Below are 71,053 nucleotides of genomic sequence, written 5' to 3' on the forward strand. Positions count from 1 at the left end.
GCGGCTTGGTGTGCAGTTTTTATAGAGTTACGTGAAGCAATTGATTGTTCCTGGAAGATGGTGGTGATGCCTGTAATTGAATAGATGGCAATAAAGCATTCAACTGTCATCCACAGAGGCAGCCACTTGCCAGAGCCAACATGGACTGAGGGTAGAGAGTCTACGGCTCTGAGACACCTGGCAAGGCCACTCCAGTTCATGCAGTCCTGAACCTTAGGGGTGGTGGCCAGAGGCTGTTAGATTAGCGAGGACACAGCCAGGGCTGGAAGGAGGGGTCCAACTGGGATCTCTGACATAAACATGGCTTAAACAAAAAGATACCTAATTCATTTTGGAATCTCAACTGCTTTTGTGTAGACATAACCTTTTTTTTTTTTTTTTTTTTTTGAGATGGAGTCTTGCTTTGTCACCCGGCTGGAGTGCAGCGGTGCAATCTTGGCTCACTGCAATATCCATCTCCTGGGTTCAAGCAATTCTCCTGCCTCAGCTTCCCAAGTAGCTGGGATTACAGGCACCCACCACCATGACCAACTAATTTTTGTATTTTTTTAGTAGAGACGGGATTTCAACTCGATTATCTCCATCTCCTGACCTTGTAATCTGCCTGCCTTGGCCTCACAAAGTGCTGGGATTACAGGCATGAGCCACCGCACCCAGCGCACATTAAATATTTTAAGATTCCATGCAGGTGAAGCAACAGGAGAACCTGGCAAGAACAGATGCCACCCCGCCAGGCAGCCCACCAGGCCTGCCCCCTGTGTGCTGGCCTCTGAGGCCTGAGGCATGGGCACTGGCAGGAGGCCCACCGGGGCGGAGAGAGAACTCTGAAGCTTGGAGGAGGAAGGAAGGTGTGATGAAGCCTGGGTCCCTGTCCCTAAGGGGTCCTGACACTCTGGGCCCCGCCCTGAGTCTGTGACTGGTCTCCCCTTTGTGAGGAGAGCAGGCACTGCATCATCAGCAACCAGCGCTCCATCCAGCCTCCACTCATTTCAGCTGGGCGCTGCCGCTGCGGCACAGAGACCCACAGAAGCCACCCTCGGAACCAGCGCCCAATAAGAAGGCCGGACCTGTGTTCCTCTACACCAAGCCTGGCACTGGGGTAAGCGTAGGAGGTGACACGCAGGATGGGAGGGTGGCCCCGACACGCCTCTGTCCCAGGACCAGCCCCTTCCTGAGAGCCCAGGGGCCGGGGTTGCTAGGAGCAGTGAGTGTGCATTGGGACCCCCAGGGGCAATTGGTAGTCAGCCCTTCATACTCCTTCAAAGGAAAAGCAGTCCAGGGTTGTATGAAGTCATGTACTTTTCAATCCAAAAAGTTCCTATGGTGTCCAGTGCCTCCTGCATGCTGAGGTGCCAGTTATATAAGAGTGCACGAAGCAGACCCAGTTCTGAGACTAAAGTTACCAAAGGAGGGGAGTGTAAGTTAAATGCATCCCATAGTGGGTACAGGAAATTCAACTGAATTCAACCAAAGCTGATTGAATGGCCGTTGTGTTCCGGGAAATGTGACAGATGCTAGGGTTATAAGACTTAACGGGATCATCTATGAAACACACATGACTGTAATTTAGGGCCGAGCATAATTGTTTCCATAGGGTAAGTGTGAAGTGGTATGGACCCCACAGGGGGAAAAGAAAATCCCCCCAGTTGGGGAAAGGAAGGGCTTCGAGGAGGAGTGGGCATTCATGCTGGGCTTCCTGAGAGAGGTGGGCTTCCATCGGCAGAAACTCAGGGGCTCTGGGGACATTTGAGGCTGAGGAGGGTGGGCCGAAGCACTGGGCTCCTGTTGTCACACGTGAGCAGGAAGCGGGCTGTGATAGGCTGAACAGCGGCCGAGGACGGGTGCAAGGCCGTGAGTGCATGCCGGCCTGGGCCTTCCACACCGCAGGCAGAGGTCATGATGAGGCAAGAGATCACACTTGCCCATCTCCAGTCTTCAAAGAGGCAAAGTCAGCTCTCCCACCTTGGGCTAGTGATGGCGTTTGCGTTTCAAGCAGCTCAGTCTACCCCGGGTTTGTTGGAAATGAGGCTACTCTGAGTGTCTCGGGGCTGAGCGTACACATGGGATGTGATCTTTGACCTCCGGGACCTTAGAACTTTGTTGAGAAAACAGAATTTTCCTGATAATTAACAGAAAAAATAGTGCATGATCTCTGGTTTGATAATAAAATAATTATTCTGTGTTTCAAGCGATACACATTTTTATTCAAAAGAACATTTATGTAGGAAGTTTTTTTAAGTTGGTCAACTCAAAAAATGGGACTGTCTCATTTATAATTGGGGTGAGAAGCATTCTACATTCCAAATAAACTATAAGCCACAGCTATCAACTATGCATCAGGAAAGGTGACCAGCAGAATGTTGATCATTTACAGGCCAAGTGCTTGAGGGCGACTGATCTCCACAAATGTCTTCAATGACCTAGAACAATCATGCACAAGGCCTGCAGCTACTGTGCACTCCTACCCAATAAAGATGGGATATTTTCTATGTCTACACCAAGCTTGTCCAACCGGAAGCCCTCGGGTCTCACGCAACCCAGGAGAGCTTTGAATGTGACCCAACACAAATATGTAAACTTTCTTAAAGCATCATGAGTTTTTTTTTATTTTGTTTTTTGTTTTTAGCTCATCAGCTGTCGTTAGTGTGAGTGTATTTTATGTGTGGCCCAAGACAATTGTTCTTCTTCCAGTGTGGCCCAGGGAAGCCAAAAGACTAGACACCCCTGGTAGACAATGTCAGTCAAAGAAAATGACCAAGGCAAGTCTCAATCATTTAAGAAGTTTATGTACCAAGGTTAAGGACGCACCCAGGAAAAAGAACACAGAACCACAGAAAAGGCTGTGGCTTATGCTTTTTCCCCCAGAGAGGGTCTGGGGACCTTAACAAGTAAAGGGAAAAGAGTGGGTATTGGGGGAAAGAGGAAGAAAAAAAAAAGGAGGGTCTGTAAGAGGGAAGCAGTTGCAATTTTTTGAATCTTTGGTCAGCATTCACTGAATACACATTTTATAAGTGGGGCAGGTAGAGGAACAGTCGCTTAGCATTCGTCTTGCTTAGTGAAACTTCATTTTTCTATAAGATGAAATAAACATAGGGCAGAGGATGCCATCAGCTATGCATTTGCCTCAGGTAAGTGGAGGGATGACTTTGAGTTCTGTCCTTTGTCCCGTGCCTGTGAAGATGAGCTGTCAGCTTACATTGTCAGGGTGAAATTCAGCAGAACTGTTCTTGGGTAAAGATCTTGGAGCCCACCAAGAATTTCCTTGTGAGGGAGTTCTGTATGTAGCTTTTTCATCTTTGCAGCCATCTTATTTAGGAGTAAAATGGGAGGCAGGTTTGCCTGATGCAGTTCCCATCTTGACTTTTCCCTTTGGCTTAGTGGGTTTGTGGTCTTGAGATTTATTTTCCTTTTACAACAACTCACTTCTAAATTTGAAACTCACTGTGCTAAGCCATGTGGAACAACAGCTGTGTGTATGAATTTTACATTCACACCAAGATGGCATATAGGTTTTTACATATTTACAGCTTGGCTACAGGGGTGGCTATTAATAGTTAAAAAGTGAAGGAAACCATATTTGCACAAGAGAAACGGAAACATACAGGTTATGTATGGTGAATCTCCAGGAATTCCAAGTAAAGCAGGGAAATGCTTTTGTAATTAACCTCTGAAATCCTAAAAGTATAGGTCTTTTTATATAAAAATGCAGTTTTCTTTCTGTCTTGCACATGAAAGAGGCAAAGAGCAGCATTGACTATTCATTGGCAGATGTTTTCTTTGGTTCTCTACATTGGTGAAAACTCCTTTTACAGCATCTGGTATCAAGGTCACTTAAGAAGGGCCCCTGTCCTTGACCCCAAAATATTTTCTCCTCATTTCAGTTCAGTGGCACCTGAAATTCCTGATGTTGAAGCACATGGTGTAACACTTCAGCTGGATCCCGGGTCAAATGGAAAGTTGCTCTGGGGCTGTCTGTCCTTTAAGCAGTGAATGTGCCAAAAAGATAAAATGTGAAGAAAAAGACTCTTAGTTATTTTTGCAGAGCCTGTCTCGGATGGAAGAAAGCACCAAAACTAGGAGCTGTTGGCTTAGGAGGCTGCCGTCCCTGGGAGCCTCTCTCTCCTGCTGCATCCCGTTGTCCCTCAGTCTTCCGGGCAAACCAGTGGGCCCTCATCTAGGGATCAGGATTCCCGCAGTGATGGAATACATTATTTTTGGCTGACTTCCTTGCCATGGGACCCCGTACACCCAGGAATATCATCAAGGTATGGAAAAAGGGGGCTCTTCCCCTTCCTACGCCAGGAGGCTGTGGCTTCTAAGAAATTGGGTCACTCCTGGTCATTGGAATGCTGTCTGTGCCCTGATGACATTGACTGGTGTTCTAGCCCTTGAAGAGGGAAGAGCTGTGCTGGTTTCAAAGTGTCTGTTTGTTGGCTGCATGGTGGAAGATGCCGTATGTGTTTCCTTGTTCTAGGTGCATATGCAGTTGGGTTAAATAGTGGCTCAGTACTGAATGGTGGGTGGTATTTTCCTTCCAGATGAGGACTCTGACCTTTGAAGTTTTCAGCGGGTGGCATTTCACAGTAACAGAGTCTGACAAACACAAATGGGACATCCATCTCCATTGCCTGCTCTTGTAGGCTGTGATGTGGCAATGACTCTGTTTAATCTCCAGGATCTCAGAGTTTACATCTTCGGTACTGGGTGCTTCACCAGTGACAGTGAGATTCTGGGCAGGGCTTTCCCTACCTATGGAAACAGGCACACAGGCCTCTACTCTCTGGATGTGCACTCCCTTCCTGAACACTGGTTGGGGGAATAGCTCAGATGTGCTCTAGTTTCCTTCTGGAAGCTTCTATGTGGAGGTCTGACTGCACTCTCCTGGGATGCTGCCCAGTCAGGGACTCTTTATATACCAGGTGTCACTGATAAAAGAGCACTTTCAGTTTCTGCAGTTCAAAGGGCCCATCCCTCTCTCTGTGGCCCCAACCTTGTTAAGGACCTGCTCACAGAACCCCTCCCAGGGACCACACCTGAAACACAGGCTCCCACCTCAGGAAGCTTTTGGCAATGCAAGTTGGAGATCATGACGTTGCTGATATAATCAGAAAGTTCCTTGGTAGTTTGCATATTATTAGCAAAATCACACTTTTACCTACTTCAGAGACAATCATGACTCAACAGTGTGACTTCCCAGTGAGGCTGAAAACCCTCACTGAGGCCCTGAAAGCCCAAATACAGTTTTTTGACATTTTGAGATTATGTTGAATGACTTGTTTTCAGATAAAGCTTGTAAGCCTGGAGAGCTGTTTTAGTTGGGCTGTTCTGTCTATGCTCAGGGTTAAGACTGGGTTGGTTAAATTGACAGGTGTCCCAGCTTCTGCCCCAAATAAGTGGCAAATACTTTTACATAATTCATAAATTCACATTATATTTTTGTTGTAATATATTTGTATATTTGTATAGTACATTTGTATCATATTACATGTCCCTTTGCCTTTTAAATCTGAGAACTGTAAACCTAATTTATTCTTCTCTAGATAGTTTTAATTATTGATTATAAGCTTTGGCTAATATAAATGGATGCCTTCAGGGCCTAGCCAGGACCCAGCCTCTGCAATCAAGTGCCCCAGACCACTGTGGTTTTATGTGTTATTTGTATCTTTCGTGAATTTTATTACGCTAGTAGTCGTTCTTGTCTGGTTCCAGCACCGTCTCACCAATTCCCCTCCAGCACATCTGATGTATTATAGGCTAGAAGTCCAAATATTCAAAAGCGTATTTTATATTACATAAATGTCTCCATGTATATATATAAATATACACTCAGATGTCATACGCACACGTGCGCACGCACACACTGATTTAAGCACTGAGAGTAAAAGTGCAGCACTCACTCTCTTTGGTAAAATGTCAGGTTTTGTGATGTTTGTTTTCATTGAGAGTAGATATTCCACTGAATTTTGGGTTCAAAGCCAAGAGGGTTAAGTTAGCCATAAATCTCCTGGCTTCCGACCTAGAAAACAGATGTTATAAAAATGGAGGAAGAATTTTAGGCAGATATGAGCAATGGAATGGGAATTGTGTGTCTGTATTACTTGTACTCAGTATAGTTTTTCAATGGTTGAAATAAAAACAATGTACTGGCCAGGTGCGGTGGCTCATTCCTGTAGTCCCAGCACTTTGGGAGGCTAAGGCAGGTGGATCACCTGAGGTCAGGGGTTTGAGACCAGCCTGACCGACATGGTGAAACCCTGTCTCTACTAAAAATACAAAACAAATTATCCAGGCATGGTGGTGCCCACCTGTAATCCCAGCTACTTGAGAGGCTGAGGCAGGAGAATCGCTTGAACCAGGGAGGCAGAGGTTGCAGTGAGCCAAGTGTGCCATTGCACTCCAGGCTGGGGGACAAGAGCGAAAATCCATCTCACAACAACAACAACAACAACAACAACAAAAAAAGAAAGAAAGAAAACAATATACAAAATGTTTTATTCCATTAATGTAAAGGAAAAGATCTTGACACTTGTGCCCCTCCCTCCCTGCACTTTGGTGTGTTGGTTCATTCATTTATTCCACAAACATGAGGGCACTCTGTCCAGGAACACAGATTAAAAGGACACCCGTGGCCTCATGTTTCAGCCAGCAAGGCAGCCAATGGACATTTCGCAAATCACACAGGCCCCAGGACCAAAAAGGGCATGAGGGAGAGAGTTTGGGATGGAGGCTCAGCCAGAGACCTGGGAGGGCAGCATGGGCATTCCCATGATCCCTTCTGCAGTGCGCAACACTGCAGCACGAGCTCGACAGCACCCGACTAGGCAAGCCTGCAGCTCAGCTCCTTGTCCAGCCAGACCCAGTCGCTCCCCGGGTGTGCTGGGAGAACACAGGGTGAGGTCATGGTACACCAGTGCCCTTCCTGTTCCTGCACAAGTTCGCTTTCTAAGAGCTACTCAGTACAAATGAGTGTCATTTCCTCTTTATTTTCATTATTTTATTAACTGAAAAATATTAATTGTATATATTCATCGGGTACCTAGTGAAGTTTTGTTATGTATAATGTATAGCGATCTGATCAGAGTAATTAGCATATCTATTGTCTCAAATGTTTATCACTTCCTGTGGTGAGGATGTTCAATATCCTCCTTCCAGCTATCTGAAACTATTATATATTACACTACTGTTAACCCTGGTCACCCTGCAGTGGCGTAGAACACTAGGACTCCTTCCTCCTGTGTGGATGTGACTTTGTGTGCTTTAACAAATGCCTCCCTATGCCCCCTCCTCCTAAACTTCCCAGCCTCTAGAATCCTCTGTTGTACATTTTACTTCAATTAGATCCACTGTTTTTTTAGCTTTCACCTATGAGTAAGAACATGTGGTGTTTAACTTTCTGTTCTTGGCTTATTTCACTTTACGTAATGTTCTCCACTTCCATCCATGATGGCATGAATGACAGGATTTCATTCTGCTTTGTGGCTGAATAGTGTTAAAGTGAAGTAAACATGGCCGGAGAAGGGCTCTGTACTTTTATATTTGAGTCCTTCTGGATGAACCATAACCCAACTTAATAGGTGGACAAGATTGAAACCCCGACTTAGGAGTATGCACCTGTAACAATCGCTGAGTCTTGGCCAATCCCCGCAGCTGTACTTCAACCACTCGTACACTGCTGAGTGTTTAAACTGTGTTCAAATAAGGCAAACAGCAACCTGTAACCAATCCAGCTGTTTCTGTACCTCACTCCCGATTTCTATATGCCGCTTTACTTTTATGTCTCTAAATTTGTTCTGACGACGAGGCACCCCTGGAGTCTCTCTGAATCTGCTGTGATTCTGGGGGCTGTACGATTCGTGAATCTTTCATAGCTCAACTAAACTCCTTTAAATTTAATTTGCCTGAAGTTTTTCTTTTAACAACAGTATTCCATTGTTAAAAGAAAAACCTTAGATAAATTAAATGTAACAGAGTTTAACTAAGCAAGAACTCTTCATGAATTTGGCAGTCACCAAACCAGAACAGGTTCAAAGACCCCACACTGTGTCCGGGTGGGTGAGAATTCATGGAGAGAAAAAGGAAAGTGAGGCGTGGAAAATGGAAGTGAGGTACAGAACCTCCTGTTTGTTACAGCACAGGGTTTGCCTTTTTTGAACACGGTTTCAGCAGTTGGCTGCCTGTGATCGGCTGATTAGTAGTGTACTAATCACTACTTCGTGATTAGTACAACAGTAAGTTACAGTCTGTTTACCCTCCCATTAGCTGACAGCTCACTGTGTATGAAGAAACCTTTAGACCCAACTTATAAGGAGGCAGTGTTAGGCTAAATTCAATTTAATAGAGTAGATACCACATTTCCTGTATCCATCTGTCCCTGAATGGACCCCTGGGTAGATTCCGGATCTTGGCTATTGTGACTGTGCCGCAGTGAACACGGGGTGCGGTTGCCTCTTGGATGAACTGTTTCCTTTCCTTCTGACAGATGCCCGGTGTGGGGGGAGCTGCAGGATCATGGGGGGTTCTGCTTGTAATTTTATGAGGAGCCTCCACGCTGCTCTCTGCAGTGGCTGTACTGGTTTCCATGCCCACCAACAGTGTATAAGAGTCCCCTTTTCTCCATATCCTCACCAGCCAGCCTCCTTCACTGAAAGAAGAAATAATAATATAGGTTATGATATAATATTAATATATCTAATTAAGTATTATCACTATGTTCTATATTTATTTAGCATATTACATAAGATGTTATTGTTGTATACTAGTTTGTATTAGGTATTAATAATATACTATTTAGAATATAAATTAAGCATATAAATATATAATTAAATCAATTCCCTGCCATGGGTCGTGGGTGGCATTGCTCATCCCCATCCTCCTTCTCAGCGATGGGGACTTTGTCCCCCTCAGCACAGATCAAGGAAGAAAATCTGCAGGGAGAACTGTCCTCTTACCATAGGGACGAGAGTCCCTCTGAGACAAGACAGTGGTTTTGCTCATTGGCTCAGCTGTCCTGTTCCAGAACAGGACTCGGCCTCACCCATGCAGAGCTAAAAATTGCACTGAAGAGGTTGTGGTCTTGTTTGTTCCAAACAGGCAGTCTCTACCCCACACGTAAACTCCACCACTACAGCTAGGGTGACGGAACATCCTCAGTCAGCTTTAAAAACAGCATTTGCTTCCTTCAGAAGTGGGAGGTGGAGCCATTTAACTGAAAAGAAGCATTTCCTCCCCTCTGTGTGGGCCTTGGGGGGCTCCTCCCCACCTCTGTCCCCCACCCTGGGATGATGGCCAAGCAGGCCACACCCTGACCACACCCCAGCCCACACCCTGGCGCTCTTCACAGCTACAGGACAAAGTGCTGGCTCTCTCTCCCATGTCAGGGGCTGCAGACGTGTCCCAGCTGACTTTAACAAACTGCACGTGCTTTCCACACACAATCAAACCAACCGCTGGCTGTGGTCAGCATCTTCGAGTCTGAGAAACATGCACACACACACACACCACACACACAACACATACACACAGATGACGCATACAACATACACGCAACACACAGACGTGCAACGTACCACACACACAACACAAAATATACACACAATATAAGCAGCATACACACAACACACACAACATACGCAGCACATACAACACACACAACACATGAAACACAACACACATACATACCACATATAACACACAATACACATTCACATATACACACAGCAGACATACACAGCACATACAACACACCACATGCAATACGACACACACTCATACACATCATAAAACATACAACAAACAGCACAAACAAAACACACACCACATGCAACACACGACACACATACATATACATACAACACAATACACAATACACACACAACATAAACACACAGCACATACAACACACAACTCATGCATACCACATGCAACACACAACACACAACATACACACAACACAAGCAACACACACAACTCATACAACATACACAACACACAGCACACATACATACTAGATGCAACACAACACACGACACACATGCATGCCATATGCAACACACAATACACTCACACAACACAACATACAGACAACACATACCACATGTGACACACAATACACACAACATGCACACAAAACACACAATACACACAACATGCACAGACAACACAGAAACAACAAACAGACTCAACAGGCACAACATAGTCACACACACACACACACACACAGTCTGCTTGAAACACTTATTGATAGCATGGAACAGAGTTTGAAAGCATTACTGTAAACTAGGACAACTGAATTTTAATAACCATGATGGATTGATCAATTCTGTATGTTCCTTGTCAAAGCAACAGCAACAGTGGAGATGCTGTGTGTTCATTGTTGATGCTGCTTTGTTCACAGATCTTTGAGAACCACCACCCCAGCCTATACCCCTAACATTCCATCCGAGGCAAACCACACTGAGCAGCCACCTGCAGGCCCGGGAGCAAGGCTACAGGAAGCAGGTGTCTCCATCCCTCCCAGGCGAGGCTGCCCAACATCAACACTGGAGAAAAAGGTGGGTGGGCAAGCCAGGTAGTTCCTTCCTTCCTTCCTTCTTTCCTTCCTTCCTTCTTTCCTCCTTCTTTTTTCCCCTCCCTCCCCTCTTCCTTCTTTTTCTTTCCTCCTTCTCTCCTTCCTTCCCTCCCTCCTTCCTGCCCTCCCTCCTTCCTCCTTTCCTACTCTTTCCTTCCCTCATTTCCTCCTTCCTTCCTTCTCTCCCTCCCTCCTTCCTCTCTTGTAAAACCTTCACTGAAAGTACACCATCTGTCAAAATTTACTTCTTTTTTATCAATCAGAAATTTTCAAACATTATAGAATTTCCACCAAGTAAGTTATTTATATCATTATGTGATCAATTTTGCATGAACAATACAAATCAAAATTGCCTTCACTTGAACATTTTGATGAGCACGTTGTCTTAGGACTTTGAAATATATACATTTTTACCAAGAGTCTTTGACGTTTTTTACCTTTTCTCTAGATCTTAATGAAACATCACACTTCATCATCAGTTATGATCTTCTTAAGAATTATTCTGCTTTCCTTCTTCGAAGTTCAAAAGAATATTTCAAATCTGCCTTTTATCTTTTAAAATGTGAGGCAAAATCTGCACATTATTATTTTTACTGAATAGGTTTTAAAAACTTAAGTTGTTCTTTCCAACTCTGTTTGTCACTAATAACCACTTATTTGAGTGACCCAAGCCTCTACACACCGAAAGCCCTCCAGTGGGCCTAACGGGTCAGGTGGGTGCTTGCGGAACCATGGTAGGTGCCCGGCCTTCTTAAATTTCTCAGGCCAATAGAACTCTTACTAATTTTATGACATCATTGTTTCACACCTCTTGTAACATACTTGAATTCATTTAACTAAATGAAAGTTGACATTCGTGTTTTGTTCTTAATCATGCTCACTTTTTAGGCCAACAGGATGTGCCGCAGATACGGGTCTGCAGGGACTCAGCCCTCAAAAGTATGATGGAGTATTTGCAAACATTTTTAACATATTACTAACACAATGCAATAGCAAGGTAAAATCTGAAGAAAGAGTAAAGAGGTTCCCAGGACAAGATGGATTTATTCTAATAAAGGGAGCAGAGATGGGTGCATTGGTGAAGAGACGTGGGTGTCCGGTGAGACTGCACAATGGGAGGGTGGACAGGCAGGACAGCTGGCAGCACCAGGTGCATGCTTTCATCAGTAAAATCTACTAGGTTATGGTCTTGACCACTCTCCTAACCTTTCTCAACGATCCATTTTTAGAAAAGAAAACCTCATTTGATGGCGGAAGATGAACCTTCAGGGGCCTTCTTGAAGCCGCTGGTTTTTCGCGTTGATGAGACCACCCCGGCTGTGGTGCAAAGTGTCCTCCTGGAGCGGGGGTGGAATAAGTTTGATAAGCAGGAGCAGAATGCGGAGGACTGGAACCTGTACTGGAGGGCGTCCTCTTTCCGAATGACCGAACACATCAATGTTAAACCGTGGCAGCAGCTAAACCACCACCCTGGAACCACCAAGCTTACCAGGAAAGACTGTTTGGCCAAACACCTGAAGCACATGAGGAGGATGTACGGCACTTCCCTGTACCAGTTCATCCCCCTGACGTTCATCTTGCCCAGTGACTACACCAAGTTCGTGGCTGAATACTTTCAGGAGAGGCAGATGCTGGGCACCAAGCATAGCTATTGGATTTGCAAGCCTGCTGAGTTATCTCGTGGGAGGGGGATACTAATTTTCAGTGACTTTAAAGACTTCATCTTTGATGATATGTACATAGTGCAGAAATATATCTCCAATCCTTTACTTATTGGCAGATATAAATGTGATCTCCGCATCTATGTTTGCGTTACTGGCTTTAAGCCTTTGACCATTTATGTTTATCAGGAAGGGTTGGTTCGGTTTGCCACGGAAAAGTTTGACCTCAGTAACTTGCAAAACAATTACGCCCATTTGACCAACAGCAGCATCAATAAATCCGGGGCCTCTTATGAGAAGATCAAAGAAGTGATTGGTCATGGTTGTAAATGGACGCTCAGCAGATTTTTTTCCTACCTTCGTAGCTGGGATGTGGACGATCTGCTTTTGTGGAAGAAAATCCACCGCATGGTTATTCTCACCATTCTCGCCATCGCGCCATCTGTCCCCTTTGCTGCCAATTGCTTTGAGCTCTTTGGGTTTGATATTTTGATTGATGACAACCTGAAACCATGGCTTTTAGAGGTCAACTACAGCCCAGCCTTGACCTTGGATTGTTCAACAGATGTGTTGGTGAAGAGAAAACTTGTCCATGATATTATTGACCTGATTTACTTAAATGGTCTAAGAAATGAGGGGAGAGAAGCCAGTAATGCCACACATGCAAATTCCAACATCGATGCTGCAAAAAGTGACAGAGGTGGGCTTGATGCTCATGACTGTCTTCCTTACGATTCTCTTTCGTTCACAAGCAGAATGTACAACGAGGATGACTCTGTGGTGGAGAAAGCTGTGAGTGTGCGTCCTGAAGCTGCACCTGCCTCCCAGCTGGAAGGAGAGATGAGTGGGCAGGATTTTCATCTGTCAACAAGGGAGATGTCACAGAGCAAGCCCAAGTTACGAAGCAGGCACACGCCTCACAAGACACTTATGCCCTATGCGTCCCTCTTCCAGTCGCACTCCTGCAAGACCAAGACCTCCCCGCATATCCTCTCAGACCATGGCAAAGCTCCAGATCCCCAAACAGGCAACTTTGTTCTTGTTTTTCCTTTCAATGAAGCAACTCTCCGAGCTTCCAGGAATGGATTAAATGTCAAAAGAATAATCCAAGAGCTCCAGAAACTAATGAATAAGCAACATTCTTAAGTGGTAAAAAATCAAATCAAGAAAAAGTGACATGGATTTTTAAAACCCAAGGATCCTCTCCTAGAGAAAGCAATAGTTCAAGTCCCTACCTGTGCCACCAGCATGTTAACTATGACACTGGGACGGAAGATGTGGCCATATGTATAAATATAACAGCTCTGACAAAGCATAATATGTTCAAGTGGTGATTAAACTACATTACATCCCATGTTTATTTGCTCAGGTGTCTTGAAAGAATTCTACAAATACCACACAGCCTCCCACTGGTAATTGAATATGCTACACTACAATTATGCTATATATGTATTTAAAGAGGAGAAAAAGATTATTCTAATATTTTTAAAGGATTATTAGGTGAAAACAGTACAAAAGAAGCCAGGAATTAACTTTCTGTGTTTTTTTTAAATCAACCATTTATTTGTGAAAATTATTTTGTTAACTTAAAGATCAGACAATTGTTCAGAGTGAGATAAATCACTGAAAGCCCTAATGACTCTGTTGTTTACAAATCCTGGGCTTGAAATCAGACTTTGTACCAAAGAGCTCCCTGTGGGGGCATCCTTCGGCTGTATTTAAATAGTGGCCCCTTGGCCTTGTCACCATTTGTTTACCATCACAACATGCGAGGTCATGGCCTCCCAGATCAAAGTATGCTGTCATTTCTGCCACATAAAAAGCATCTGCAGTCCTAAGACATAAAAATTCCAGTAGGTTACTTGAAAACATTATTCTAGTGAAAGTAGTCAGACACAAAAGGCCACATGTTGTATGACTCTGTTGATATGGAATGTCAGAATTGGCAAATCCATCAAAAGCAGATTGGTGGCTTAGGGGAAGGGTAATGAGGAGTGTCTGCTGATGGGTAGGGGGCTTCCCTTTGGGGTGACAGAAATGTTCTGGAACTATATAGAGGTGATGGTTGCACAACACGGGGAATTCACTAAATATCACTCATGGTACATTTAATGTTATGTGTGTTTTACCACAATAAAAAAGTTAAAAGCTGGCCATGGTGGCTCATGCCTTCAATCCCAGCATTTTGGGAGGACAAGGTGGGAGGATCTCTTGAGCCCAGGTGTTTAAGACCAGCCTGGGCAACATAACAAGACTCTTCTCACTTAAAAAAAAGAAAAATCATTTTTTTATTAAAAAAAAAAAGGGATGGGGAAGCGCAGACAGGCATATCTCCCAGCAGGTTCCTGGGTGGGCAGGCCTGGTCACAGGTCATAGCTGAGAAGAGCTGGAGCCAGTTGAGAAGACCCACCGTGGACTAAGGTCGGAAGTCAGCCTGCAGGGGCACTGCTAGACGCGTGCCTCCAGGGTCCCCAGGTGGACAGAACCACTCTCAGTCTGCAGGCAGGACGGGCCAGGACCGAGGTCCAGGGCCCTTTGAGGATCTGCTGTAGGACAGAGGTTGGCAAGCCTACTCTGGGGACGGAATGGTGTGTCTCCTGGCAGGACTCCGGCTGGGCAGAACTCTCCCAGATCATAGCCTGGTAGGAAAGGCTAGACCCGAGCCCCAGGGCTGTGTCAGGATCTGCAAGGGTCCAAGTTCATTAAGCTCCATCCAGGGGCACTGGTGGGTGAGACTCCAGCAGTTCCCTATGTGACTGGAACTTCTCCTGGGTGGCAGTAGAATGGGGCTGGAGTCAGCATTCAGGGCTTGTTCAGGCTCTGCAATGGGACGGAGGCCAGCAACCCTATCCTGGTAGCCTAGACCAGTGAGTCTCCCAGCAGGCCCCTGTGTTGTTAAGAGGGCTCCTGGGTCACAGCTGAGAGGGCCTAGAGCCAAGAGAGGGTCCCGTCAGCATCTGCTGTGGAACAAGACCCACCGCAAGCCTCTGGGTGTTTCAGATGGGTGAGTCTCTCTCTGGGTCCTTGTAGGAGCAGGATTAACCTGCAACCATAGCTAAGGCGGGCTGGTGCCAAGGCACAGGGTAATTTTCAAATCCATAGCTGGGACCATGTTGGTGGACCTGCCTGCTGAGTCACTGCTGTGCGTGACTTCTCCAGGACTCCTTGGCAGGTGGTTTATGTAGACTGGAAGTGAAGGGATGGAAAAAGATATTTCAGGCAAATGGAAACCAAAAGAGAGCAAGAATGGCTATCCTTATATCTGACAAAACAGACTTTAAGTCAATAACTGTAAAAAGAGACAAAGATGGTCCTTACAGAATAATAAAGGGGCCCATTCATCAAGAGCATGTTACAATTTTTAAGTCTATGCACCCAACATTGGGCCACCTAAATATGTAAAGCCAATAATAATCAATCTGAAGGGAGACATATACTGCAATATGATAGCAGCAGGAGGGCTTGAATACCCGACTTTCAACAGCAGACAGATCATCCAGACAGAAAATCAGTAAGGAAACATTGGGCTTGAACCTCACATTGGCCCAACTGGACCTAACAGTCATGCACAGAACATTCTCCAGGATAGATCATAGGTGAGGTCACAAAGCAAATCTTAGCAACTTTAAGAAGACTGGATTCACATCAGGTTTCTTTTCTGACCACAGTGGAATAAAAATAGACATCAAAAACAGGACGATTTTTTAAAAAAAATCACAAATGTGGAAATTAAGCAATATGCTCCTGAACAACCACTGAGTCAAAGAAGAAATTAAAAAGGAAATTTTAAAATATCTTGAGACAAATGAAAATGGAAACACAATATACCAAAACTTATGGGATGCAGCAAAAGAAGTTATAAAAGAAAAGTTTATACCAATAAATGCCCATATCAAAAAAAAAAAGATCTCAAATAAATCTGAACAATGCATTTCAGGGAAGTAGGAGAATAAACTCAACCCAAAGTCAGAAGAAAGGAAATAAAAACTAGAGCAGAAGTAAATGAAATAGACACTAGAAAAACAACAGAAAAGAACAATGAAACTACTTGTTTTTTTAAAAACATAAAAAAATTGTTAAATCTTTCACTAACTGAGGAAAAAAAAAGATGACAATAAACTCAGAAATGAAAGAGGAGACATTACAATTGATACCATAGAAATACAAAGAATCATAAGAAACTATTGTGAATAATTATATTCCAAGTAATTGGATAACCTAAAAGAAATGGATAAACTTCTAGACACGTATAACCTACAAAGACTTAATCATGAAGAAATGGAAAGCCTGAATAGACCAATAACAAGTAAGGATATTGAATCTGTAATAGAAAGTCACTCATTAAAGAAAAGTCCAGGACCTGATGACTTCACTTCTAAATTCTACCAAATATTTAAAGAAGAACAAATACCAATACTCCTCCACTCTTCCAAAAACCTGAAGAAAATACTTCCAAATTCATTTTACAAGGCCAGACAAGGACACTACAAGAAAGAAAATTATAGACCAATATCTCTGATGAACACAGACGCAAAAATCCTCAACAAAATACTAGCAAACTGAATTCAACAGCACTTCAAAGGATCAGAATCAAGTGGATTTTCCCCTGGGATTTGAGGATAGTTCAACATAGGCAAATTAATAAATATAGTACCCCATATTAACAGAACAAAGGGCAAAAATCATTTGGTCATCTTGATAGACACATACAAAAAAAGGATTTGACAAATTCAAAAACCTTTCATGATAAAAATTCTCAGCAAAGTAGAATCAAAGAGGTTACCTCAACACAATAAAGATCGTATATGCAAGCCTGCGGCTCACATCATACTCAATAGTAAAATGTTGAAACCTTTTCCTCTAAGGTCAGGAACAACATGAGGATACCTGCTCTCACCACTTCTGCTCAACATAATACTGGAAGTCCTAGTCAGCATTAAGAAAAAAAAAAAATAGGAAAGAAAGAAATGAAATTGTCTCTGTTTGTTGATGACATAATCTTATATATAGAAAACCCGAGAGATCTCACCCCAAACTGTTGCAAACTCAAATTCAGTAAAGTTGCAGGACACAAAATCAACAAGCAAAAAGCAGTTGCATTTCTACACACTAACAACAAACTATATAAAAAAGAAATTAAGAAAACCCCATTTACAATAACATCAAAACAATAAAAATACTTAGCAGTAAATTTAACCAAAGAGGTGAAAAATATGTATGCTGAAAATTATAAAATGTGATGAAAGAAATTGAAGATGACACATATTAAAAGATTATCCTGTGTTCATAAACTGTCAGAATGAATATTGTTAAAATGTCTGTACTATCCAAAGCAATCTACAGATTCAGTACAATTTCTATCAAAATCCCAATATCATTTTTCATAGAAATAGAAAACACAATCCTAAAATTTGTATGGAACCACAAAAGACCCCAAATAGCCACAGCAATCCTGAACATAGAGAACAGAGCTAGAAGCATAGCACTATTTATTTTCAAAACAGATTACAAAGCTAGAGTAACCAAACCAGCATGGTGTTCACATGAACACATACACATCGACCAGTGAGATAGGATAGAGAGGCCAGAAATCAAGCCACGTATTTACAGGGAATTGATCTTCGACTGAGGTGCCAAGAACACACAACAGGAAAGAGCAGTCTCTTCATTAAATGATGCTGGGAAAACTAAGTGCAGAAAGATGAGATTGGACCTTTTGTTCACACCACATACAAAAATCAACTCAAAATGGATTAGAGGCCCAAACAAAAGACCTGAAACTGTGCAACTACTAGAACAAAACATAAGGAAAAAGCTGCACAACATTGGTCTGTCAATGATTTCTTGGATATCACCCCAAAGGCGTAGGTAACAAATACAAAAATAAATGGGATTAGATCAAACTAAAAGTGCCTCCACAGCAAAGGAAAAAACAGAGGGGAGACACAACCCACAGGCTGGGAGGAAATATTTGTAAACTCTGTATGTGATAAGGGGCTAGTTTCAAAAATATATTTAAAAATTCAAATACGAGCAAAGGACCTGACTCGACATTCTCAAAAGAAAACACACAAATGGCCAAGAGATACATGAAAAAATGCTCAATATCACGAATCATCAGGGAAATGCAAATTAAAACCACAAGAGCACTTCATATCTGTTAGAATGGATATTATTAAAAAGATGATCCATTATAATACCCATTACCATATCCCTTCTAACAGGTATGAAGTGATATCACACTTCGTGTTTTGCTGGGGATGTGGAGAAAAGGAAGCCTTTGTACACTGTTAGTAGGAATGTAAATTAATAGAGCCATTGTTTTAAAAAGTATGGATGTTCCTCAAGAAACAAAAAATGGAATTACCATATGATCCAGCAATCTCACTTCTGGGTATATTTTCAAGAGAAATGAAATCAACATGTCAAAGAGATGTCTGCACCTCCATGTTCCTGGCATCATTATTCCCCATAAGACACGGAAGCAACCGAAGTGTCCAACCACAGATGAGTGGATAAAGAAAGGCTGGTGTATATCTACAATGAAATGCTATTCAGCCTTTAAAAAAGAAGGACACTGTCATTTGTGACAACATGGGTAAACCTGGAACACATTATACTAAGTGAAGTAAGCCAGGCGCAGAAAAATAAGTATCACAGGGCTTTCCTTGTACGTGTAATCTAAAAATGTTAAATTAGTTGAAGTAGAGAGTAGAATGCTGGTTACCAGAGGCTGAGGAGGGGGTAGGGGTGGCAAATGAAGAACTGCTAGTCAAAGGGTACAAAGTTCAGTGAGGCAGAAGAACTAAGTTCTATGAAGCCGTGGTGGGGAACTGCTGCGGGAGGGGCCAGGGAAGCAGCTGCGCTCTTGGTCGGCTAAGTGGAAGCCCACGTGCCTTGGTCTGTGGGCCTGGCTGAGGCGATGCAGCTCTCCCAGGAGCAGAGACTCACCCTGGCAGGAGCGTGGAATCCTGGCTGAGTTCTTCCCATTTGATATCAACAGCATTTTATGTCAGCACAGCACATACCCACCTGAAGCCTTCATTGGAGTGCAGAGTACAGACTCACCTTGCTTGTAACTACTGATCCTGTGCTCATACAATACCTAAATAATGTGCTCGAACAACCAAAGGATTGGCTATACAAATGTTCAGTTCATAAACTGGCCACAGTCATTGCAAATATTGAAAGTGGTGATGTCCTTGAAGGAAGGCACTTTGATACTAAGTGTGACAAGACTGCAAAAGATGACGGTGCACCCAGAGAACAGACAGCGCACCCAGAGAAAGGAGGACAGGTAACCCAGAGAAAAGACGACAGTGCACCCAGAGAAAAGATGGCAGTGCACCCAGAGGAAGGAGGACAGTGAACCCAGAGAAGTCTCAGAAAGCTATCCAGGACAAAATCCATCCAGCGATCAGATGAACCACAGTTAGTGACATTTCTGCAACTGTTGAATTTTCTTGTTCATTTGATCTATGATTTATGCAAAGATCTGGTTGTACCTGGAAGATGGGAAGAGTGGGGACCACAGTTCATGACCAACCGAGGAAGTCTCCCTTCGTTCATTTGGTGCTACATCCACACAGCTCACAGCATGGTGGCCCACAAAATCCTGTCAATGACCGAGGATGATATGAGGAAGATGATGTAATTTTCAAATGTGGTTTTCCTGAAACCAAGTCAACTATAGCTGATATGTTTTATTTCACTGGTTAATGTTTACATGGGAAAAACCAATATTATACTTTACTGAACTTTGTGTAATTGTTCCATTTTTTTGATACCTGTTAGGCTTACCATGGGGTTGACATAATGAATTTATTGCACATTGTTCAAAAGGAACCAGGAGGTTTTTGTCAGCACCGTAATGTAAATTCCATTGCAGATGGTAACTGTAGATGGAAAAACTTTTGCTATAAAATGAAATGCTTCCCTAAATCAGACATTCTGGTAAAGTGGCTTGACTCAGTACAGGTAGGGAGATATTTAAATATAAAATACAATGAAAGCAGTCTAAATATTTAGAATCTTGGTTTAGATCCTGAAAGTAACTAATAATCCATAAGCAATGCAATATTGCTCTACTGGATCCTTTTGACATTTATTTCATCATATAGTTTTCCATATTTAATAAATTTACAGATTTAATTTATATAACTTGAACCTATGAAGGACTGGATATTTCTACTGTTTAATGTCCTGTGATGTAGAACTCTCGAAAAAATTTTATATTTTATATAATCAAGCTTTAAGTAAAAAATGAAGAAATAAAGTTAAACGTGTTATTATTTTTAAATTAATTAATTAATTAATTAATTTTTTTTTGGCAAAGTCTTGCTCTGTCACCAGGCTGGAGTGCAGTGGCGCCATCTCGGCTCACTGCAACGTCCACCTCATGGGTTCAAGCCATTCTCCTGCCTCAGCATCCTGAGTAGCTGGGACTACAAGTGCATGCCATCATGCCCAGCTAATTTTTGCATTTTAGTAGAGACGGGGTTTCACCATGTTGGTCTTGAACTCCTGACCTTGTGATCTGCCTGCCTTGGCCTCCCAAAGTGCTGGAATAAAAGAAGTTCTAGTGATCTGTTGCATAGCATGGTGACGATAGTCAATAATAATGTAGTGTATATTTCGAAATTGCTAAAATAATAGATTTTCAATGTTTTCTTCACACAGAAAAAATGACGCCTGTAAAGTAATGGATATGTTATTTAGCTTGATTCAATCATTCCACAATGCAAACATACATCAAAACTTCACATTGTACCTAATAAATATACACAATTACTGTCGGTTGAAATTATTTTGAAAGAGGCAAGATTAAGCTGCTGCAAGTAGGGATGCAGAGTGGGTGGCACAACTGCAAAGAGCAAGGGGTCATCGCCAGGGTCAAGACAGTGACCTCTAACCGTGGCTGGTGCACAGGGAGGCTGCAGGTACAGCTGACAAAGCCTATGACCTCAGTCAGGCGTGGGGGTGTGCACCTGTGATCCCAGCTACTCCAAAGGCTGATGCAGGAGAATTGCTTGAACCTGGGAGGCGGAGGTTGCAGTGAACTGAGATCGCGCCACTGCACTCCAGCCTGGGAAACAGAGTGGGAGTCTGTGAAAAAAAAAAAAAAAAAAAAAAAAAGGCTGTGACTTGCTATGCATGGAGTTCAGAGAAAAGGCAGGAGAAAGACCATGTTCCGGGGAATTTAGACACGAGACTGGAATGAACACTTTTTTCATTGCCTGTTTTCACACATTTATACATTTATACTCTCTCAACTCTGTTCCAGGAAAGATTTAAAGGAGACAAGTAAGAATGCAAGCCCGTCAAGGCTGTTCCGATTTTAAATGTCAGTTCAGCTCCTACTTTATGGGGTTTGGCAAATAGAGTTAAAGGCCTTTTCCTCAAATGCTCAAACATTCCAATGAGACTAAATCAAGCAACCGGAATCACTTGAAAACCAGAGACCAGATTCCATTCTCCCTCCGTTTTTTTGAAATCTTCACTTCTTTATCACCAGCTGGGTTTCGATGACTCTTCAGGTGTAAAGGTCAACCTCATAGAAACGGGAAAACCTGTGTTGTTAGGAAGGATGGTTTTATGTGAGCATTTGAAGTTTTAGGGCAAGAATGCCCTCGGGCCATCTGTCAGGAAAACATCTGGCAGTATCTCTCCTAGGGTGAAACGTGCGCAGATTAAACTGAAGTAATAACGAGCTCACGTAGAGTCTGAGACGAGACAGGAAATTTATATGCACGGCATGTGAATTCGGTGCCCGGGCTATGGAGGAAAGAACACAGACGGTCCTTCTGAGGTGGGGCAGACAAAACCGCTGAAAGTGAAGGAGAATTAAGGCGCTACACGGTGGTCATTCAAAAAGCCTCAGACTTCCCCTCCTAAGAAGATGGAACAGGCGTGCGTTTTCCTCCTTCCCGCAGGTGCAACCGGAAACCTCGGGCAGTGCCCATCAAACAAACTCAGGAAGACCAGAGGCGGAGAGAGGAAGCCCCGGGGAGCCGGGGGACCCTGAGAACGACAGGGTGGGGCGTTCCTGGGTGTGTGTTGTTTTTTTTTTGACTCTTCCACCCCAAACTGGGTGCTCACAAGGACGCGGAGGAAAACAGCTCCCGCCGCTGTCTCCAGCCAGAGCACTGGGAGAGGCGCGGCTCCAGGAAATATTTCGAGGACCCTGGGAAATGGGTGGAGATCTCTGAATCTAAAAAACCTTCAGGAGACTGGAAGTGTTTTGAAGTTGAAGGTTATGGTTCCTTCTTATTTTGTCTCAAAACAGGATCCCCATTTCCCTTAATGTAGGATTCGAAGGCATAAGCAGAAGAGGAAAGGGGTGTCACGGTCAGAGCCGCCTAGAAGGCAACGAGAAGCAGAAGCGCAGGCCTGCTAGATGCTCTTCAGAGTGACTTCGCTGTGGGCTGCGGAAGGCAACAGAAGGAACTCAGCATCCACTGGCCACGTTCCCCTACCCGGGGCGGAGGACAGAGCCCAGTTTCTTCGGGCAGTGGCTCCAGCCAGCTCTGCCCCACAGGGAAGGAGCGCGGAGCTGCCACACACCGCAGGCAGCGCTGACACAGACTCGGCCTTCCGGGAGCGCAGGCGTGTCGGGGGGCGCCGCCCTCGTCGCTGTCGGGAGCCCCGCAGGCCCGTGGCCTTCTGCCTGGTTCTCCCGCCTCTGCAAGCCTCGCCTTCAGGACTCCGCCTCGCCTCCCTCTTTTCTGTTAGGAGACTCACGGGGCCGTCTGTCTGGACGATGTGTGCACATTTCTTACCACGATTCCTTTGCACACCAGCTACAGGCACCGCTGCGCTGGGGACGGCACAGCTGAACTGTGCTGGCAGCGAAGGGGCCTCACGGGGACCGCTCAGCTCCCTGAGGGCGCAGCCCACCTGGTCCGTGGCGGGGGGGAAGAATAAACTTCCGCGGTTTTCAGTGACCCAGTTTGTGGCATGGCACATGTTGAAAAGTTGAATCTGACCGCGTTACTTCAGAGATGCGCTGTGAGCTGCTTTGTGCCGCGAAATGACCTGTTTACCCAACAGCGCCCCCTGTAGCCCAGTGCCAGAACCGGCTTTTTCATGATGTTCCTACATTGTGTTTACAGCCTCCCTGTGCGGGGTTTGCACGCACAGGCGGACCTCGTTTTATTGCGCCTTGCTCTATTGTGCCTCGCAGATACTGCACTTGTTTTTACAAATTGAAAGTTTGTGGCAACTCCGTTGGGGCACATCTGTGGGTCCCATTTTCAAACAGTTTGTGCTTACTTCCTATCTCTGTTTCACATTTTGGTAATTCTTGTAATATTTCGAATTTTTTCATTATCATTATATCTGTCATGGTGATCTGTACCTAGTGATCTTCGATTTTACTTTGTAATTGTTTTGGGGAACCAACAACTGCACCCACGTAAGACAGAAAACGTAATAAATGTCACGTGTGTTCCACATGCTCCACTGACCAGCTGCCCCCATCTCTCTCTCTCCCCTCAGGCCTCCCTATTCCCTGAGACACAATTGTGGAATTACATCATTAATAACCTACAACGGCCTCTAAGTGTTCAAGTAAAAAGAAGAGACATACATCTCTCACTTTAAATCGAAAGCTACAGATGATTAAGCTTAGTGGAGAAGGCCTGTTCAAAGTTGAGGTAGGCTGAAAACAAGGCCTTTTGCACCCAGGAGTTAGCCCAGTTGTGAATGCATAGAAAAACCTCTTAAAGGAAATTAAAAGTGCTGCTTCAGTGAACACATTAATGACAACAAAGTGAAACAGCCTTATTGCTGATATGGAGAAAGTTTGAGTGGTCTGGATACAAGATCAAACCAGCCACAACACTCCCTCAAGCCAAAGCCTAATCCAGAGCAAGGCCCCAACTCTCTTCAGTTCCATGAAGGCTGAGAGGAGTGAGAAAGCTACGGAAGAAAAGTTTGGAAGTAGCAGAGGTTGGTTCATGAGGTTTAAGGAAATAAACCATGTCCATAACATAAAAGTGCAAGATGAAGCAGCAAGTGCTGATGGAGAAGCTGCAGCAAGTTATCCGGAGACCTAGCTAGGGTAAGTGCTGGAGGTGGCTACACCAAACCACAGATTGTCAGTGTAGATGAAACAGCCTTCTGTTGGAAGAAGTTGCTATCTAGGACTTTCATAGCTAGAGAGGAGAAGTCAATCCCTGTCTTCAAAGCTTCAAAGGACAGGATGTCTCTTGCTAAGAGCTAATGCAGCTGGTGACTTAAAATTGCAGCCAATCTCATTTACTATTCCAAAAATCCTAGGGCCCTTAAGAATTATGCTAAATTGGGAGGCCGAGGTGGGTGGATCACCACAAGTCAGGAGTTTGAGACCAGCCTGACCAACATGGAGAAACCCCGTCTCTACTAAAAAAAAAATACAAAAAATTCGCCGGGCATGGTGATGGGTGCCTGTAATCCCAGCTACTCTGGAGGCTGAGGCAGGAGAATCGCTTGAACCCAGGTGGTGGAAGTTGCGGTGAGCCAAGATGGTGCCATTGCACTCCAGCCTGGGCAACAAGAGTGAAACTCTGTCTCAAAAAAAAAAAAAAAAAAAAAAGAATTATGCTAAATCTACTCTGTCTTTGCTCTATAAGTAGAATAACAAAGCTGGATGGGAGCACATCTGTTTACAGAGTGGTTTACTGAATATTTTGAGCCCACTGTCGAGACTTACTGCTCAGAAAAAAGACTATTTTCAAAATATTACTGTTCATTGGCAATGCATCCAAGGGCTCTGATGGAGATGTGCAAGGAGAGGAATGTTGCTTTCATGCCTGCTAACACCGCATCCATTCTGCAGCCCATGGATCAAGGAGTAATTTCGACTTTCAAGTCTTATTACTTAAGAAATACATCTCAAAAGGCTACAGCTGCCATGGATAGTGATTCCTCTGACGGATCTGGGCAAAGTCAATTAAAAACCATCTAGAAAGGATTCACCATTCTAGATGCCATTAAAAACATTCATGATTCATGGGAGGAGAAACAATATCAACATTTACAGGAGTTTAGAAGAAGTTGATTTCATTCCTCATGAATGATTTTGAGGGGTTCAAGCCTTCAGTGCAGGAAGTAACTGTAGATGAGGTGGAAATAACAAAAGAGCTAGAATTAGAAGTGGGGCCTAAAAATGTGACTGAATTGCTGCAATCTCAGGATAAAATTTGAACAGATTAGGAGTGGCTTCTTATGACTGAGCAAAGAAAGGGGTTTCTTGAGATAGAATTGACTCCTGGTGAAGATGCTGTGAACATTATTGATATGACAACAAATGATTTAGAATATTCCATGAACTTAGTTGATGAGGCAGTGGGTAGGGTTTGAGGGGATTGACTCCAATTTTAAAAGAAGTTGTACTGTGGGTAAAATGCTATCAAACAGCATCGCATGCTACAGAGAAACCTTTCATGAGAGGAAGATTCAATCAATGCAGTAAACTTCATTGTGGTCTTATTTCAGATATTGCCACAGTCACCCCAGCCTTCAGCAACCTCCACCCTGATCAGTCAGCAGCCATCAACATCCAGGCAAGGCCCTCCACCAGCAAAACCATTATAACTTACTGAGGACTCAGATGATCATTAGCGTTTTTTAAAACAATACAGTATTTTTAAATTAAGATATGTTCATGTTTTAGACATAATGCTATTATACACTTAATAGACTACAGTATAATACAAACCAAACTTTTATAGGCACTGGGGAAACAAAATATTTGTGTGACTTGCTCTGTTGCAATATGAGCTTTATTGTGGTGGCCGGGAACCAAATCCACAGTATCCCCAAGCCCTGTCTGTAAGGTGAGGCAGCAGCCCAGGAGCTAGTGCAGCCTGCCAGGTGCTCTGTGTTCCCAGCAAGCAAGGACACTTGGGAAGTGATACAAAGACAGAAAAGTTTTGGTCATTTGAGAATCAACTCATAATAAAAAATAATGAAATATGGTTAATTGAAGTAAGTTGATTACAAATTGAAAATGATATTCAGAAGGAAAAAGTTATATATAAAGATGGTTGTGATACAAAAGAATATAATAAAACATTTAATTTTATTCCCTTTAATAAATGAGGAATGTGGTCTTACTCCTTCCATTGTCTGCTTCTAAAGTATAAACTTGTGTCTATCTGCAGATGCAGATAAGAAACCTGGGAAACCACAAGAAAGCCAAGTAGCCTGGGAAAAAATGGGCATTGAGCCACGAGCAAAAAATAACAGTTGATCCTGTTGGTGCCACCTAACAGCAGAGACGGCCAAGGACCCCTGAGCGTGAGTCTGGAGAGCTGCCCTGCAGCCCCACTCTGCCTTTCCAGGATGAGCCTTCTCCAGGAAGCCACTGCTCATTCAGAAAGTGAAGAATGCCAGTGTTTCCAAAACCAGCCCCAGCTCTGCTGACGTCTCAGAATGGCAGGACCACGCATGATGGAACACCAGGCAGAGGAGACGCAAATATACAAGGCGAGATGCCAGGCAGGGCCAGCGTCTCCATCAGGCACATGAGGGCCCACGATACTTTTAGGAACCCACGAAAATGTTTTAATTTCTCTTAAAAATCAGAAGGAAACAAATAAACTCTTAGGTATAAGAAAATGTTTCAATATACACCTTTATACAAATGCAGTAACAAAACTTACATGTTTAAATTTTTTAATGGAAAAAAGATCCCACAAAGGCAATGAAAGTCATGATGTGGACTGATCCCAGGTTGCAAAAAACTAAAACATTTTTGAACGGCGTTCATTAGAAACACAAGAATGCTAATGTAGGATGTCAGGTTTAACCATAAAAGGTTGAGTATGATGTCCAGTGACTTGAGTTTAAAATGCCGGAGGAGAAATAACCAGTGAGTAACACAATTCCCGCTATCACACCCACATCCACTGCAAGACGAACCACAGGATTTCTGTTTTTCTTTTTAAAGCAGGGAAAGAAGTAAAAATGACAACAAAATACAATTATAGTAATAATTCTAGGAAAATATAAAAATTAAATATAGAATAATGAGAAAATGGTTAATGTTGTAGAGTAGGTTCAAAGTGGAGGTATGTAAGAAGTAGGTGATAATCTGAATTGTTTGGCTGTGTCTCTTGTATAAGGTATTTGTTCAAAAGAATCAGCCATGCTAAACCTATAATTGCAGTATTCGTTAAGAAAATTTAATTAGAATCAATCTTTAAGTGCTCAAGCAAAGGTTGTTTCAAAGGTGAATTTGATAAACTGAGCATCAAACAGAGTCCTCATTTTTGGGCGTCAGCCTCCATGTTGAAATCCCTTTCACTTTAACACCAATAATCAGAGTTCACCAGGCCCCTCTCCATGTTCTCACCTCCTCGTTTGCTCCAGAGCCTTTGAGGCTCCACTCTCCACTCTAGCTGCTGGGGAGAGAAGGTGAAGGTGACTGAGCTCCATCTTCAATGTGTTCTCTAGATGGGGAAGGGCAGGTCTCCAGGTCATTGGGATACAGTGTGAGGAGGACCCGAGGGGTGCAGGGTTCAGGGAGCACTTGGGGGCCTTAGCCTGGGGGTGGGACAGGGTGAGCCAAAGAAGGTTTGCAGAAGAAACGATAAGTCGGAGGAAGCAGGATTGACCTAAAGGAGGGCCTTCTGCTTGATGTCGGCCGTGAGGAGCAGGAGAGAAGGGGCGGGAGGGGCTGTGCCTGATGGCCATGAAACCTGGGGGCCCAAGCTCTGAGAGGCACCTGTGCTCCTTAGGAAAACATGAAGCCCCACAGGACTCCACGCGCAGAGAGAGGAGGGCCCCACCCAAGACTCCCTTCAGGAGCAGCACCTGGGTGGAATGGACGGGACGACTCTGTCCTGGTCCCTTCTCATCCATCCCCACAGCATCCCTGAGCCATGCAGGGGATGAAGTGTCATCCACTTAGGGAAAAGGAAGTGGGGGACAGCTGAGGGTTTTTTTCCAAGGTGGCAGTAGACAGTGGCTCAGATGGGTGTGACTCACCCCATCTTCCAGCCCTTTATACTCCGTTGTTTTATGGTTGTCTTAATGCTACCTTTTTGACCAAGTAAACATGCTTGTGTACAATTTTCAAATAAACGTTTGCAAATAGGTGGATAGAGACCCTCTCCTCAATATTAATGTAATAAATATAATCAGATTGTACATCTAATGAGAAGCCTTCAGGAGATTGTTAAGAACTAAAAGTAAATTCTGGCTTTTTGTAAATCAGTATGAAATGTTGTTTTAATAAGCTTGTACTGATTTCCAATATTGCAGAATGTATATTCCACGAAGGGCTTCCCGCCGAATGCGCACACTGAATTAGTCTTATTTGGATGACAGATTTTACACCCATCGCTATTGGAGAGTGTACTGCAGGTGATATTTAATGAAAACTTCCAGTCAGGCAGGTGATCTGATGCCTGAGCACGGCTTCCTGATAAAGTTGCATGTTTGTTTCTTCCCCGATCTCCCCCAGATAATGAGAAGTGCATTTTTTCAGTACAGCCATGTATCATTTTGTTTGCTTCACTGACAATTCTTAGTATAAGCTGATTCAAAATAATCAAAGCAATAGGCAAGTTCATTCTTTCAGCCAAATCCAAAGTAGATTTTTAGTAATGGATTTGTTTTGCCAGTTATGCCTGACAAACAGCCTTGCATTGCTTTAGCATTCATCTGAAAAGGCTTCCATCCACTGTAATCGTAGTAGAATTCCTTTTTTTTCCTTCAAAGCCAGATAGCACATACTTCTTGAGTTACTTTAAATAGCATTACCAAATATTAAGGACTACAATGATGCATGCACAATTTTAAGGTTGAAATAATCCCTGGCACTAAAATATGGTATTTTATTTCATAAAAACATGAGTGCATACTGGAAAAAGATTAAATAACTATGCATCTTCTGATAAGATTTTCAAGAAATTATCTCTTTCCAAAATCATGTTTGGGGGCATCTACATTTCAGTATAAAAATTAGGTGAATGCCAATCTGCTTTTGTATTTCTAGGTGGCCTGCAAAACAACAAAAGAAGTAAGTAACTGGTTATCATTTTTATATTGGGATTAAAAAAATCTCGAGTTTCAGGAGGTGACATGCTGCCCGGGCCGCGAGAGGCCATGATAACTGCACTATTGGAGCCCTGACTCGGACGCCCCTTGGGTGTCCTTGGAGTGACTAGAATTGTCTCCCTCTTGTCCCAGCGAGGACAGGGGTGTCGGTGACCAGAGGGGACCCGGCCAGGCTGAGCTTCTGTAATTCTGGAGGAATGAGCCGTGCCTGGGGTGACCACACAGGGAAGAGGGGCTCAGCGCTTTGTGAATCAGCTGGTCCAAGGGCACTTGCTCTGCAGAGACCTCCTGGGTCCATCACAAGGCAGAAATGGCCCCTGTGATGATCAGAGAGGGTGCAGCCTTGCTGGGGGCACTGGAAATCGTTCTTCTGTGAGCCTCCTGTTCTCTGACGGGTGCTGCTCTAACCAAGTTTCCTAAATAGAGGAGAGAATGTCTTTTCCTTTGCAATTTCTAGATGACTTGGGTAGTCCTAAAGTTTTGGTGGCTCTCCAAGATCATTTAGGGCAGCTAATATGTTATTAGTTTTTGCCCGTTTTAGCAAAAAACTACAACTGACATTTCCCATGTGACACTGCGTATTGAGGGCTCATCTGCTTCTCGTCCAGGACGACGTTTCCAGCTTCATCTTTGATCTTAACCCTCCCGGAGGCATACTTGGTTTCCTGACAGCCGCTGCAATACAGTCTTGATGGTGCCACCCGGGTACTCCCTCCTCTTGAACTAGGTTGTGTGGATTTCTTTCTGCCCATTGCTGAGCACAATGTTTTGTCGCCATTCCTGAGAAGAGAAACACATGGTAAGGCGGCCTGCGCCAGGGCCAATGCTGCCAGTGTGGAGGCCAGGGGGGGGTGGGGGAGCACAGAATAATGCCCCGACCAGGGTCTGGAGCCCTCCTTCCAAATCTGGTTACATGAGGGTGCAGAAGGCCACGGGAAGGGGCAGCAAAGGCGCACAGGGGCTCAGGGAATCGGCAGAAACTCGCTGTGGGTGACAGAGGGCAGGTGGGGAGGGCCAGGAGGCAGGGCGGGAGGTCAGCCGTGTCTGCTCACCTGCAGGCTGAAGCCTGTGCTGACAGCTGGCTCTGATGGTGAGAGGGATGGCAGGGTTGACACAGGGAGTGACAGGGACACACGTTGAATCATTTCAGAAAAGTGGCCCCGGAGGTGACAGGGAAGATTCTGACTGCTGTGAGGAAGCTGGGGGAGTCTATTGTAATTGCCCAGGGGAGAAATGGTGAGAGCAGGAGACCTCAGACCTCAGAGAAAGGGTGGAGGCGGGGCAGCGAGGAGACACAGCCCACAGCGCTCGGTGTTCACTTTGATATCAGGAAAGAAAGGGAAGGTGTAAAACAACTTCCCACACTCTCGCTCAAGCAGCTGGGTGGATCTTTACTTTCTGCACAAACTAGCATTGAAATAGCAGCTCTGATGAGCTCTTCCTTGGTGTGCCTTAAACATTTGCTTGCACATGTTCTGCAATAGACTCCGGCTTCTAGACCACGTGGTCTGAGGTGGGCACTGAAGACTGGAGTGATTTTTACGGTTATAATTTAAATGAAGCTAATGTTGGTGAAGTAAATACCTAAAAGCCCATTTGAAACCCACAGTCTGTAGAAAGGGATTCAAATCAAGGCCATAAGACAAAACTTCTAGAATCAATGTCATTATTGTCTTTTTTTTATACAAGCACTTAAATGTTTGCAAAAACCTAAATTAATATAAAGAAATTGTTAAATACACAAACAAAAATGAGATGTTTTGAATTCGCATTGTCTGACTTTACTGACCTTTCCACCCTTACGATTGTTCCATCAGGAAATAAGGTCTCTTCCTGTCCATCCTTGAGACGTTTCACTGTCCCGTCGGGAAACACGATTTCTTTAGAGCCATTGGGGTAGAACTTTTCTGCAGAATGCAGTTTTTCAGTGTATGTTACATTGAATCTGTTTAGAAACATGTTCTATCCAAGTAATCTATAAAATATTCATGAGATTTATAAAGAGTATTTTCTTTTCTTTTCTTTTTTTTTTTTTTTTTTTTTTGAGACAGAGTCTCGCTCTGTCGCCCAGGCTGGAGTGCAGTGGCAAGATCTCAGCTCACTGCAAGCTCCACCTCCCGGGTTCACGCCATTCTCCTGCCTCAGCCTCCCGAGTAGCTGGGACTACAAGCACCTGCCACCACGCCCGGCTAATGTTTTGTATTTTTAGTAGAGACGGGGTTTCACCCTGTGTTAGCCAGGCTGGTCTTGATCTCTCTACCTCCTGATCCGCCCGCCAATGCCTCCCAAAGTGCTGGGATTACAGGCGTGAGCTACAGAGAGTATTTTCTAATCATCTGGCTTTATAACTAGGGTTGCCAGGTATAATACAAAATGGCCAGTGAAGTTTGAATTTTAGATAAATGATGAATAATTTGTTATTATTATTATTTTTTTTGAGACAGAGTCTCACTCTGTTGCCCAGGCTGGAGTGCAATGGCACGATCTCGGCTCACTGCAACCTCCACCTCCCCAGTTCAAGCGATTCTCCTGCCTCAGCCTCCTAAGTAGCTGGAATTACAGGCATGCGTCACCACGTCTGGCTAATTTTTGTATTTTTAGTACAGACAGGGTTTCACCATGTTTGCCAGGCTGCTCTCAGACTCCTGACTTCAGATGATCTGCCTGCTTCGGCCTCCCAGGGTGCTGGGATTACAGGCATGAGCCACTACACCCGGCCAAATGATGAATAATTTTTAACATAAGTATATTTCAAATATTGCATGGAATATACTTTAATACCAAAAATTACTGTTGTTTATCTGATATTTCAAATTCAGTGAGGGACTTGAAACTTTATTTGTTAAATCTGGCAATCCTACTTATAATAAAAGTTTAAAGACTTCAATACTATATGAAAATACTCAAGAAGAGAAACTTTGTGAACATCTGAGAACACATTTGCTGTGTTTCACTGTTTCAACCAGGATGTAAACAACATACACACCTATCTTTGCAAATTCAGTAAATTTCTATTTCTAAACCAGGACACTTGTGTCACTTAGCTGCTTAAATCTATTTTGTGGTGATCTGCTCTACTATGGGCTGAAGGCTGTGCCCTCCCCAAATCCCTATGTTGAAACCTAATCCCCAAAGCAATGGTGTTGGGAGATGAGGCCTTTGGGCTGTGACATGGTCATGAGGGTGGGACCCCGTGAACGGGATTAGCGCCTTTACTAAAGGGACCCCAGAGAGCTATCTCGCCCCTTCCACCATGTGAGTTGCAATGAGAAGATGTCGTCTGTGAACCAGGCAGCAGCCCTCACCAGACAGTGAAGCTGCCGGCACCTTCATTATGGACTTCCAGCCCCAACACCGTTGTTGACAAGCCAGCCAGTCTATGACATTTTGCTATGGCAGCCTGAACAGGATAAGGCACACTCCATAAAGAACCGGTATTCAACATGCATTTTTGTACCTGCTCTTATCATTTTTTATTTATACTTGAACATCTTGCTCTAGGCAGAATGATCTCGGTCTCATTAAAGCACAAAATGTAGATTCTCCCAACTTTGCTCAAGTGATCTCCGTGGCTGAAAGTTTCCTTTCCCTCCCATGCGCCGTCTGACTCCTTGAGTCCCTATGTTTGAGGTCAAAGCTCCATTATGAACCCCACAGTCAGTGCCCTCTGCTTCTGAATGCTTTTGACTCTTGCTATGGGGTAAACATTCAACTTTACATTTTCATATTGATTTGCAGTTTTCAGTTGGATAATAAATTGTAGGAAAGAGCCATAATTCACCCTCTACAGTATTCTCCAGGGATGAATAACAGTGATTTTCACCTTGTACTGGAGACAGAACCCTTGGACGCTGAGGTACTTGCTGTGGAGCCTGCTGAAATACTGCTGCACTGTGTCTATTTCTTTATAGGAACAGGAATGGGATTACAGTGCCTGCATGTGGGGTACATTCACAGCTGCTTGATGTGTTTGTGAAAAAAAGAAAAGCTGCCAAATTAAACTTAATTGATGAGTTTCCATTTGTTCTTTTTTTTATTGAGACGGAGTCTCCCTGTGTCACCCAGGCCAGAGTGCAGTGGTGTGATCTCAGCTCACTGCAGCCTCCACCTCCCAGGTTCAAGCGATTTTCCTGCCTCAGCCTCTGGATAGCTGGGATTACAGGCACGCACCACCACACCTGGCTAATTTTTGTATTTTAAGTAGAGACAGGGTTTCACCATGTTGGCCAAGCTGGTCTCGAACTCCTGACCTCAAGTGATTTGCCCGCCTCAGCCTCCCAAAGTGCTGGGATTACAAGCGTGAACCACCATGCACGGCCTCCATTTGCTTCTTTTTTAGTGTGTGTGTGTGTGTGTGTGTGTGTGTGTGTTTAGAGACAAGGCCTCGCTCTGTCACCCAGGCTGGAGTGCAGTGGTGTGATCATGGCTCACTGCAGCCTCAGACTCAGAGCTCGAGTGATCCTCCTGTCTCAGCCTCCCAAGTAGCTAGGACTATAAGAGCATGCCACGATGCCCAGCTAATATTTTATTTTTTGTAGGAACAGGGTCTTGTTATGTTTCCCAGGTGGTCTCTAACTCCTGGCCTCAAGAGACCCTCCCGCTGTGGCCTCTCAAAGCACCAGGATAACTAGTGTGAGCACCATGCCTAGCCCACAAACTATATTTAAGAAAAATGAATACAGTGAAGAACCTGACAACTGAGGAAAAATTCTACCCCTTAAAATAATTTTTAGCACAAAATGGTAAAAGATTGTTTCCCGGTTGTATATTAATGGAACACCCTGGAGAAACTGGGAGCTCTTCTTTGGGTCAACAGCTGAGAGCACCTGAATTCACTCCCTGCCTGGTACATATCAATGCACGACTCTTGGCTGATTTGTATGAATGTATAAGCACCATGCATGTCACACACAAGTGCACCTGTACAATGGGAGGAGTGGAAACAATGGGACTTCTGTTTCACTCTGTTCCTGAAATATCAGCCGTAGGCAGAACTGTTGAACGTATGATAAATGTATCCAAGAACAGTAACAGAACTTAGAATTCCTGCTGGAAAATTAACTGATCAGAGACCTTCTACATGGACCAGCTGAGAGTCAAAGTTTTAGGCCTTTTAAACAAAAATAAAATACAGACCTATAAATACTTTTCTTTTTCAAAAGACTGGCGGTAATATTAATCCCTCAGCATGGCCTTTGCAAACTAGCAAGTGTAATTTTTCTTTGTCGAATGTTTGCTGGAGGTCACTCAAGAAAACAATTGCTCTAGTGCCCACTTTGCTGCTACGTGCCCAGTCAGAGCCTAAATGACAGCTTGTGAAGGCAAAAATTGTAACAAGACACACAGCTGCACTGGCTGAAATAGTAGGACAAAAAGAAAAAGGGTTGGGAGCCAGGAACTCGTAGGACAACGTGAGTCTCAGCAGCCTCAAGGGCCCGTCTGGAGGTCCCTTGTGTCACGGAGGAGCAGATGCCCCACAGCGGCCTTGGTTCTGCCCTGGCAATGGGGCAGATCAGACATCCCACCCACACATCCACTACAAATACTGAGGAATGCTCAAGCAAATCACAAAATCCCTGGGAAATGAACATGCAAGTTCATGGAAGGGGCCACAAATCCCAGAGGGTGCTGGAACGCAGACTCGAACCTGACCTGCGGCTGCCTTGGTGACCTCTGCAGTCTCCAGGAGGTTTGGCCCTTAGTCGCTCTGCTGGGATAGGATGAAGGGCTTTGTCTAGGAGCTTAAAGAGGACACTCTCTGACGGTTAGAGCCCCAAGGAAAGAGGGAACTAGAAAATATCTCCCTGCCGGCAGATGGAGAGCACCAAGGAGTGTTGCTGTCTCTCTCTGAGCTCTTTCCAAAGAATGTGTCACTAAAGGGTGACCCTCATTTACCCTTAGCAATTGCAGCTCTGCTACCTGTACCTGGGACACCTTAAACTAAGAAGCTAACGTGAAGTGATCCCAGGCTGGTCGTGCCCTGGGACACCTGGCAGAAGAAAACACAAAGCTTTCTGGATACTATCTCCCAGACTGGGCCCCATAGGATTGCCACCAACACAAGCTGCCAGCACAAATATAAAATAGGTGAGGGGGCGCAACACCATGAGGAAGTGCCAGAAGTATTGGAAGCAGAGACAAGCTAGCAGCAGCCAGTGCCACGTGGAGCTCCGACACGGCAAGCGTGGTGCTACCAGAAACTGATGACAAGGCATATGTTTGTAGAATATTTTAAAAATTAAAGTGGGAAATTAAAAATGAAAGAGAAAAAATTCTTGGTGGATTTGAAAATGAACAAATGAAATGAATATAGTCTTCACAATTAAAGCTAAAATGATGTATTAAATAGTACATAATACTCAGCTGAAGAGAAAACTGAGGGTACATAATACTCAGCTGAAGAGAAAACTGAGGAAATAGATAAATAATTTACGCAGATGATAACAAGAAAATATAATATGTGAAGATAGAAAGACGCTAGAATGAGGCGGTGTCATGCACCTATAATTGGAGGTGGAGGAAAGGTAAGATTGATAGAATATTTTAAAAATTAAAGTATGAAATTATAAATGAAAGAGAGAAAAAATTCTTGGTGGATTTGAAAAAGAACAAATGAAATCAATATAATCTTCAAAATTAAAGCTAAATGATATATTAAATAGCACATAATATTCAGCTGAAGAGAAAACTGAGAAACTAGATAAATAATTTACCCAGATGATAACAAGAAAATATAATATGTGAAGAGGGAAAGAGGCTAGAATGAGGTGGTGTAATGCAGCTATAATTGGAGTTACAGGAAGAGAAAGAATGGAGGAAAGGTAAGATTGGTAAAGATAATAGTTCTGAATTTCCCTGAACTCGATAGTGTTCCCAGATAAAATATAGGACACCCAGTTAAATCTGAATTTTCACATAAACTACAAAGGACTTTTTAGTGTATGTTCCACATACCTCATGGTACATACTCATAATGAAAAAAAATCATTTATTGTTTACCTGAAATTCAAATTCAACTGGGCATCCTGCATTTTTATTTGCTAAATCTGGTAACCCTAGCTTATGAAAGACACAGTGATTATATTTAAGACGCACAACAGGCTGGCTGCGGTGGCTCACACCTGTAATTCCAGCACCTTGGGAGGCTGAGACGGGCGGATCATGAGATCAGGAGATCAAGACCATCCTGGCTAACATGGTGAAACTCCGTCTCTACTAAAAATACAAAAAATTAACCGGGCGTGGTGGCACACACCTGTAGTCCCAGCTATCTGGGAGGCTGAGGCAGGAGAATCACTTGAACTGGGGAGGCAGAAGTTGCAGTGAGCTGAGATCACGCCACTGCACTCCAGCCTGGGCAACAGAGTGAGACTCCATCTCAAAAAAAAAAAAAAAAAAAAAAAGCACAACAAATCCCCAATACAATGAACAAAATTAAATCCATAACTAGACATACCATAATGAAACTGGAGACAGAACAGTTCTTAAAAGCAGCAAGGGAAAAAATCACGTTGGAAGGAAGAAATTAGACCACCGTCACAGCCTCCAGCAGACACCGTGTGGGACTGGAATAAAGTCCTCAACACGCTGAGAAAAATCACTGTCATTCCACTGCTCAAGACTCTCCAGTGGCTTCTCCACAACGCTCTACACAGCCTGGTCCTGGCACTTTGAACTCATCTCCTCTACCCCTGCCACACCGGCCTCCTTGCTCTTCCTCGGCACACCACACACTTTTCACAGCTCTTTCTCACTCCAGAATGTTCTTCCTGACACGCACACAGCTCCCTCTCTCACATCACTCATGGCTCCCTGAAATATCCCGCTTCAGTGAGGCCCTCCTCAACGGCCTGCAGATGGCCCCCTAGGGCAGCAGCCCAGCACTCTCCCTCTCTGCTTTTTACCCTCTTGTTTTTCTCTGTAGCTTTTCATAGAGACTGGTTTTTATATTGATATTTATTTTTACCTGATTATTTTATGCTTCCCTCCAATAAAATGTCATGAATAAGAACTTTTCACAAATTTGCTCACTGCTGAAGCCCTAGCCCTAAAACAATGCCTGCCACAGGGTGGCCATGTAATAGCTATGGGATGAGGGGTCAGAAGGTGCATCAGGACGAGAGACCACTCATGAACAAGGCAAAACAAAGGACATTTTCAGATGAGCCAAAAGTGTTGATTGCCCCCATCTCTTCATGCTCATCAAGTAGAAGGAAATTGTGCCAAGAAGAAAGGCCCAAAATACAAGAAAGAAGAACCCCAAATTCTGCATAAATTTAAAAAGTTTAAACTGGCTGCATAAACTCCATGGTAATAATCATAACTAATACTGGAGGTGAAATCAACTTAGAGTAAAAATCCTGGCAGAAGCCAACACAATGGCATGAAAGATCAGGGAAGAGAATTTGAACTAAAAGACTCTTGGTTTGGTTGTAGAGGACGGTACGGATACTTATACATTTTCAGTTTATGCAATAAAACCTCAGGTTAAAAGGAAAGTTATTTTCTGATTATATATTTTTCTTAATGTCTATTTCTTATAAGATCACATTTAAAGGTAAAGATTTAGAAATAGCAAAAGAAAGAATAGAAACAGATATACCAGGCATATATTAACTAACTGAAAGAAAGCTGCTGTACCTATTAGATTTAATAGACTTAAAGCAGAAAGCATTAAAGGTAAAAAATATGTGTCACTGGTTAAGGCTTTTTAAAAAGAAACCAATTCATAAGAAAGAGAAAAACTACAAATAAATATTAGCAAATTCATAACCAAAGTAGGAATTTTTTTTTTTTTGAGATGGAGTCTTGCTCTGCATCCAGGCCTGAGTGCAGTGGTGCAATATGGGATCACTGCAACCTCTGCCTCCCGGGTTCAAGTGATTGTCCAACCTCAGCCTCCTGAGTAGCTGGGATTACAGGTACGGGCCACCACATCCCGCTAATTTTTGTATTTTTAGTAGAGACAGAGTTTCACCATGCTGGCCAGGCGGATCTCGAACTCCTGACCTCAGGTGATCCGCCCACCTTGGCCCACCAAAGTGCTGGGATTACAGGCATGAGCCACCGTGCCCAGCCCAAACTGGGATATTTTTAACACAGTTCCCTCATTATCTAATGCAGTGGTCCCCAACCTTTTTGGCACTAGGGACAAGTTTCGTGGAAGACAATTTTTCCATGGACTGGCATGGGTGTAGGTTGTGGGAATGTTGGATGATTCAAGTGCACTAAATTTACTATGTACTTTATTTCTATTATTATTACATTGTAATGAAATAACTATACAACTCACCACAATGTAGAACAAGTAGGAGTCCTGAGCAATGGCATGACCTCGGCTCACTGCAACCTCCACCTCCGAAGTTCAAGCGATTCTCCTGCCTCAGCATCCCAAGTAGCTAAGATTACAGGCACCTGCCACTATGCCCAGCTAATTTTTTGTATTTTATTTTTAGAAGAGATGGGGTTTCACTATGCTGGCCAGGCTGGTCTCAAACTCCTCACCTTGCAATCGGCCTGCCTTGGACTCCCAAAGTGCTGGGATTACAGGTGTGAGCCACTGTGCCCAGCTGCCCTGAGCTTTTTTTCCTGCAACTAGAGGGTCTCATCTGGGGCTGAAGGGAGACAGTGACAGATCATCAGGCATTAGATTCTCACAAGGAGCACGCAACCTAGATCCCTCGCGTATGCACTTCGCAGTAGGGTTTGCACTCCTTTGAGGGTCAAATGCTGCCACTGTTCTGAAGGCAGCGGAGCTCAGGTATACTGGATCCATGGGGAGCGGCTGTAAATACAGATAAAGCTTCCCTGGCTTGCCGTCCGCTCACCTCCTGCTGTGCAGCCCAGTTCCCAAGAGACCCAGGGGTTACCCAGAGGACGGCATTTTAAAGTCCACGTGAGACTTCGGGAAAGAATGTGGTGGCTTTTAGGACAATGAGCTGACCGCGCTGTGCAAATAAGTAACACCCATTTATCTCGGTTGTTGCTCGAGCCATGTAGCCAGGCCCACCCAGAAAAGCTTAAACACAAGCCCCCGACTGAGGTCTGACGGCGTTTACAGAGGCTTCCAGACCTGGGTGCACTTACACACCCGCACGGAAGCCGCGAGCTCACAGCTCTTGGATAAGAACCAGGAAAACATGCATTAAGCAGGGTAAGCCCTAAATTATCTGGACAGCTGCTGCTGTGGAGAACTTGCCTACAGGGCTCAAGTATCTGCTAACCTGCGAGTCCCCACACCTCTCCACAATCACATGCAAAGGCACCTACCCACGCGGGTTCCTGGTGACGTCACTCACCTGTCTGCTTGTTAGGAAACTGCACAACTTCCAAACCATCAGCGTAGGTCGTGCGCATCGTCTGAGCATTTGCATGATAGTAAATCTGTAAGCACCAGAAACACCTATGTTGGGAGGCAGTCTGTGTTATCATTTTGAACCTGGATTTAATCTAGTAAAGTCCTTCCTGCGGGTGGGTAAAAGCACCATCCCAGCAGGTGGGAGTGGGCTGACCTTGTCCATGGGCACCCTCCACAGCAAGGGGGCATGGGGAAAGGGCAAGCCCAAAAGTCAAGACATTGTGGCTCTAGGCTCGTGGGAGAGAGGACTGGACCGAGGTGGAGTTCCCTGTCCTTCACCTAGTGGGCTCTGAGCTAGAGTTTGCTGGGGCTGGCAGCCTTGGGGGCCTGCAGGAGGTCCAGGTCCAGCATAGTGAATATGAGTGAGGAGCCCCAAGACTCAAATCCCACAGCTCGTAGACCAAGAGTCTCCCAGCAGCTCCAAACAACAGAAACACTCCCCGGGTTGTGCCTCTTGAATTGTCGTGTTACTGTGAAGTTTCCCATCATTGTGACTCCCTCTGGTTTCCAATAAAGTGGGGAAAAGAAGAGGGGAAGGAGCTGCTTTGGAAGAGGACAGTCATTCGGGAGGGGAGGGGACGTTCCTTATGCTCAAGCGAGACTTGACTATAAGTAGGGAAGGGGAATTATTAAAAATTAAGGGTCCAGAACTAGAAAACCGTGGGATGTACATGTTTGTTTTGAAGTGGGACCACGGAGGACAGGCATCCACTCTCTCCTGGGCTCTGGGACCCCGGTGTGTCACTGCATGTCTGCCATCTATCATGGCAAGAGCATCACTGCCCGTCAAAGAAAGGCTGACAGAAGGCAGGAGAGAATAGGAGAGGTGACTTATTGAGAAAAACCATGGCACTGAAGTCGAAGGGACTATTTCTGTGCCATTATTTTAAAGGCATTTTTCTCACATGGGGGAAATTTGTCCAAATGCCAGAAGAAACCCACAAATTCTCAATTCTGCATCATCCCAATAATCATCAAGTCCAAGCTCAGGCTCCTCGCTGGGGTCAGGGTTCCCTTTGGAGACCAGAGAGGTTTGAGGGGAACAGAGGTGCTCTCAGGAGACCTGGGGAGGTGCACACTCGCTGGCCTGCAGTGGCCATTCCCTCTGACCACGCAAAAGGTCAGAACAGGAGGATGTCCTTCCAAGACCTATGCCAGGCCCTGTTCTCTCCTGCTGATTCATCCTCACCGCATCAATTCTTATATTGTCACACTCTGCCTCCCTACACCCCCACATCTGGCTAAGAAACAGCTATTTCCTACCCCAAAGTGACAGAAACTTAGACCTCACAATGAAAGGCTGGGGCAGGCTATGAGATCAGTATCACAGATTCCTCCACTGGGCAGTGGAGTAACACAGGCCACCGTCTAAAAGGGGTCATCCAAGCTCTTTGTTTGCATTTCCCTGCAAAAAAGGGAACATGCAAGTTAGTTCAGGTCAGTGGAAGAGCACGTGCTGGGCACACCATGCCTGTGTCCACACTTGGGGCTTCTAACATCCGCCCTCAGGAAGGGTCAAGAGGCTTAGCTGGGATAAAATCACAGAGCCACAAGTAGGCGCCTCTCATTAAAGCAAGTAACACAAAAAACAGAGACGCGCTGTGCAGTCTTTCAGAACTCCTGGACCCTGTGCCTCTAAATTTGTACCCAAAGCTTGGCTAACAACAGGGAAACTGATCATTCTAAAGAAGGAAATGTTTAGGATACAATTTGGTAATGTGTGGGTACTAAGAGACTATTCTCAATGCACTACAAACCCTGCCCTGACCTCCCCTATCTCACCTTATTTACTATCTGTTTTGTAAATTACCCAAATTTTCTTAAGTTAGAATCAAGTTATACCCTGAATTATCTGGACAAAAATATTGCCACCCTGGAGACCTGGCCTAGAAGACCTCCAGATTGCTCAGCATCTGTGTTTTCCATACATGATCCCTGGACACACAGAGACATGTAGTTTCAACCAGGGGGCCACAGCATCCTCACAGCTCCTCAGCATCAAGTGGGCCCCCCAGCTACTGTGATCTGTGGCTTTCTTCCACAAACACATCATCGGCTTTTACCAGTGACCGTCCTCAAGGTAACAGCAGCTGTCAGCTGCTGAGTGCTTGATGGGTGCCAAGCAATATATGCATGGCATAACTTTGGTCCTTATAATAACCTACAGAGGGCTTTCCCTGCCTCAGAACTATTGACAATTTGGGCAGGATAATTCTGTGGGGCTGGGGTGGCTGTCCTGGGCATTGGATGTTTAGCAGCATCCCCGGGCCCCACTATCTAGATGCCAGTAGCACCCCCACCATCCCCAGTTGTGACAACCAAATATGTCTCCAGACATCGCGAATGTCCTCAAGGCAGGGAGAATAATTGCCCCCAGTTGAGAACCAGACCTGGGAATATTTCCTGATTTTTTTTGATACAGAAATTGAGGCCTGATGAAATCAATTAATTGGCTGGTGTTGGCACAGCTGGTCTGGCAGAGCTGAGAGTCGGCCGAGCCCGTGAACCCCAAGCCTGTGTTTTCCGCTCCACCTGCAAGGTGGCTGCCGGGCACAGTGCCTCCTCCCAGCTGTAAAAACCGTCTCCCTGGATCTCACCTCCAGCTTGTACCAGGGATTAGCTCCTGACTCTGCCTAACTTTGTTGCAATACTAATGCTGGTTCCACAATCAATGCACATGTACTAAGTGTTTACCACTGTGTTTCTAGAGAGTTCTGCAGAAGAGACATTATTTAATGGACTATGTTACTTAACTTTCATAACCATCTTTTGACTTAGGTCCTAATTATCAGCCACATTTTGCAGAGGCTTAGAAAAGCTGAAAACAATGACTGAACTCAGAGCCAGGAGGGGTGCTGGTGCACTCTTTTGTCACCGCGCAGATCGGAGGGTCTTGACAACAGGGTCTTACTTGCCTGAGCTCACCGAGGAAGCAGAACAGCCTGGCTCATAGACAGCCTCGCCCAACTCCACAGCCTGTGTTATGCCCGTTCCCCACCCCCCACCCATCCTGAATACCCAGAGGAAATGGGGTACAGATGTGCAAAATCGTTCCTAATAACTGAGTTAGTTTTGATTTCTTTTAAAAAAAGACAGGTCTTTTTTTTTTTTTTTTTTTAAAAAAAGATCCATTGTACACACCACTCTCTGATCGGGTTTGATCTTCTTCACGTCGCCGTTAGAGAATTGGATGATGGTCACCTTCTTATCTGTGCTCAGCTCCTTCTGGCTGGCGTCGGGGAAGGTGGTGATGGCACAACCTTCGCTCAGTGCCCGTTCTACCTTTATGGAAACACAAAAGCTCCGAGATGAAAAATGATGTAAAGCCTGATTATTGTGGTTTCATTATCTTTCCTTCAATTCAGAATTATCATATGATTATCGCCTACATGGCATTCTCGACACTGGCTGTGATATTTCCCCCCAAATTGTACTGACTGAGTAGATCAGATCCAAATTCCCATCCCCGAATGTGGTTATCAGTAATGAATAAGTGCTATGATCTGTCCCACAAACGTCCGTCTTTCATAAGCTCGTGTCACACAGTGGCCATCAGTGTAGACCTTCCATGGCCGGTGACTGGGTGAGTTTAGAGTCCTGAGCCATAGGAATTGTGGTAATTACTGTGTGAAAATCACTCTTGGCACCTTTTTCTTTCCTTTTCATCCCATTCTCCTGACCTATACACTCCTACGGCCCATCCCAAAGATGTGTTGATTTTAATTAACCATCAGCAAATATTATATAACCTCATATGCATAATGCTGGACAAGGAATGTAGAAAGAATGTCTTTGTCTTCACATTGAAAATATTACTCATGTAAAGATTAGCAAAAGAAAATATCTGAGAGAAATAATCTCAAGATCTGGGGAGTTAAGATAAGTGCATGTGAAAATTCCAAATGGCAAAATGTGTTTTTGTTATTTATGTCACACTGTCACTCTTAACCATAGCTCAGAAATATAGGTGTTAATTCAGCTGAGAAAATACAAAGGGAATAAAAGCGAATGCTGGGCTTAAACTGTCTTCAACCATCCACCAAACAAACCTTGACGGTGTGCGCCACCTGCTGGCCGGGACAACAGCCTCCTATTTGATGGGGTTTGAACCAAGATGACTCCACCTACTTCCAAACCAACTCGGTGAATGAAGCAGGGATGTGTTCAGTTCTGCATCCGAAGATGAATTTTTAACGAACACTAAAAACTCCAGCAACGTTTAAAGAATCAATTACTCTCAGAAGTAATAAAGCACAAATAATATTTTAAATGTTCCACATGAAAAGAATCATACAATCTATTTTGGAGTTTATATTATTAAAAGAAACAAAACACAAAAAGGAAAGAACTTTGGCATATCCAATGCAAGATACACAAGAAGTAGAAACAAGACGAGTCATGAGAAGAGGAAAGTGCTGAAGACCTCGGAGGGAGGGTGGGGGAGCCAGGGATCTAGGGGCAGGTAGAGGTGGGTGACCGCTGGTTGTGGGGAGAAAGGAAGGATCGCGCTAGCAGAGGGCACAGCGCGTTACCTAGTTCTTGTGTCTTCATCTTTGCGGTTTCATGAGCTTGAGTGATTGGTTCCTCCATGCACGTAGCCAAGGAGGAACATCACTTATGTCTCATGGACCTACCTATGGAGATGGCAAGATCAGGTGCTCAAATGATGTGGGTTTCCTTCTCCTCTGACAAAGCACTACAACCACTGCGCTAAGGACAAAAGCATTTCAGTGAATTCAAACTGTTACTGCAAGTAGCATTCCCTGTTGTTCATTTATCCCAATGCTTTACCACTTGCAAGACATAAATTTGCCTTTACTGAGGCAGAGTTCACTCAGCAAAGCAAGCCTGAGGCCGACTCCCAGTTTCTAGCAGGCCAACAAGAGGAGCAAGATGAATGAACTGTTGAGCTGAAGAAGCGATGATGTGCTGCCCCAAGCAGGACTGGGTCTCCTCGGAGCTCACAAAACACTGTAGCTGCAGCCGCAGCCGGCGCCTCTTCTGACTCCTTCCTGAGTCAATGCCAACCACCGCCTCCTTGACGCGTCCTTTCGGAACTGAGCTCTCCTCAAGGGCTAAAATGTGGTGGCTGGAAGATACTTGAGGCTATGGTTTTGGGTTTTTTTAAGTAAAGCAAATCTTCCTCCTGAAAAGTCTATTGCCTTATTTACTGGAAATAAACTGGCAGTCAACAATGGTAGAAACGTCTGGCCTCCAGGTCAGGGCCCCATGGCCTGTCTGGAGGGAGCGGCGTGCAGAGCTCCTGGAAATTCACTTGGGGAAACTGGACCGCCGGCAGTCATCTGCCCTGCCATTTGGATGTCGTTTTTCTTCCTGTACTTCCTCCTTTTTCATCTTAGTGTCCGTGGCCTGTGCTGTTTCCATGGAAGATGGTGGGTTTACAGGAAGATTCTGCAGAAAGCGTATAATCCTAGTCTCCCGTGGTCTCCATGAACACTGCAGTATGAGGCGGGAGAAATGCACCTTGTCCTGGCATTTTGCAGCCTCTGCCTCTAAGTCGGTGGGCGCGGCTGAGCCCTGGACAGTCAGCACCAGGACTTTGGACCACGTTTTGTGTTTTATTAAAGTGCTTATCTCCCACTTGTATGTTTGGTCTGCAGTCAGGGTGGCCACAATGACAACTGCCACATTTAACACCTGATACAAACAACACACAGAGACACCACCTGCCATGGCTGCCGCGCTGCTTCTAAATGCAGATCATTAGCCCGGAGGCCTTTAGGTGAACTCATTAGCTGGATCCCCAAACAAAATAAAACCCTAAGAAAAATGTTCCCACTCGTCCCCCTACTGAAGATGTCGGAGACGGCAGAACAGAATGTGGGCTTTTCTTGGGAGAACAGAAAACAAGCAGGACCTGTGTTCTGAGACTTCCCCGCCAGGTGCCTACTTTTACATCATACGTAAGTTCACATCCCGAATGTCCTGCTGTAGAGAAAATAATTTTATTTTATTCACTTTTTTTTTTTGTAAAATATAGCATGTTACAAGTGGACAACTAGCTAGGGCTTAGAAGTATGTTTGCTATTCTTGCCTTCGAGTCTATTAATGTCAATTGCAAACTGTAAATCAAAATGATAAAAATGAAACTCTGACTAGGGGAGTCATAAGTCATGACTAGGGGACTCATAAGTCATGAAAAATATTAATCTTGTTTGCGCTAAATGCAACCAACTTAAATCTATAAAAAAGTCTCTGTTTGAAAGGCTGAACTTCAGGAAATAAAGAGACATTTGGAATCATCTTAATTTTCTGTTCTTGTTGAGAAGATGGGAAGATGCAACCATCTCGTGACACCCGCTCCAAATCTCACTTCCCCAGGAAGAAAAGGTCACCTTCTCAGGTCTTCCTGAGGGGAGCTGGGGGGGCCACCCTCGAAGAAGCCACTCAACCCACCTACCTGCAGCTCTGCAATGTTTGAGGAAGAACCGGCCAACATGTCAGGTTGAACATGGCTGAGAAATCCGCCTTCAGAACTCTCAGAGACTGATGAACTTCTGTCTAAAAAGCAAAAAGTTAAATTTAAAGGGACAGCGCATATACAGTGTGGAAATATCATTATCCTAATGCGATTGCTAAATCCAATTTAAGTGAATGGATGCACAGGTTCTCTCTTGTTCATGAGATCACTATACACATGTCAGGTCAGTTCAACAACAAACGATCCTGTAAGGAATATTAATTCTTTAATGAATACACTCAGTCAGTATTTCTTGGGCATCACTCTCTCTTGAGTATTCTGATGGATCAGGTGATTCACGGATGGAAAGGCACTGCCTCAGCCCCGAAGCTGCTCATGGTCCTGCAGGAGGCAGACACAGGAGAGAAAAGCCGGATCCCTGCACCACTGGCTTATGGGACCTATGAAGGGACAGGGGCCGTGGTGAAGGAGCATCACAGGCTTCCAGGAGAGCCAGGGATCGGGGGGGCTTCCCCAGGATGGCGTCACTGTCAGCTGAGATGATGCCTGGAGGTTGCGGAGGTGCTAGCAGGTGTGTGGTATACAAGGCCTCCAGTTCTGCTTGGCACCAGCAAGTAAACTGAGGTCTCATCCGGGAGCCTGAAGGGGAGGGGGCAGCAGGAACAAGGCGGCCAGGCTGGTGCTGATCTGATGGCAAGGGCTTCTCCACCCCGCAGAGGGGCGCAGAGGGGACTATGAGGGCACACAGGGCCTGGGGTGGTCTGAAGCAGATGATGGCACCAGTCTCACCTCCGTGAAGCTCCCTGCAGAGGCCATGAAGCAGTCTGGGATGCAGGAGGCCTGGGGAGCGGATCTGGGAGGAAGACAGTGTCGGGTTCGGCCCTGCAGGGCCACACAGGCCTGGGCCGAGGATGGGAAGGAGTCCAGGTGCCAGGCAGCCCAGGGTGAGTGGTGCCCACAGGGTTGGGCTGTGCTGCGCATAAGGACCACACCTGAGGCTCGGCCACACCTGAGGCTCGGCCACCGCATGGGCTCCGTTTCTTTACCCAGACAGGTTCCTGCGGGGGTCGTGAAGCTGCTATGGCCATTTTCTGGCAGAACGTGAGGAAGGAGTTCTTTCCCGACTCACCCAGGGGCACTCTTGGCTCCTCCCGGTGGGACCCCCCAATGCAGAAAGCACCCACAGCTGCATGGACAGAGCTGGGGCTCGGGAAAGAGGCTTGGGCAGGTGCTGGATGAGAGGGCGCTCCATCAGGGTGGCAGCAAAGCCATGGGCCGGCAAACGGAGAAAAGGGAACAAAGCCCCCGAGTCTGCCCAGGCCCAGCCAGATGCCTTCAGCTGGGAGTGTGCTCAGGGGGAAGTGGCTGGTAGGATTCAGAATCTCCAGCCACGGCCCCTGGAGACCGGCATGTGGGCTGTGTGTGGGGTGGAGGGCCAGGGGTGTCGGCAAGACTCCCAGGTGAGGACCCAACGAGGGAATTGGACAAAAGGTGGTCAGAAATTAGGCAGCTCCATGAAGGATATGTCCTTGCCATAGTAAGATGTTCTGCTCACGCGTATCCACAAGAAAGCCCCGCACTTTACAGGAAGCATGGAAATAGTTGGGAGTCCCCAACCCTGCTCACCAGCTCCTCTGGCTGCTGCTGTCTGCTCCTGCAGCGTGGCGGCCTGGGAAGCCTGCACTGGTGATTTTCTGCCACTGGAGTTTTGCAGACTTCGGGAAGATGGATGCATAACCTGGGGCAAAGACAGTCAGAGGCTCCCCTTGTCACAAGGTCCCTGTAGCCCGCAATGCCTCGAGCCCAAAGGCTGGGAGCATGAAGCCATCTTCAGCCATCCACAATTTCCAGCAAGACCCCAGGGCTCACCCAACAGCCCTGCACTCAGCACTACAAGGTAGATCAATTCTTTTAAAGACTCTGCAGAAATATACCAATTACAGAGCTCGGGAAAGTAATTGATTTTTAAAACTCAATTGAAGTTGTTTGCTTTTTTAGCATTAAAGACATGTCTGAAGAAATTCAAGGTTTTATCTATAGAAACATAATTAGGTTAATAAATAATTATGCTAATTATTTATTTATTAATAAATAAATTAGTAAAATTTATTAATAAATAAATAAAGTTTTTATTAATAAATAAATAAATAAATAACATAATTAGGTTAATACTAGGTCTATTTTGAATAACAAATTGAGTACTCTTATTAGACCTAAGTGGAACTTCATCTGAATCTGAATTTTCCATGTGGACAGTGTAGAGTGACCCAGGTTTCCGAGGTCACCTTTCCGTCTTCAGACACCCCCCGTCTTTCTGCACCGGGAGTCGGCCTTCCAGTGGGTGCTGGACTTCTGTCTTGACGTCTCCCGGGAGGACTTTTCTCTCTACCTTCCTGTGGTGGTGTTTTCCCCGAGTTAATTCTTTCTGTCTTTAAACTCATTGGCTGAAAATAAATGTGGTTGCATTAGTAACCATCATATTATTTTAAAATGTTAAGCAACACATCACACCAGCTACCACAGAATCTAGAGGATTTTACCCCCGCTTCCTACAGAAGGACACACGAGGCATCCACACTCTCATTCCCCATTTTACAGCCACGCTCTTGAGGAATTCAGGGACAGTATGGCTGACATTGTAGAATAAAGTCAACAGTGAAATGAAGTAGTTGAAACTCAATTCAAAAATGCATAATAAAAATAATGTTCCACCTTTTGAGCTATTTAAAAATTCATGGTTTTGAGGCGTGGATAAAACACCCATTCAGTTATCTATTTACTCGTACGTTGCCCGGCACGCGTGTGATTAACTCAGGTCAATGAGGAAGCGTGAGAGAAGTCCGCGTCTCACAGGAGGCTGGACCTGTGCAGTCCGTCCTGGGACTTTCGACGTTTTGTGCTCATAGGATCTGAAAGGCTATTTTCCTTCTTGTGACAAATGCTCAGAGTAGATTTCTGATCTTCCTTCAGGGAATAAAGTGTTATCTGCTCAGCAGTTGCTTTGGGAAAGAATGCGAGGAGATAAATCTTCTTCAGGAGGTGGGGGGCAGTCTTCTCCATCCACATCAACCCAGTATCAGTTGCTGGCTGAGGACTCACGAGATTTGCCTCCTGAGTGTGAGGCTGACACAAAGCTGGGACAGGAAGAGACACACTGGCCAGCAGAATGTTCTAAAGAGGAGCTAATTTTAACAAGGAAAAATGTGATGGAGACAAAATAGCATCCTGCACTGTGGCCCCCAAGCAAGCAGCGCAGCCCCCGTTCAGAGGAGTCCACGCTGACAAGCAGCAGGTGCAAGACCGCAGTGCAGAAACAGGGAGCGTGGGAGGCTGCGAGCCCCCAGACGCATGGGTCATGGCGCGTGGCGAGAGTGCCATGCATATCACCTCCATGGGTGGCACCCACGGAAGCAAAGCCCCCGAGTCCACTCGGCCCCAGCCAGACACTTGCTGCTGTGAGTGCACTCAGAGGGAAGCAGCTGGGAGGACTTGGAATCTGCTCCACAGCAGGAAGTGCTGTGGTTTAGGATCTTGTTTGAAAGGCATACACCCATGTCCTTGGAAGAACGCAGGACTCCAGGGAGCACCACACTCGCCCAGGGAGGTGAAACTGTGGTGAGGAGCTGATGGGATGTGTGTGTTTTTGTACAGAACCTCTGCTGCTCTTTACAGACGATAAGCACGAAGGGTCACCTTTGGAGGAGCTAAGTTGTTAGATGACGATCTTTGTCCCAGGAGAGTGGCACTCTGACTCTTGCGGCTAGCGTATTTGGGCATTGTCTCTTCATCAACTGACAGAGGTGAATTTTTTCCAAAAGCAGTTTCCAATGCCTAAAAGACAAAATGTGGGGAAAATGTTCACATTTTCGAATGGAAAATAAATTCAAATTTTAATACAATCCAAAATAATTGGAATGTCCTAGAAAAAATTAGGGTACAAGGTAGGGGGACTTGGCCTGGGTTTTTCCCCCAACATGTTGATAAGAACAGAAACCCTCACCCAACATTTGTGGAGGAAACTTTGTGGAGCCCATGTTTGCTTTGTGTTTCTTATTGTGGTTCCTTGTTTCAAAATGATCACAGGATCCCAAAGGCTACAGAATGAACAATACCCAACATATCTTCCTTCAGGCTCATGTGTCTTCAATGGGGAATGTGGTAATGGAGGAGGAAAATGTGATGCTCCTTCTAGTGTTGTCTCTACAACTTGTCTAAGATTCGAAATGCAAATTCCCAATTTTCCCTGTTATCAGCAGACTGACCTGGAACAGCGTGATCCTTCAGGTGGGAGGAGGTGTGTTAGGTCTGGAATGTTTAATTATTCCCCACTCTCCCCTCCGAGGAGGAGGGAGTGAGAAGGGGAGAGGGTTGCTGTGAATGAATCCTTAATACCAGATCCAGAGTGGCTCACCCACACAGCCGTGCCCACGTTCCGAGGGTGCTCATGCCTCAGCCTTTTAGATACTCAGTCCCTAAAACTGCGACTACACACAGATACTCCTACGCAAATTTAAAGTGTGGAATTCACATATCCCATCCTTTCTTCAAATCAGGTATGCTCTTGTGAGCATAGATCCTCTTCCTATAAATAGCCCCATGGTGACCAGTACAATGCACAGAATCAAAAAAAAATTTGGAAATTCACCAAGCTCTAATCTCGAAATAAGAGAATGATCGAAACTGTAGGGAGTGTGAAGACTGAACGAGACTTCATTGACTCTTGGGGTTATTGTTATGGTTACATTTCGACCAACATACAATGACCCAAATGGGGCAGTAGATACTATTTTTTAGGAACTGGCATACAGTATATGCAGGGAAAAAATCCCTGTGGGTCTTATGGGTTCTCCTCACAGAAGGTGGACAATCCCGGCCAGTATTTGTGGCAATTTCTCCCTCTCTACCTCTGACGGAGGAACAGCCTGCCCGGCTTCCACTCTTCCTTCCGCAGAAGGACTGGGCGCTTTGCTGTGCTGAGAGGCTAAACCTGCTTTCCTTCTGAGGCAGCAGAAGCCATCTCCATGGAAACAAAGCTCTCGCAGAGCTCCCGAAGAGTGGGAATAACTTCCACGATTTCCCGTAATTTCTTGTAGAGGAATTTGTGGCTGTTCTTGCCATGCTGGGAGGACCGACCACAGAGCAGGCTCCTCTGGAATGTATTCCGTGGGTGCCTGTGTGTGTGTGCGTGTGTGTGTTGTAATCACTGTGTCGTATGGGAAATATTCTAAGTCCTGGAAGTACCGATTTAAAAGTTCACACAATAAGTGCAGATAGGAAATGTTGGTACTTTTCTTAACCCACTGAGAAATATCCCCACTTACATTTGGAGGGTGTTCACGTGGTTCCATGTGTCCTGACCTGTACGTATAATTTTAATGATTCAAGTTGTTTAGACCCACGTGCGGGAAACAGAACCCAGACAAGGCGGTGATAACACTGGCCACATTCACACTCTCTTAGGCTCGGTCTTTGAGCCATGCGTTCAAACTCGAAAGCTCAGTGTTCTATAAAGGCAGGTGGGTGCTGGGAGGCACTGACTACTTCAGCATGAGAATGCTAGTTCTTCCTTTGGGATAGAGCAGGGCAGTGATATGGGACGGGCGCAGGAAAGTCCTGGGTAGAGAAGGGCAGGTCCCTGGCTAGGGCTCCACCCCTGGGCCTGTGCCCAGGGACCTAGGCATTTCTGCTTTCGTACCCAAATGTAGCATTTCCAAGACCACCCTGGCCCGCCACACTCCCATCTTGTGCCTGTGAAAACCCCGAGACCCTAGTGGGCAGAGACACAAGTGGCTGGCAGCGAGAGGAACACACTGGCAGACGCCAGCAAGCCATTGACTGGCGGAATGACAAGGAGATCGGTCAAGGCGGTCAGAGGAGAGCCCGGCCATTGGGCTGCCCAACTCCAGGTGAAAACCACCTTCCCACTCCATCTCGGTTCTGGCTCCCCCGTCTGCTGAGAGCTACCATCACCCAGTAAAAAACTTGCACCCATCCTCCAAGCCCACGTGTGATCTGATTTTTCAGGTACACCAAGGCAGGAACCCAGGATACAGAAAGCCCTCTGTCCTAGTGATGTGCAGAGGGTCTAACTGAGCTGATAAACACAAGCTGCCTACAGATAGCTAAACTGAAAGAACGCCCTGTAACACATGCCCACTGGGGCTTCAGCTGTAAACATTCACCCCAGACACTGCTGTGGCGTTGGAGCCGCACAGCCTGCCCGTCTCTACGCTCCCCTAGAAGTTTGAGCTGTGGGACACTAAGGAAGCGAGCCATACCCCCATCACATACCCTGGGAGGGGGACAAGGGAACTTTTCCCATTTCAACAGGTCTCTATCACGTTCTACACAGCTGTCCTAGAGGATGAACAGAAGGACACCGGGCCACTGAGCTGGCTCTGGAGTCACCCTGGGTTCAAATCCCAGCTCCGCATTCTCCAACCCATGGCCTTGATGGAGTTCGTAATAGGATCCATTTCACAGGGTCGTCGTAGAGAGTAAGACGGTGAAGCTCCCTACCTAGCCCGTGTAAACTCCACAGTAAGAGTTTGCTGCTGTTGTACTGAGACATCATGGGATGTCTTAGAATTCTAGACGTGAGACGCGCAGCCTGGAGGCGGCTGTGCTTCTGTCTGCTGGAGCGCCTGGTGAGAGGCCTGATGTATTCAGTTCTTTAATCTTTACTTGTGGGAAATGGAGTTGATGGAAAGATAGCAAGCCCTCCCACCACCTGGAGCATGAGAGATACCACGTCACCCAGCAACAAAGCCCACATCTTTACGGGCATGCTATTTTTACACAATGCAAATGATACAAAAACACAAATGCGCTTTTGGTACCGGAGTGTGTGATTCTTGCCCCACGTGTGGGGATGCTGCAGGTTTTTTCCTGGCTTCCCACTGCTGCCGCTGCAGACCTCTCAGCTCTTCTCGGAGCTCCAGGTTCTGCTTCCTCAAGGCATCTATATGACTCTGGAGTTTTCTGTGAACATCAGCCCACAGCGACTCCTGTCTCCCAAGCTCTTGGTGGAGTCTGGTGATCTGCTGCTGTAATGACTGTTATTGGGAAGAGAACACCAGAAAACCTCTCAGACGCACAACCAGCACATTCATCTGCAAAATACTCAAGCCCTCTCTGATGTAAGACCAACACTCTTTCTGGACAAAAGGACACCCAATGAGATAAACAGGACAACCACAGCCTTTTTCTTTCCTTTTTTTTTTTTTTTTTTTTTTTTGAGGCAGGGTTTCACTCTGTCACCCAGGCTGGAGTACAGTGGCATGATCTCAGCTCACTGAAGCTTCAACTTGATGAGCTCAAGTGATCCTCCTGCCTCAGCCTCCAATGTAGCTGGGACTACAGGCATGTGCCACTACACTTGGCTAATTTTTGTATTTTTAGTAGAGATGGGATTTCACCATGTTGCCCAGACTGGTCCCAAACTCCTGGGCTCAAGCGATCCACCTGCCTCGGCCTCCCAAAGTGCTGGGATTACAGGCATAAGCTACCATGACTGGCTATAGCTTTATTCTTATTGAGTACTGTTTATTATGAGTTAGTCTACATGATATAACCAGATATAGATGGTCAGTGAATTATGATTCCTTGTTAAAACACTGCTACAGCAATAAGAGGCTGGCATTCTTTTTCCTTTTTTTTTTTTTGAGACAGGGTCCTGCTCTGTCAACCAGGCTGGAGTGAAATGGCACAATTTCAGCTCACTGCAACCTCCACTTCCCAGGTTCAAGCAATTCTGGTGCCTCAGCATCCCAAGTAGCTGGGATTACAGGTGCACGCCACCATACCTGGCTAATTTTTGAATTTTTAGTAGAGACGAGGGTTTGCCATGTTGGCCAAGCTGGTCTCAAACACCATGCTGGCATGGATGTATGGTCAACAGTTTAAAAATTATGGAAGCCACCGCATTTTCAACCTGACATGTTAGCCTTCCCCTGGCATCCTTCATTGGACCATAGAGCCTCCAGCCTTGCTCTGAGAATAAGCGGGATCGTGATAGAGGTACAGCCCTGCACTGTGTGGCCCTGGCCACAGGGACCCATGGCACTTTCTTGAGAGCAAGCACTGTCCAACAGGGTCTGGTGAGGAAGGGGCTAAAAATCAGGAAGCTTGCTGGGATGATGTAAGGCATGTCAACCTTCTGATTTTCGTTAATGAAGTTTTTAAAGTATGGTGCCTTCTCCTGGATTAGAGGAGAAAAGCTGGAACATTAATATTTTCTTTAACTCCCTGTCCTGCCTCCCATCCACCAAGAGAGAAGGTTGCAGAGGGGAAAAGAGCCACGTGCCCCTCTGAGAGGAAGTTCAGCATCAGCGTCCCGGGGTGGGGCATTCCTACGGGGGTCTGGCGAGGGAAAGTCCAATGACAGGCCTCAGGGACAGGAATCAGGGTCCCGCCTGGTGGGACTAACTCTGTCCTCACAGAGGTCAGCTCACCGGTATCTCCCCGGCATTGCCGTCCTCCCTGGGGACCTCGGCGGCCACAGCTGTCTTCTCCATGGCAGCCATAGCTCCCGGGCACGGGTCCTCCGGGTGGGTGCCTTCCTTGGGCTCCTCGGCCTCAAGCTGACCCTCCAGCATCCTGGTTGGGAAGGGAAGAGCTACGGCAATGCCTGAATGCAGCCCCCTACCCCGTCAGTGTGGGCTGAAGGCCCCAGCCTCAACCTAAGGGCGAGCAGGAACCACAGCCTCTCTTCTCCCCCAGGGTCCTGTACATATTCCCAAGCCCGAAGCTGACCAGGTGAAAGGACACCACAGTGGAAGGGACTGAGCGGTCCACACCTGGCTCTCCACCATCCTCCATGGAAAACACTTCAGTTCCTAGAAGATCAGCCTGACACCTAATGCACTGTGGTCATCCAGAGAAGGGTGTGACTGAGATGTGAGCCAGTGTGAGTGGGATGTGAGTGGTGTGTGAGCAGGTGTGAGGGGAATGTGAATGGGTGTGAGCAGATGTGAGCAGGATGGTCTCGGGGTGTGAGTGGGATGTGTGTGGATGGTCGCGTGTGGCCCTGAGGGAACTCTTAGCCCTTTAATCAGCACCACTGGATCAACACCCACTTGGAGGGGCACAGGCAGACCCCACACTGTGTTGAGTCTGAGTCTTGAACCATCAGGATGACATTTGTGAATTCATGGTGAAGACATGGAAAGGAAACACCTTTTTATAGGTACAGCATTTATGCCAGTTCAAGGAAGCTCACAGCAATCAGAAAACTAAAACAAAAGAGAAAACGCAAAGCTTCCTGCAAGCCTGCAGGGTCCTCTCTGAAAGCTGCTCCCAACCCTGCCTCACCCTCTCGGTTTTAGGAAGCGAGCGGCCCCCAACGAAACCCTGACTGTTTATTCATAAACTCACTGTATACAAACCTGAGAATGAGCAGTTTAACCACAGTGATTGGAGAAATGCTGTTTAAAAGAGAGTCTCCTGGTGGAGGCAAATCGAAGGTCAAGAGCAAGACCTACCAGTAACCGGATCCCTGGCCGTTCCTTCCCTGCGGGGATTGGGACAGTTTCTGTGGAAATGGGCGGGGGTCCGCGGTCCTCACAGCCCTGAGAAAGCTTCTTCTTTCCTGTTCCTCTGAGGGGATACCCCAGTGTCCTCGGCCCCAAACTTGTGACCCCCTTAGTCCGGGGAAGACCCCTTCCCTCAGCCTCACTACCAGACCTCGTCACCTCACCTGGTCCCCACCAGTCTCTTCTGCCGGGACCAGATCAGCAGGGCCGTGTCCCCACAGCTGTCCCCAAGCCCTCCTGCCTCATCTCCAGAGACCAGGGAGCAGCAGACAGTTCCAACGGACTTTCTGTCTTAAAGGGGCATGAGCGTCCCACTCAATGTCACCACTGGACCAGCTCAGATAATAATTAAACATCCCAAACCTGCAATTCTAACATAGGAGCTCATTGTCAGTGGAATCCATCCATCCACAAAGGACACTGGAGAGAGTCAAACTGCTCCTCCCCGTTGACAAAAACCCATGTGTTTAATACCAAGTCTTCAATACCCAACATGTAGTAAGAGCTCATTTCTCTGAGCATACATTCTTGAAGAAATATAAACTTTCTTTGGATGTCAAATTATTTACTAGAAAAAACATTTTTATGAAGGGAAAATATTGTGTGTGAGTTTAAATAGGAGACAGGATTCAAATTTTCATTATTTCACAAAATGCATCTCCATCTGAATTGTCGTGTGCTTTTTGTGATAGAGAAGAGAATGAGGAGCAAGCGAGAGTCCATGTTCCTGTTAAGCCCTGGCCGTCCTTCTCATCCACGGTGCTGCCTGTGGAGAACACACCTGGGGCTCCCCTGAGCCTGCTTGTGCTGTGTGTCACTCGGATAGTTCCGCAACCGACTCGCGTGCAACAGGCAGTAAACACCGACGTTGTGAATGAACGAAGAAACTACCACAAAGAGGAAACGAGGCACTTTTGTCCCTGCACGTCATTCTAACCGTGGGATTGTGGGTCCTGAGGTGTGTGAGGGGTTGTGTGTGTGTCCTGAGGTGTGTGAGGGTTGTGTGTGAGTCCTGAGGTGTGTGAGGGGTTGTGTGTGTGTCCTGAGGTGTGTGAGGGTTGTGTGTGTTCTGAGGTGTGTGAGGGGTTGTGTGTGTCCTGAGGTGTGTGAGGTGTTGTGCGTGTGTCCCGAGGTGAGGGTTGTGTGTATCCTGAGGTGTGTGGGGTGTTGTGTGTGTCCTGAGGTGTGTGAGAGGTGTTGTGTAGGTTCTTGAGGTTTGTGAGAGGTTGTGTGTGTGTCCTGAGGTGTGTGAGGTTTGTGTGTGTCCTGAGGTGTGTGAGATGTTGTGTGTGTGTTCTGAGGTGTGTGAGAGGTTGTGTGTGTCCTGAGGTGTGTGAAAGTTGTGTGTGTCCTGGGGTGTGTGAGGGTTGTGTGTGTCCTGAGGTGTGTGAGGGGTTGTGTGTGTGTGTCCTGAGGTGTGTGAGGGGTTGTGTGTGTGTCTTGAGTTGTGTGAGGGGTTGCGTGTGTGTGTCCTGAGGTGTGTGAGGTGTTGTGTGTGTGTCCTGAGGTGTGTGAGGTGTTGTGTGTGTGTCCTGAGGTGTGTGAGGGTTGTGTGTGTGTCCTGAGGTGTGTGTATCCTGAGGTGTGTGAGGTGTTGTGTGTGTGTGTCCTGAGGTGTGTGAGGTGTGTGTGTGTCCTGAGATGTGTGAGGGATTGTGTGTGTCCTGAGATGGGTGAGGGTTGTGTGTGTCCTTAGGTGTGTGAGGTGTGTGTGTGTCCTGAGGTGTGTGTGTCCTGAGGTGTGTGAGGGTTGCGTGTGTCCTGAGGTGTGTGAGGTGTTGTGTCTGTTCTGAGGTGTGTGAGGTTTGTGTGCATGTCCTGAGGTGTGTGAGGGTTGTGTGTGTGTCCTGAGGTGTGTGAGGTTTGTGTGCATGTCCTGAGGTGTGTGAGGGCTGTGTGTGTGTCCTGAGGTGTGTGAGGGTTGTGTGTGTGTTCTGAGGTGTGTGAGGGTTGTGTGCCTGTCCTAAGGTGTGTGAGAGTTGTGTGTGTGTCCTGAGGTGTGTGAGGGTTGTGTGTGTCCTGAGGTGTGTGAGGTGTGTGGATGTCCCGGGGTGTGTGAGGGTTGTGTGTGTCCTGAGGTGTGTGAGGGGTTATGTGTGTGTCCTGAGGTGTGTGAGGGGTTGTGTGTGTGCCCTGAGGTGTGTGAGGGGTTGTGTGTGTGCCCTGAGGTGTGTGAGAGGTGGTGTGTGTCCTGAGGTGTGTGAGGTGTTGTGTATGTGTCCTGAGGTGTGTGAGGGGTTGTGTGTGTCCTGAGGTGTGCGAGATGTATGTGTGTCCTGAGGTGTGTGAGGGTTGTGTGTGTTTCCTGAGGCGTGTGAGGGGTTATGTGTGTGTCCTGAGGTGTGTGAGAGTTGTGTGTGTGTCCTGAGGTGTGTGAGGTGTTGTGTGTGTGTCCTGAGGTGTGTGAGGTGTGTGAGGTGTTGTGTGTGTGTCCTGAGGTGTGTGAGGTGTTGTGTGTGTGTCCTGAGGTGTGTGAGGGGTTATGTGTGTGTCCTGAGGTGTGTGAGGGTTGTGTGTGTGTCCTGAGGTATGTGAGGTGTTGTGTGTATTTCCTGAGGTGTGTGAGGGGTTATGTGTGTGTCCTGAGGTGTGTGAGGGTTATGTGTGTGTCCTGAGGTATGTGAGGTGTTGTGTGTGTTTCCTGAGGTGTGTGAGGGGTTATGTGTGTGTCCTGAGGTGTGTGAGGTGTTGTGTGTGTGTCCTGAGGTGTGTGAGGTGTTGTGTGTGTGTCCTGAGGTGTGTGAGGTGTTGTGCGTGTGTCCTGAGGTGTGTGAGGGTTGTGTGTGTGTCTTGAGGTGTGTGAGGTGTTGTGTGCGTGTCCTGAGGTGTGTGAGGTGTTGTGTGTGTGTCCTGAGGTGTGTGAGGGTTGTGTTCGTTTCTGTGCTCCTCTCAGGTGCCGCCCGGTTTTGTTCGCGGGGTGAGACGTGGCCGGCCCCCTCCCCTCTCCATGGGGCAGGCAGCTTCCATCCCCATCTTCATGGTGTCTCCTTCCTCCAGAGACTCCGCCATCCCTGGGACACCCAGGGGGTCTCTCTGCCCAGGCCTCACAGCACCCTGAGAAGTTTGACCCAGCTGGAAGCTGTGATGTCCTCGAGTTTCTGGAAGCCTTTCTCAGTCAGCTCTACAAGTTGGGGAATGAGGGCCCAGTGTCTCATGTCCATTTCCACAGAGTTGTATTTGTTATCCCGAGGATGTGTGAGCTCAGACCTGTCCATCTCGCCATTAAAGCAGGTCCACCCACACGTTTTCATCACCAGCCATCATCGATGGGTTTCAGGCTTCGCAGCTCCCGTCCTGAGCCTCAGCCGGGGCGGCTCCCGGGGCAGAGTCCCCCCATCCCTCTCTGTGCTGCGGGTCTCTGTGGGTTGCTCTTCCCGGCCTGGCCAGGCCATTTTCTTCGCTGAGTCTTCCCCAGATTCTCGTCCTGGAGCAAACACTTGTGGCCGCGGGTCAGGGCGGAGCCTCCTGGGCGTTTGGACTATGGGGCCCTTCCCTTCTCTCTGATAAGGCCCCCGTTTTCTGTTCAGCCTCGTGGTGCCTTAACCGCGTTTCAGGCACGGTCTTCCAGGGGCCTTCTGGTTTGAACATTCTGCAGAGGAAAGCACAACACATCTTCACTCATCTTTTAAAATCAGAAGCCAGTTCCAGAGTCGGCTGCTTGGAGTAGCAGCAGATACACTTTTTAAAGTAGCTTAGCTGTTTAAATTTCTGGTTCAAAGGACTAGTTCTATAGTGGTACAGACCCCTGACAAAAGAAATCACCTTTGGTAAATATCATCGCTGCAAATGAGCAATGTGACTGGGGAACTAGTGAGATGCCATTGAGATTGGAACCCACCCCACTGGAGGTAGCTGAGCGAATTCGTGGATGACTAAATGTCGGAATACTAAGTTAGGAGAGGGGTGCGTGTCATCCAAGGAATGACGTGCACTCACACTGTGCCTCAAGTGACACAGATCATAGTAGATTCCAGGGAAACACTTGCAGCTGTGTTGAGTTCCTCAAACTACCACAAAACTCTTATGGTAAAACTTGTGAGAGGTAGAGATAAGAGAGTATGACCCCTGTGATCGAATCCAAATATGAATTGTAAAATATGCCTTAATACTATCACCAGTAGCTGTAGTGTACAATGATAGAACAAAAAGAGAAAGGTTTTCTACTGATTTTCTAGTTGTTCCCTCAGTGGTGCATTTTAGCACTCCCAAAACTCCATGTTTCTTTCGGATTTTATGAGCTGAGTCTGAATGTTATAAGTGACACACTCCTTTTTTTTTCTTGCGAGACAGGGTTTTGCTCTGTTGCCCAGGCTGGAGTGCAGTGGTGCTATCTCGGCTCACTGCAACCTTGACTTCTTAGGCTCAAGCAATCCTCCCATCTCAGGCTCCCTAATAGCTAGAACTACAGGTTCACACCACCACACCCAGCTAATTTTTGAATTTTTTGTAGAGACAGGTCTCGCTATGTTGCACTAGCTGGTCTCAAACTTCTGGACTCAAGCGATCCACCTGCCTCAGCCTCTTGAGTGCTGGGATTACACATTTTTTAAGCATGTTCTCTGTACAATATTTTGTAAAAATTGAGAATAAGGAAAGACATTGCCCCTTTAAGCAAGGTGGTAAGGCAACATATAAATACTCAATCCACAATAGTGAGTGCTTCCATTAATTACATTCTAAAGTTTTTTTGTTTAAAATGAATTGGGGGAGTACATCATGCTCTTCAAGATAATGAACAGAGAAAAATGTCCAATGATTGCTAGCCATCCCGATAATGTATTTACTCTATGTTGTGTTATTTTGTTTTTGCAGTAGGACCCAAGTGATCAGAAAGGATATCACATAGTCAGTGATCAGCTGAGACTGAGTACAGACAGGGGAAGAAGGTAACTTAGACCTAAAGGGACCTGGGGTCAGGAGACATTTCTAGATAAGCCCATCAGCCAGATAACATCAACCCATGACTTCCGACACCAATGCTGAAAAGGCCACAGAGGAGAGAGGATCCTGAGAAGGTTTTTAATATCTGAAAGTTCTTGTATTAAAAGAAGTGGAAAGTTTCTTGATATGTGTATGAAGGCCAAGACTGAGATAGTGGTACTGAGGGTGGGATGATACCACGTTGAGGCTGGGAGTTTTATTTCTTTTAAATCTTTCTGTAGGTGTACCTCTGTGGAGTCCTACCACTTCTAAACCATAGTTACAATGCCAATAAATACATTGAACGATGTTCCTGCTGCTCGTGGGTGTCATGCTCTTCCTCATAGCTCTATCGGAACCCTTTATTGCTCATGACCTTGTGTCCATATCATGCTATCTGATTATTCATCATTTTCCTGGATCTGCTTGATATGAAATGTGGATACAGCTATGTTTGAAGAAACATGTTATAGGAAAAGAAACTCTGACCTCAGAATCTGAGGATTTGTATAATTTGGCCTTTACACAAAAGAATTATGTAATTTTGGACAAGTCCCTTAATACAGTATTTGAACTTAATTTTATTGCCCCTTCTAGGTCTAAACCCTCAGCTGTGAGTAGTAATTTGCGGCATGATGGTGAGGTGAAATGACAGAGGCTCATGGCATGTCGTTGCAGAATATCCACTAGACTTTCACAAGTCACCAGTCGTGGATTTCAGGATCTGACTGCTTGTCATCTTGGGAGACGTCAAGATCTGACTGCTTGTCTTCATGGGAGATGTCAGGATCTGAGTGCTTGTCACCACGGGAGACATCAGGATCTGACTGCTTGTCATCACGGGAGACGTCAGGATCTGACTGCTTGTCACCACGGGGGACGTCAGGATCTGACTGCTTGTCACCACGGGGGACGTCAGGATCTGACTGCTTGTCACCACGGGGGACGTCAGGATCTGACTGCTTGTCACCACGGGAGACGTCAGGATCTGACTGCTTGTCATCATGAGAGATGTCAGGATCTGACTACTTGTCATCTTGGGAGACCTCAGGATCTGACTGCTTGTCACCACGGGAGACCTCAGGATCTGACTGCTTGTCACCACGGGAGACATCAGGATCTGACTGCTCATCTTCATGGGGAGACGTCAGGATCTGACTGCTTGTCATCATGGGGAGACGTCAGGCTCTGACTGCTTGTCATCTTGGGAGACGTCAGGATCTGACTGCTTGTCATCTTGGGAGACGTCAGGATCTGACTGCTTGTCTTCGTGGGAGACGTCAGGTACAGCTTAACAATTAGCTAAGGGGTTCATCTTACAGATACCTCTAATTACTGCTTTAGCTAAAAAAAACCCCATGAAAGACACAGGTTTACTGCATCATATGAACCCATAGTAAATATTTCGTGACCTGATACTTATCCAGACAGAGCTCTGTTAGCCAGAACTAAATAATTGCCAGAAAAATAAACACTAATATTCATAATACCGTTCTTTAAATACTAGAAAATCATGGGACTTTTGAGTCATCAGTGAAGGCAAAAGCTTAACACAACATGTTTCTATTCTGTTCCTTGTTATTTTGTAATTCATTAACTGTAAACTAATCAACAACCTCCAGTGCCTAGCACTGTGCAGCCATTGCAAGGCTTAAAGACGAGTATGAGACATGGTTCCGGGTGCCTGAGAAGTCAGGGCTTAGTGAGAGAGATGAAGAGACTGTACTAGGACAATTAACACCTAGATATTAATAGCATGGTGCTCAGCAGAGTGTTTCACACAAGAGGGGATACCTTTCCAGGTCTTGAGCTGAGGCAGCTTTTTGTAGGATCAGAGAGAGAGAAGGGATATTTCTAAAGGAAGGTGGTCAACGAAAGCCCAGGAGGAAGCAATGGGTGTCTCCTCACCTGTGTTTCTGCATCTGCGCTTCCTTACCTGCATCCCCTCACCTGCGCTCCCTCACCTGCACCCCCTCAGCTGACTTCCTCACCCGCGCTTCCTCACCTGCGCCCCCTCACCTGCCCCCCCTCACCTGCACCCCCTAACCTGCGCCCCCTCACCTGGGCTCCCTCACCTGTGCCCCAACATGTGCCCCCTCACCTGTGCCCCCACCTGTGCTCCTCACCTGCGCCCCCTCACCTGTGCCCCTCACCTGCGCCTCCTCACCTGCGCCCCTCACCTGTGCCCCCTCACCGGCGCCCCTCACCTGTGCCCCCTCACCTGCTCCCCCTCACCTGTGCCTCTTCACCTGACTTCCTCACCTGCGTCTCCTCACCTGACTTCCTCACCTGTGCCCCCTCACCTGCGCCTCCTCACCTGCACACCCCACCTATGCCCCCTCACCTGCACCCCCTCACCTGCACCTCCTCACCTGTGCCTCCTCACCTGACTTCCTCACCTGCTCCCCCTCACCTGCACCCCCTCACCTGCGCCTCCTCACCTGACTTCCTCACCTGTGCCCCCTCACCTGCGCCCCCTCACCTGTGCCTCCTCACCTGACTTCCTTACCTGTGCCCCCTCACCTGCGCCCCCTCACCTGTGCCTCCTCACCTGACTTCCTCACCTGTGCCCCCTCACCTGTGCCCCCTCACCTGCGCCCCCTCACCTGTGACCCCTCACCTGACTTCCTCACCTGACTTCCTCACCTGTGCCCCCTCACCTGTGCCCCCTCACCTGCGCCCCCTCACCTGTGCCTCCTCACCTGACTTCCTCACCTGTGCCCCCTCACCTGACTTCCTCACCTACACCCCCTCACCTGCACCCCCTCACCTGTGCCTCCTCACCTGTGCCTCCTCACCTGACTTCCTCACCTGTGCCTCCTCACCTGACTTCCTCACCTGTGCCTCCTCACCTGTGCCTCCTCACCTGTGCTTCCTCACCTGCGCCTCCTCACCTGCACCTCCTCAACTGCGCCTCCTCACCTGCAAGGAGCTGTGTAAAGACTGTTCTGATGGGAGAGGAGCTTTTCTTCAGGACATAAACCTGGAGGTATAGTGTGGGTCGGATGATGGTCCTTTCAAAATTCAGACACTCAACCTTGGACTTAACATGATCATCAGTGGGAATGGTTTTAAGTTTACCGTGATGAAATTTGTAGATTATAAAAGATGATTCTGGCAGAAGCATATAAACAAATTAGAGGAGGAAGGGGGAGAAGCCAGGCCCAGTTAGGAAACCATTTAGTAACCCAGTCATGTGGGAAGAAGGTCTAAGCTACCAAGTTTACATATTGAGTCCATAAAATGTGTGATAGGCAGAATAATGGCCCCCAGAGATGTCCACATCCTAATCCCTGGAACTTGGAAATATGTTGCCTCACAAAAGGGACTGTAGGGTGATGAAGTCAAGGATCTCAAGATGGAAAGGTTATCCTAGATGATCTGGGCAGGCTCGATGTCATCACTAGGATCTTTACCTAAGGGAAGCTAGAGGGTCAGAGTCAGACGATGTGACAATGAAACAGGGAGGCCAGGCGCAGTGGCTCACACTTGTCATCCCAGCACTCTGGAAGGCCGAGGTCGGGGGATCACTTGAGGCCAGGAGCTGAGACCAGCCTGTCCAATGTGGCAAAACCCTGTCTTTACTAAAAATGCAAAAGTTAGCCTGGTATGGTGGTGCACTCCTATAGTCCCAGCTACTCAGGAGGCTGGAGTGGGAGGATCACTTGAGCCCAGGAGGCAGGGGCTGCAATGAACTGAGATTGTGGCACTGGACTTCAGCCTGGGTGAGTGATGAGACCCTGTCTCAAAAAAGAAAGAAGGAAGGAAGGAAGGAAAGAAAGAAAGAGGAGAGAGAGAGAGAGAGAAAAGAGAAGGAAGGAAGGAAAAGAAAGAAGAAAGAGAAAGAAAGAAAGAAAAGAAGGAAGGAAAGAAAGAAGGAAGGAAGGAAAGAGAGAAAGAAAGAAGAGAGAGAGAAAGAAAGAAGGAAAAAAGAAAGAGAAAGAAGAAAGAAAGGAAAAGAAAGAAAGAAAGGAAGGAAGGAAGGAAGGAAAGAGGGAAAGGAAAGGAAAGGAAGATGGGGGCAGAGAGGTTTGAAGAGGCTCCACTCCTGCCTGAAGAGAGAAAGGGAGCAGCAGCCGAGGAGCTGTCAGCCCCAGAAAGGGCAAGAAAGCAGAGCCCACTTCCAGCCTCTGGAACAAACGAGCCTGCCAAGGCCTGGGCTGCAGCTCCACGAGACTCAGCCAGGATTCTGACATACAGAACTGTACGAGAACACGTGATTGTTGTTTTAAACCACTCAGTTTCGGTAATTTGTGACAGCAGAAACTCTTTTTAAATGTACATTTATAGGCCTTACCCACATAAATTCTGATTCAATAGTTTTGGGCTGAGAATGTGAATTTGTAACAAGTACCCCAAGTTACTCTGACCAGGTGGCAAGAATGACACTTTAGGAAAACATGGCTGCCGGTAAGCAACAGAAATATGAAGAAAGAGCCACCACTACTAACTTTTCGTGGACAGAAATGGTTCCGGAGATCGATGAGGCTCTGATTATGAAGGGGCACCTGGGTCGGGATGGGTCTCACGTTTCCAGCCGGAAAGGAAGGAGGAGGCTGGGTGGCTGCAGAGAGGAGAGGCCCGCAGAGGGGAGAGTCTCCTCTCGGATGCACTGGGTCTGTGGCACGGCTGACCAGGTGCCCTAATGCAGGAAGCATCGGAAACTGTGGCCTCAAAGCTAAGCTACGAGCGGGATACTGAGGATACAGAGTAAGAGTTCACTGCACAAGTTTGATAGTCAAGGGGAAAAAGTTAGATCAGGTTATTGGAGTTACAAGGAGAGAGGGACAGGGCAAGGATTCCAGTACTGGATAATGTCTAGTTTACTGTAGCCAAGATGTTGTGTTTTAGGGCATAATTTAAAATGCTCCCTTGACTCCCCCACCCCATGGGAGATCTCAGGTTGAGCGGCCCTGCTGGCCCCACATGAGGTCCTCTGTGAGCACCAGCTCCTCTTCTCCTCTCCTTCCCTCTGTCATAGTGAAGCTCTCTATTGTGGGAGTTGGGCATATTAGGGGCAGGCTCAACTCCCCCAGATGTCACCTCTCTGCCTTCTGAGTATGCAGTCAGATTCTCCTTCTCCCTAAGCCTCCCAAACTGTGGGAACTTACGTGTGAGTGTCATTTCAGTTTTTGGCATGACTATAGATATGTGAAAGAGGAATATTTGATTGATAAAATCTGATTGTCTTTAAAAACTGTCCTGACCTCCCTCCTCCCGACCCCTGTGGGAACCCACCACTTAACCACGCAAGGGCCTGACTCACCGAGCATCCCAGCTTGGGGAAGAAACGCCAGCCACAAGCCAGAGAAACAAAAATGAGGGCCTGTCACTAAAATGCAGGATCTAAGGGACTTGAACTGGAGGGAAATCAGGCAGCACCTCACGGAATCCAGGCTCACAGAAAGTCAGTTTTAATTAGAATTTAAAACATCCCTCTTCGTGCTGAAACTCTTCAGGCCACTGACAAGATGACAGCACCACACTCTGTACAGGATACAAACATATTCCCAGTGGGTGGACAAAACGACCCCATAGCTCGTCTACACCAAGGAGCTGCACCTGTGCCTTGTGCGGCCGGATGCAATTTTCTATTGTCGGAGAATCTACTTTAAGTTGTTCTTCAGCAAATTCTTCCAACGTACTGTTTTCTTTCCTCAATTCCTGGCCTCGCAAGTGTAGAAAGAAAACAAAAGGAATGTAAAATGTTCTTGGTTGACTTTACACTTAATTATTGAAAAGCAAACAGAGAAAATTAAAATCAAACAGGTGCAAAAAATTCTTCTAGAGCCTTGCACACAATTCTGTTCTTGAAATCGTTCATAAAGCAAAGCGAATGAAATAAACAAAGGTGTGGCTGAACGGATATGCATTGTACTGTGCTTATGGTACTAAACTGCTCACTGCATCTCTCGCTCCATGGCCTCCGGGCTCACTTCCAGAAGCCTGTTCCTGAGCTGATTGGGGTTCTGGGCCAGGGGTCTCGAGGAGTGAGGCCCAAGCTCAGGAGGACAAAAAGCAACTACCTGGAGAGTGGCAAAATCTGTAAAAAACAAAATCTGGGTGGTCTCAGGAGCAAACGCTGTGTCCAGAGCCTCATGTCTGGAGGCCCAGCCAGGCTTCCTGGCTGAGACTTCCCACCCTGACACCATGAGACCGTCCCAGCCTGGCTGGGGTCAGTTTGTGCTGTTATCACCTGGCATCTGCTCAACAAGCTTTGGAAATGAAGTTTCTGTTTTAGATGACAGAAAAGTCGTAGGAGTAACCCAGTTCCCACATTCCCTATGCTCTCAGCTTCCCTGCTAACAGCTTATTTGTATAAAACACTTGTGGCTGTTGAACTAATATTTACACACTGATATTAACTAAAGTCCACACTGGATTCGGATCTCCTCGGTTTTTGCCCAATGTCCTTTTTCTGTCCCAGGGTCCTGTCCAGGCTCCCACACAATGCCCGGCACCACGTCTTCTTGGGCTCCTCTTGGCCGTGACCGTTTCTTGGACGTTCCTGGTTTCTAATGACCTTGGCTGTTTGGAGGAGGGTTTTGTCTGATGTTTTTTCTCAAGATCAGACTGGGGCCTTGGGTTTCGGGGAAGAGGACCCCAGAGATGAGCTCTATTCCTGTCACGTGCAGTCAAGGGCAGTGCTGTCAATGCGACTTGTCACTGGCCATGCTGACCTTGTCCACCTGGTGGAGGTTGTGCCCGCCAAGCTTCCCCTCCACACACTGCTCTCTTTAAAAGGAAGTCACATGCACCACGCACACGGAGCATGACAGAGCGGGGCTAATTCTCCACCTCCCAGGGGGTGTGCCCTGTAATCTTCGATGGACACCAGTTCCAGGGCCTGTACCAGGGAAGAGCTCAGGTCCTGGAGGCCCTGTGACCTGCCCCTCAGTAGATGCTTCATAGTAACCCAGGTCTTCACTGCACCTGTGTCTGGAGCAAAGCTCCAACCACCTGTCCTCACTACCTGAGCAGCTACACCCTGTCTGAGCCTGGGCAGCTGCCCAACAGGCCTGAGGCTGGCTGGACCATTTCCTGTGAGCACTCAGGGCCTTGGTCTTATGCTGCTGAGGCCTGGGTCCAAGGGGCCATGTAGGGCTGGCTGAAGGCAGACGACCCTCCCAGCACGGCTGTCTTCCACATTGGCGTGCAGTCTACTTCATTTATTTCTCAGAAAAACGACACAGGTATTATTATTATTATTACGCTCACTTTAGATATGAAACTATGGCTAAAGAGGGGAAGCCATGGCACAGGGCTGTGCAGCTTGGCAGTGGAGGAGAAGGGATTGAAAGCCAGGCACTTCGGATCCCAAAGTCTGTACCCTTCACCCTTGAGCTCCAGGGTGTGCCTTGACTATGGCCCCACGTGAGGCCTGGGGACTGGGACTCCCTTCCCTTGGCCTGATGGGCTTCTCAGGATTCTAAAGCCCCAATGAGGCTGCCATCCCTGTCTGCCCGGTTCCCACTGGCACCTGGTTCGGTTCTCCAGGTGTGAAGCATTGGCCCTGCCCTGCACAGGTGTGTGGTGGTCTCCCATTGTGGGAACTGCTAGATTCACAACAGATACTGAAAATGCCAATACAGGCATTTATGTTTCACTTTCTTAGTAGCCTCCTCTACTACAAAAGAGTAGCTTGTACTTCTTTGTTTTAGAACTGTGCCCACCGGGGTCCAGGCTGTGTTGAGAGGTAGCCAGCAAGTTTGACTATGTCAGCCTTTATCTAGCCTGGGGAAACAATGCCCCGGCTGACACAGGTCTCTGGATTTTAAGAGTATTAAGCAATGCTCATGGAAAACCTCAAGGCATCCTACATTGCACCTTCCTAAATATGCATTGGGAGTATCTACGGCCTTATTGTTCCTGGCCTCAAGAACTGTGTTATTTGGGAAAGCCGATTTCACTTCCTAGTGTGCCTTCTCATTTGCACAAGGATGTGCAGTAAAGGGTTGACTCAGCAGGCTTGGGGTGCCCAAACCCTGCACATTCAGAGAAAGGTCTGGCCCTGTCCTTCTTCCCAGAGGATACCCTTTGAGCCCTTGGATTATCTTGCTTGATAAAAGTGTCTTTGTTTACCAGCGACCTCCATCCATGGCCAAGAGTTCATGGAGTTCCTGTTAACAGTGATTTATGTGGAGCCTAGAGCCACACTACATCAGTGTGACCTCTGGGATAGCTGGACTGGGTAACTAGGATTAGCCAGCGGGATGATTCAGGCCGATATGACCTGCTCCCAGGAGAAGCCCTGGATCCCAAGGCTCGGGGGCTCCCCTGGCAGGTGGTGCTGTGTGCACACTGGCACAGTTGTTGCTGTGAGAATTAAGTGCATTGGTGGCTCCCTCAGGACAGGACAGCAGGCAGCTCACAGCTGGTCTCTCCTAGACTCTGTCCCAAGTACGTTTTCCCTTTGTGGATTTTAATCTATGCCGTTTTGCTGTAATAAATGGTAAGGTTCTGTGAATCCTTCTAGTGGATCATTGACCCTGAGAGTTGTTGGAGGAGTCAGATACAAAGGGGATAAGGACACCTGCCCTGACTGCCTCAGAGGAGCCTGGGGGAAAGGACACCTGCCCTGGCTGCCTCAGAGGGGCCATGGGGAGCTGAGATCCAGCCATCACAGTGGGGCCATACAAGTCCAGGGGTTCTTATGATGCAGAATTCTAGTGAGGCAAACAGAACTTTCAGAGTAAATAAAGGAAGGGTGTCCTTCACTTCCAGCGTCTTGTGGTCTGCCGAAAGCTACGTACCCTCTCCATGGAAGATGCAGGGGCAGGGTCTCCCATCCACAGCAGGCACATAGACGCCCAAAGGCCCTGGGTGCAAAGCTCTGAATTAGGAACAGGTTCCCTGCTGGGAGAGCCCCACACTGCCTTGGTCTTCTCAGGATCCCTGACACTGTTTAGGGTGGGGATGTGGGAAGCTGGCTTCAGGGTCAGACCCGAAGACAAGTAGCTGACCTGGGGGTTGAGCCAGGACTCATACCTAGGCCCCTCTCCAGGGGGCTTTACCAAAACCAGCCCCATGTCCTATAGGCATGACTTTTGTGAACACGCACACATATCCTCTTCATATGCACACGTGTTTATGTAAAAGAAATGTATGTTTATATGCCAAGGTGACTTAAAAATTATAAAGTGCTGTACAAATATGTTATTTACGGTGTGATGAGGATAAGGTTTGGATTCCATGCTGTTTGTAACTATGTCAGTTGGAGTTCCTCCTGGGATAAAGGAGGGCAGGCGGTCAGCACTGATCCTGTTTTGTGAATCAAGGACCTTCGTTCAAGCAGTCCTTACTGGACACCCGTGTCCCCATCGTTGCTAATATGCCGGCCAGCCGCACATACTACACCACAGAGTCCTTGTGTCGCACCAGCCCTGCAGGCACCTGTTTCTTGGTGCCAAGTGTCTTTCACAAGTGTGAACCCGTCTGATGTTAGTCCCCAGTAGGGAAAATGCCCATGGGAAGCAGAGTGTCGGGGGAGCCTGAGCCTGTGGCCTGGACGTTCTGCACGGTGAGTTGCTGCCAGTCCGTGATGTGCTGATGCAAGTCATACCTGCTCAGCCCGACTCCGCCCAGATTCCGTTTATTATCCTACTAAATAATTACTTTCATTGTCATCATCTTTTCATGGCGATGCTGATGTCTTTCTATTAAAATCTAAAGAACGCTCTCTCCACGGGGCAGACTTTGTCATTTATAAGCTAACTGGTGAGAAATCAAAGAGGAAAAGGCAATCACATAAATGCCTTTGGAAGACCGCAATCGTGGTGCACAATCACTCAATTATAAGTTGGTGGAAAGGGAAGCAGGGAGGTTTGAGGAGGTGAGAGGTGGGACTCTGGTTCAGAAACCTGTGCTCAGGCCTGGGTCCCTCTCATTGGCTGGGGGTCTTGGAGAAGACATGGCCTCTCTCTGAGCTCAGTTCCTGTATCTGCAGGGACCATGATCCATCAGCCTTTTGATAGGAAGAGTGGATGGGGGTCCCATGTGACAGCGTGCAGAACACTCCAGAACGCTGCATATTTCTCTGCATTTCGTGTGTATGACAAGCCATGTGGGGTTATTATTTCCATCAAACACTAGATGAAATCCATTCTGCCCGATTCTATCTAGTTGTTGCCATCCTAGAAACACAGGAATAACCTGCAGCACCACCCCCTTCCGTCCTGTGGCATTGACACAATTAAGGAATCTACTTTTGTGCTTTTACACATTGAACTGACGGGTGAGGTCAGGCATCGACTGTCACAGGGGCCAGTGGAGAGGTGGCAGGGACGCCCACATTCGATGAATCCTGCATCACGGTGTTGGACTTGTTGTTTTTGACACTAAACTTCTTCACATTCAATAACTTGAGCATGAATAAAGGCAGCTCACAGCAATAATGCCTGATGGGCACAGGCCCTGTGCTCTGCTCTAAACACTGCTCCTGTCACCGCTCCAAGACATGGGTCTCGCATTTTACAAACATGAATTCTGAAGACTATGAATAACTGATCTTGCCCAGCTCAGTTGGGC

General features: G+C 46.4%; 2 protein-coding genes and 1 long non-coding RNA gene across 17 annotated transcripts; 2 read left to right on the forward strand and 1 right to left on the reverse strand.

Moving 5' to 3' along the window:
* The first annotated feature begins 928 nt into the window (after window positions 1-928).
* On the forward strand, window positions 929-13,582 carry TTLL2 (tubulin tyrosine ligase like 2). 4 transcript variants are annotated; one of them, XM_054558452.2, is made up of 4 exons: window positions 965-1,099; window positions 4,043-4,265; window positions 10,394-10,550; window positions 11,797-13,582. In XM_054558452.2, the coding sequence occupies exon 4, from the start codon at window positions 11,815-11,817 to the stop codon at window positions 13,372-13,374; it is 1,560 nt and encodes a 519-aa protein (XP_054414427.2). In that variant the 5' UTR covers window positions 965-1,099; window positions 4,043-4,265; window positions 10,394-10,550; window positions 11,797-11,814; the 3' UTR covers window positions 13,375-13,582. The 4 variants fall into 4 exon arrangements, with proteins under 4 accessions (XP_002817633.5, XP_054414428.2, XP_054414427.2 ...); XM_054558451.2 differs by having other exon boundaries at window positions 978-1,099; window positions 3,882-4,265; XM_002817587.6 differs by lacking the exon at window positions 4,043-4,265 and having other exon boundaries at window positions 929-1,099.
* On the reverse strand, window positions 8,318-56,143 carry LOC100456717 (T-complex protein 10A homolog 2). 12 transcript variants are annotated; one of them, XM_054558454.2, is made up of 11 exons: window positions 55,771-56,143; window positions 54,527-54,671; window positions 52,913-53,128; window positions 49,767-49,904; window positions 48,359-48,517; window positions 47,700-47,811; window positions 46,049-46,153; window positions 42,773-42,909; window positions 39,573-39,657; window positions 31,064-31,181; window positions 26,870-30,054 (listed from the first exon to the last, which is right to left on the reverse strand). In XM_054558454.2, exons 2-11 carry the CDS (start codon window positions 54,668-54,670, stop codon window positions 29,823-29,825), a joined length of 1,446 nt encoding a protein of 481 aa, XP_054414429.2. In that variant the 5' UTR covers window position 54,671; window positions 55,771-56,143; the 3' UTR covers window positions 26,870-29,822. The 12 variants fall into 12 exon arrangements, 10 of the variants coding, with proteins under 10 accessions (XP_063581161.1, XP_054414429.2, XP_063581165.1 ...); XM_063725091.1 differs by lacking the exons at window positions 26,870-30,054; window positions 31,064-31,181 and adding an exon at window positions 8,318-8,641; XR_010140400.1 differs by lacking the exons at window positions 26,870-30,054; window positions 31,064-31,181 and adding an exon at window positions 43,681-45,580 and having other exon boundaries at window positions 42,773-42,913; window positions 46,053-46,153.
* Window positions 29,863-33,290, forward strand: LOC129060145 (uncharacterized). The gene is made up of 2 exons (XR_008526592.2): window positions 29,863-30,073; window positions 33,013-33,290. It is a non-coding gene; the product is annotated as an uncharacterized LOC129060145 (long non-coding RNA).
* Window positions 56,144-71,053: the final 14,910 nt, after the last annotated feature.

This window comes from Pongo abelii, chromosome 5 (assembly GCF_028885655.2).
Source record: "Pongo abelii isolate AG06213 chromosome 5, NHGRI_mPonAbe1-v2.0_pri, whole genome shotgun sequence".
In the NCBI taxonomy this organism is placed as follows: Eukaryota; Metazoa; Chordata; class Mammalia; order Primates; family Hominidae; genus Pongo; species Pongo abelii.

Excerpts from the sequence above, each read along its gene's own strand:
- TTLL2 (XM_002817587.6), top strand. The coding sequence starts at position 11,815 with ATGGCGGAAGATGAACCTTCAGGGGCCTTCTTGAAGCCGCTGGTTTTT.
- LOC100456717 (XM_054558454.2), bottom strand. The coding sequence starts at position 54,670 with ATGCTGGAGGGTCAGCTTGAGGCCGAGGAGCCCAAGGAAGGCACCCAC. Across the intron at positions 47,812-48,358 it reads GGGTGTCTGAAGACGGAAAG|GTTATGCATCCATCTTCCCG; the intron begins GTGACCTCGGAA and ends TCTTTGCCCCAG. Across the intron at positions 31,182-39,572 it reads GTTTCCTAACAAGCAGACAG|AAAAGTTCTACCCCAATGGC; the intron begins GTGAGTGACGTC and ends TGCATTCTGCAG.